General features: G+C 41.5%; 3 protein-coding genes and 1 pseudogene across 4 annotated transcripts in view; 1 reads left to right on the top strand and 3 right to left on the bottom strand.

Moving 5' to 3' along the window:
* Positions 1 to 3,948, bottom strand: part of LOC129846518 (zinc finger protein 502-like) — a 10,721-nt gene extending 6,773 nt beyond the window's left edge. The window contains exons 1-3 of the mRNA XM_055914448.1: positions 3,373 to 3,948; positions 2,828 to 2,925; positions 2,515 to 2,692 (exon numbers count right to left, since the gene is read on the bottom strand). Coding sequence (XP_055770423.1) covers positions 2,515 to 2,692; positions 2,828 to 2,925; positions 3,373 to 3,616 — 520 coding nt within the window. The 5' untranslated portion in view covers positions 3,617 to 3,948. The remainder of the gene's footprint in view (positions 1 to 2,514; positions 2,693 to 2,827; positions 2,926 to 3,372) is intronic.
* Positions 3,949 to 14,603: 10,655 nt separating this feature from the next.
* LOC129846521 (zinc finger and SCAN domain-containing protein 21-like) lies at positions 14,604 to 21,479 on the bottom strand. 2 transcript variants are annotated; one of them, XM_055914451.1, is made up of 4 exons: positions 20,970 to 21,474; positions 20,443 to 20,534; positions 20,130 to 20,307; positions 14,604 to 15,803 (listed from the first exon to the last, which is right to left on the bottom strand). In XM_055914451.1, exons 1-4 carry the CDS (start codon positions 21,190 to 21,192, stop codon positions 15,358 to 15,360), a joined length of 939 nt encoding a protein of 312 aa, XP_055770426.1. In that variant the 5' UTR covers positions 21,193 to 21,474; the 3' UTR covers positions 14,604 to 15,357. The 2 variants fall into 2 exon arrangements, with proteins under 2 accessions (XP_055770426.1, XP_055770427.1); XM_055914452.1 differs by lacking the exon at positions 14,604 to 15,803 and adding an exon at positions 15,811 to 19,458 and having other exon boundaries at positions 20,970 to 21,479.
* Positions 21,480 to 24,454: 2,975 nt separating this feature from the next.
* On the top strand, positions 24,455 to 45,406 carry LOC129846520 (zinc finger protein 345-like; annotated as a pseudogene).
* A 12,765-nt stretch (positions 45,407 to 58,171) lies between these two features.
* On the bottom strand, positions 58,172 to 69,176 carry LOC129846522 (zinc finger protein 501-like). Its single transcript, XM_055914453.1, has 4 exons — positions 68,544 to 69,176; positions 67,979 to 68,076; positions 67,666 to 67,843; positions 58,172 to 60,492 (listed from the first exon to the last, which is right to left on the bottom strand). Exons 1-4 carry the CDS (start codon positions 68,830 to 68,832, stop codon positions 59,663 to 59,665), a joined length of 1,395 nt encoding a protein of 464 aa, XP_055770428.1. The 5' UTR covers positions 68,833 to 69,176; the 3' UTR covers positions 58,172 to 59,662.
* Between the last annotated feature and the right edge of the window lie 2,913 nt (positions 69,177 to 72,089).

Here is a 72,089-nt window from a genome sequence, read left to right as displayed (position 1 = left end):
TCCAGGTGACTACCTCATGATGCTACAGTCCTCCTTTAAGACTCCATAATGTTTCATCATTAGATGCTACAGTCCTCCTTTAACACTCCATAATGTTTCATCATTAGATGCTACAGTCCTCCTGTAACACTCCATAATGTTTCATCATTAGATGCTACAGTCCTCCTTTAAGACTCCATAATGTTTCATTATTAGATGCTACAGTCCTCCTTTATGACTCCATCATGTTTAGAATGTGTCTGGAAGCGCTACTCTATCTATTCTACTCTTATCCTTTCGGTTTGAATAATAGTTGATAATAATAATGTTATACTAAGTAATAACTAACTTTAATAACTAGGGTTAATACCTGCCTGGCGCACCAACAAAATCTTTCTTTATCCCCCTCTAACAATACCGCTACAGAATTAGCATAGTAGGCCATGTAACTGAAGGTAATCTGAAATATTTAGGACTAACTTATTCCTTGCCACCCATTCTGAAACTAACTGCAGCGCTATGTTAAGTGTTGCTGTCATTTCAGTTGTTGTGGTAGCTGACGTGTACAGTGTTGAGTCATCCGCATACATAGACACACTGGCTTTACTCAAATGTCATTAGCATGTTGTTGGTAAAGATTGAAAAAAATAGGTGCCAAACAGCTGCCCTGGGGAATTCCTGATTCTACCTTGATTTTGTTGTACAGGCTTCCATTAATGAACACTCTCTGTTAGACAGGTAGCTCTGGGGTGGTAGGCCAGTAACCGAAAGATTGTTGGTATCCCGAGCTGACAAGCTAAAACTCAGTTAACCCACTGTTCCAAGGCCGTCATTAAAAATAAGAATTTGTTCTTAACTGACTTGCCTAGTTAAATAAAGGTTACATTTAAAAAATATATATTAAAAAAATTATCCACAATATAGCAGGGGGTGTAAAGCCATACGTTTTTTTCAGCAGCAGACTATGATCGATAATGTCAAAAGCCTCACTGAAGTCTAACAAAACAGCCCCAACAATATTTCTATCATCATCAACTTCTCTCAGCCAATCAGTCATTTGTAAGTGCTATGCTTATTGAATGTCCTTCACTATAAGCGGAAAGTCTCCATTTGTTTACTGTAAAATAGCATTGTATCTTGCCAAAATATTTTTTTCCAAAAATGTAAGGGTTGGTTGATTGGTCGGCTATTTAAGCCAGTAAAGGGAGCTTTACTATTCTTGGTTAGTGGAACGACTTTAGCTTCCCTCCAGGCCTGAGGGCACACACTTTCTAATAGGCTTAAATTAAAGACAAGGCAAATAGGAGTGGCAATATCGGCCGCTATTATCCTCAATCATTTCCCATCCACGTTGTCAGACACCAGTGACATGTCATTGTTGATTTTCTTGCCCAAAATTTAATTGAAGATGCTCCATTTTTTTTTTACTATCATTCTTCATGTCATTTATCTGTTTCATTGTGTAGTTTCTTATTATTTTTATTTAGTCACAGGATTTCTCAATTTGCAATACGTTTGCCAATCAGTTATACAGCCAGACCTATTTGCCATATCTTTTGCCTCCCTCTTCATCATACCATTTTTTGATTCCTCATCAATCCACGTGGATTTAACAGTTTTTGCAGTCATTTTCTTAATGGGTGCATGCTTATTAGTAACTGGGATAAGCATTTTCAAATGTGTCAAGGGCAGCGTCTGGTTGCTCATCATTACACACCACGGACCAACAAATATTATTTACATCAACAACATAGGAATCACTACAAAAACGTATTGCATGACCTCTTTTACACACTAATAGGCCCAGCCTTTGAAACTTTGGTTTTCCTAGATATGGCTACTATATTGTGATCACTACATCTGATGGATCTGGAAACTGCTTTAAAACACATTCCTGCAGCATTAGTAAAGATATGATCAAAACATGATGATGATTTCATTCCTCTACTGTTTGTAGCTACCCTGGTAGGTTGACTGATAACCTGAACAAGGTTGACGGCACTGGTTACAGTTTGAAGCTTTCTCTTGAGTGGGCAGCCTGATCACAGCTTTCCTCCAGTATTAGTTCATTAATTAACAGTGTCTTGAGTTTAGTTTGCCTGTTCTACAGTCTTGTAAAGATAGGTGGGGTTGACTGGGAAAGGCAATGTAACATCCATAATGTTTTGAGGAAAAGTTTTTGTAAAACAAGCAGGATCATCTTGAAACTTTCTCTTTAAAGCTAACTTTCATCAAGGTTTTATATTGTCTATTGGTTTCTCTCTTTTCATTGGCAGAATCCTTTTTCAGTGTTATGATATTCATAACATCCATTTCCACCAGTCTATATTCCTGTCAACTAACAGAACTCTGCTGGATGTCCTGGTAACAGATACCAGTCTATATTCATGTCAACTAACAGAACTCTGCTGGTTGTCCTGGTAACAGATACCAGTCTATATTCATGTCAACTAACAGAACTCTGCTGGTTGTCCTGGTAACAGATACCAGTGGGCAGATCTATTGTATTTGTTCAAACTAAACTACAGCACTTACTTTGATGAGTTAAATCTGATCCTTTCTTTTCTTCTCCTACTCTCACAGTTACACTCAGCCCCATTGTGTTCCTGCAGTCCACCAGCAGCACAGACAACCTCTTCATACCCAGGAGTAAGGCGCAACCGGGAGAGGCACGACACGGGGACTCCGGGAGGGAGGACGGGCTAGTGTTGTCCTGGTAACCATAAAGAGGGGACACAGACACATATCATTATGGATGCTGAAGCCACTGTTGTCATGAAGTGCTTTACAGAAACCCAGCCCAGACCCCGATAGAGCAAGCTGTATGCTACACCAGACCAAGCTGTACCATCTGGTGTTCTGATCTGGAGAGACTCTTCTCTGCCTCGTCAGCAGCAGGATGTTGTTGAGGCTCCCCAGAGGATCCACAATAGTCATGTCTCTGCCCTGTGTGAATGAGAACATCAAACAGATAGTGAACTTACGACCGTCTATTATAATCATAGGGTCTTACAAGAGGCATTAATCTCTCTAAACAGGGCCTAAAATGCAAATGTTAAAGGGTCGTTCCACTAAATGGGTGCCTTTTGCATCCCTTTGATATTTTAAGTATAAATTATGCTCCAACATTGCATTTTAAAAGGCTGTTATACTAGATGAGATGCACTTCAATGTAGACCACATGGATAATTTAATTAATTTAATTTAAAAGTCCCCAAAATATATGTACCAATGGCAGACTAAAACTAACAAAGGCAGATGGCCCTTTTAACAATTCCTACAGTAGTGAACAACATATTCAAGTGTAGAACTTCAGTAGAATCCCCCTTAAAACCCCCCACATTAGTTCAACAACGGCATAGTGTGTGACTCTGTGTTTAAGACAGTACTCACTGGTGTTAATCTGATATTCTGTCTCCTCCTCTTTCACTCCCAAGACGTCTTCCTTCTTCACCTCTACTGAGATAGCATCCTCTTCCTCTCTAAAAGGTTCTTCCTCTGTTTCCTCTATAACATCTTCTTCTTCTTCTTTCACGACAATGTTCAGCCTCAGAGCTTCTTTCTGCATACAGCAGACCTCCTCTTCTTTAACGGGGGAGGAGTAGTTTAGTGAGCTCATGGTCTGGGATGTTAGCATTAGCGACTAGCCTAACGCTAGGCTCAGTATCAATGTTTAACAACTTTGCAAATTGAACAAGCAAATTAGGTTAAAAGTTAACCAGTTGATACGTCAACTGAACTGTGTTAACAACACTGAGATTAGCTAATGTGCATTAACATGGTCTAAAGCGTCAATCTTTCAGTTTTATGTTGGCTAGCAAGCTACCGAAGCGGTTGAAAGAGTAGCTGTGTTGTTGTTCCTGAAGAAGTGTCCCGTCCAGTAAATTACACGCCACGCAAGAATCAACACCTGAAAGACGCATATCGCCATCTGCTGACTGGAGTTGGTAACGCAGTTTGGAAACAACAGTTACTACACTTTTGTATTGGAAAAAACGTCAGAATAATTTAACAATAAGCTGATATAGTGTAAATGATGAATACATACTTCTATGAATAGGTAGTGTTTTAATAAACATTTGCTCTGTTAATTTTTCACATTAGTTTTTATCTAGATGTGACGGTACTATTCCATTAAAGCTACGCTCTTTAAGATACCAATCATCCTGTAAACCAGGGGTGGGCAACTCCAGTCCTAGGGGGCCTGATTGGTGTCACACTTTTTCTCCATCGCTAGCAAACACAGCTGATTAATCAAACTGCATCCTAAACTGAAGATTATGATTAGGTGATTATTGGAGTCTGGTGTGTTAGCTGGGGCTGGAAGCTATGATCCCTTATTGATGTCACTAGTTAAATCCCCTTCAATCAGTGTAGATGAAGGGGAGGAGACAGGTTAAATAAGGCATTTTAGGCCTTGAGACAAATGAGACATGGCTTGTGTATGTGTGCCATTCAGACAGTGAATGGGGAAGACAACATATTTAAGTGTCTTTGAACGGGGGATGGTAGTAGGTCCCAGGCGCCGGTTTGTGTCAAGAACTGCAACGCTGCTGGGGTTTTCCAGCTCAACGGTTTCCCATGTGTACCAAGAATCATCCACCACCCAAACAGTGGTGTTTAAGATGAGGCAGAACGATTTGTTTTTTCATGAGCATGGCCTTAATTCTATTACAGCATATTGGATGACTGTCATTCATATTCCATTCACCCTGTTCAATGTAACAGCAATAGGTTTTGGCTACTACATGATACTAGAATTTTCCCTATACCCATCATGAGATTGCTACAACCTAGCCTATGAATGAAAGTTTAGAACGTAAGTGCACACAGGTCGAGATAGGTTTTATAGGTGAGAGACAGTCTTGAAGACATCACCAACTAATTATCATGGTCCAAACACACCGAGACAGTCGTGAAGAGGGCACGACAACAACTTTTCCACCTCAGGAGACTGAAAAGATTTGGCATGGGTCTCCAGATCCTCAAAAAGACCTACAGCTGCACCATCGAGAGCATCCTGACCGGTTGCATTACCGCCTGGTATGGCAACTGCTCGGCATCTGACCGTAATGCACTACAGAGGGTAGTGAACATCACTGGGGCCAAGCTTCCTGCCATCCAGGACCTATATAAAGAAAGCCCAAAAAATTGTCAGTCACCCAAGTCATAGACTGTTTTCTCTGCTCCCGCACGTCAAGCCGGTACCGGAGCACCAAGTCTAGAACCAAAAGGCTCCTTAACAGCTTCTACCCCCATAAGCCATAAGGCTGCTGAACAATTAATAAAATGGCCACCTGGACTATTTACATTGACCCTCCATTTGTTTTGTACACTGCTGCTACTTGCTGTTTATTATCTATGAAATGTCACTTCACCCCTACCTACATGTACAAATTACCTCGACTAACCTGTACCCCCGCACATAGACTCGGTACCAGTACCCCCTGTATATAGCCTTGTTATTGTTATTTTATTGCGTTACTTTTTATAATTTTTTACTTTTGGTCATTTGCTCATTTTCTTAACTCTTCTTGAACTGTACTGTTAGTTAAGGGCTTGTAAGTAAGCAATTCACTGTAAGGTCTACACTTGTTGTATTCGGCGCATTTGACAAATAAAGTTTGATTTTATTTGACAAATTCAGGTATGTTTATCCCGTTTTTGTCTGTTTAAGAAACGTCTCTAGAGAGTTGAAAACAGCAGGTCTGGGACAGGTAGCATCTCCGGTGAACAGGTCAGGGTTCCATAGCCGCAGGCAGAACAGTTGAAACTGGAGCAGCAGCACGGCCAGCTGGACTGGGGACAGCAAGGAGTCATCATGCCAGGTAGTCCTGAGGCATGGTCCTAGGGCTCAGGTCCTCCAAGAGAGAGAAAGAAAGAAAGAGAGAAAGAGAGAATTCGAGAGAGCATACTTAAATTCACACAGGACACCGGATAAGACAGGAGAAATACTCCAGATATAACAGACTGACCCCAGCCCCCCGACACATAAACTACTGCAGCATAAATACTGGAGGCTGAGACAGGAGGGGTCAGGAGACACTGTGGCCCCATCCGATGATACCCCCGGACAGGGCCAAACAGGCAGGATATAACCCCACCCACTTTGCCAAAGCACAGCCCCCACACCACTAGAGGGATTTCTTCAACTACCAACTTACCATCCTGAGACAAGGCCGAGTATAGCCCACAAAGATCTTCGCCATGGCACAACCCAATGGGGGGTGCCAACCCATGAATACGGCTGCACAGTATTGTCTCTTCTCGATGGCGGTTATGATATCGTTTAGTACCTTGAGCGGGGTTGAGGTGCACCCATGACCAGCTCGGAAACCACATTGCACAGCGGAGAAGGTTCATGCTGAAAGAGCTCTGATAGGTTGGAGGATGTCCTCCGGAAGTTGTCATAATTACTGTTTAAGTCTATGGAAGCCTTGAGAACCATGAGCCTCCTAGGTTTTGTATTGAAGTCTTTTATCCAAAAATGATTTTATTTTAATGTTTTACCAATTTCCCTTCCCACAAAAATAAATAAAAAATAAATAAAAAATCCCTTCCCACAATTATGTAATGTTGGCTCGATGTCCTTTGGGTGCAGTGGAGGCTTCTCAGAGGAGGAAGGGGAAGACCATCCTTCTCTGAGCAGCCTCCACTGCACCCAAAGGACATCCAGCCAACATGACACAATTGTGGGAAGCATTGGAGTCAACATGTGCCAGCATCCCTGTGGAAGGCTTTGGACACTTTGAAGAGTTCATGCCCCGACAAATTGAGGCTCTTCTGAGGGAAAAGGAGGAGGTTCCTAGTCCATATTAGGACGTTTATTTCTCTCCAAATGTTTGGTATGATCAGTGTATATATATATATAAAGAAAATATTGCATGACCAAAAGCACAATTCTATTTTTGTAAAAATGAGACAAGAGTACGAGCATATGTGTGTTCTCTCATGAACTTTAAGTAGCCTATATTTGATGTGATATTCTCCTTTCGAGACAGGATTGTGTCACGGCACAGATCTGGGGAAGTGGACCAAAACATTTCTGCAGCATTGAAGGTCTCCATCATCTTAAAAGGAAGAAATTTGAAACCACCAAGACCCTTCCTACTGCTGGCTGCCCGGCCAAACTGAACAATCGGGGGAGAAGGGCCTTGGTCAGGGAGGTAACCAAGAACCCAATGGTCACTCTGACAGAGCTCCTCTGTGGAGATGGGAGAACCTTCCAGAAGGACAACCATCTCTGCATCACTCCACCAAGCAGGACGTTATGGTAGAGTTGCCAGACGGAAGCCACTCCTCAGTAAAAGGCACATGAAAGCCAGCTTGGAGTTTGCCAAAAGGCACCTAAAGGACTATCAGACCATGAGTAACAAAATTCTCTGGTCTGATGAATGCCAAAGGTCACGTCTGGAGGAAACCTGGCACCATTCCTACGGTGAAGCATGGGGTTGGCAGCATCATGCTGTGGGGATGTTTTTCAGCGGCATGGACTGGGAGACTCATCAGGTTCGAGGGAAAGATGAACGGAGCAAAAAACAGAGAGATAATTTTTGAAAACTTGCTCCAGAGCACTCAGGACCTCAGACTGGGGCAAAGGTTAACCTTCCAATAAGACAACGACCCTACGCACAAAGCCAAGACAACGCAGGAGTGGCTTTGGGAGATGTCTCTGAATGTCCTTGAGGGGCCCAGCCAGAGCCCGGATTTGAACCCGATTTAACATCTCTGGAGAGACCTGAAAATAGCTTTGTAGTGACACTCCCCATCCAACCTGACAGAGTTTGAGAGGATCTGCAGAGAAGAATGGGAGAAACATGAGGCTCCTGCTGCTGCTGTCCTCACGGGCAAATTGACAGATTTTTCACCTAGTTGTCTTTGGGATTCAAACCAGAGATCTTTCGGTTACTGGCCCAACACTAGTAACCGCTAGGCTACCTGCAGCAGGAGCCCCATGTTGACAGGAGAGCCCACCTTTATTTTTTCCTCATTATGAAGATTCATATTGGTCAACAGTCAACCTATTGTGTGTATTTAACATTCATATTGGACTGTAGCAGCTAGCTAACTGGCTACTGAACAACCTATTGTGTGTATTGAACATTCATATTGGACTGTAGCAGCTAGCTATCTGGCTACCGATCAACCTATTGTGTGTATTGAATACTCATATTGGACTGTAGCAGCTAGCTAACTGGCTACCGATCAACCTATTGTGTGTATTGAACATTCATATTGGACTGTAGCAGCACAGCTAACTGGCTACTGATCAACCTATTGTGTGTATTGAAAATTCATATTGGACAGCCTTACCTGTATATTAGCACCACCACCCATCAGCCCAATCTCTTCTTGATGTCAAAGCTGCAGTGTATTGTTGGTATAGTTTTTGATGAATAATAATTCAAATTGTGAAAATAGAAGTGTACAATTTATATATATATATATTTAATCAACTTTAAGATACTGTTTGCCTCTATGCAGATGTAGAAGCTGAATAGGAATATACATTATCAATAAATAGTTGATTGTTCTTTTTTCACACCATACTAAGAATACTGAGCCACAACCTGTAAATGTGACCATACTATTCCTTTAAAGCCCCTCTGTCAGATATAAATCATCAGAGTGGGAAACCAACTGACATGGAAACAATGGAGCAAATGGATCACTATCAGAGTGTATTATGACATCAGATAGAACTACTCAGACATTCTAAATATCACTTGATTATCAGAGGGGTGTATTATGACATCAGATAGAACTACTCAGACATTCTAAATATCACTTGATTATCAGAGGGGTGTATTATGACATCAGATAGAACTACTCAGACATTCTAAATATCACTTGATTATCAGAGGGGTGGATTATGACATCAGATAGAACTACTCAGACATTCCAAATCAGGCTTCATCCATATCATGAAGGTGGACATTGATCCAACCATTTCAAAAGTAATGACCGGGCTGACGGAAACAGGATATGCCTGTACACTTTTATAAATGCAGATAGACAATTTGTTAGTTTGTTTGACATGGTGGGGTCTTTTTGTGTCAGTAAAAATGTATGAGCAAGAAATGGTGGTGGAAACTCATTTATCCACAAATATTTATATACTAACCATCACATCTTAACTTGGAGTGTTAGGGTTGCGAAGGTTCAACTGAGATAGGAACAATACCACACCTGAACTTGGTTAAAATAATTGTTTAATTCAAAAGTTAATAAATGGCAAATGCAATTTCCGTATATACGGGTTCACCGCACCACCCCGCAGGGTGGAACAAGGAACTGTCTTGTTCCTGACAAAGATATGATAATATACTCATGACAGAGAGAGTTCGCGCTTCCGAGCCGGCCTGTCAGAGTAGAGACTGGGCGTGGTTTAGACTCACCCAGCCTATCGTTGGTGTTGGCGCTTTAAGCCAGTCCTGGCCCCTTAGCGCATGTGATGTCCCGACGCTGTTGCTGTGTAGATTACGCTCCCTCACCCCAAAGACTGAGGTCAGACAGCTCTACAACATTGTCTGAGCTATTTGCACCTGTTATACAAAGCCCACTGTTCTCGCTCAAGGCTAACCACAGCTTCCCAGCACACTTATCTGGGGCTAACTGTTACTTCCAGTACACACACACAGACACCCAGGCGCCCAGGCCAACAGTTGCTAATATTCAATTTGAGTATTCAATCACAATCACATATAGTATTGGGTTGTAGTGCATAATTCAGTGAGTATTCAATCACAATCACATATAGTATTGGGTTGTAGTGCATAAATCAGAACCTCACAGATAATCTTTGTGTGTATAGTTTATCTATTATTGTCTATTGTACACCTTAGTCAGCAGTCTCCTGATTCACCCCCCTCCCTCTACACCCCTCCTGTGCCTCTCTAAGATCAGCACAGTTTCGGTCACACAGTACACACATTTCACACTGCTGTTCATATCTTATGCCCTTGTACAATGTTGCATACAAAACACATTCTCTGTTTTCTCTTCCGGCGCCGAAAAGAGATGGCCGCCTCGCTTCGCGTTCCTTGGAAAATATGCAGTATTTTGTTTTTTTTATGTGTTATTTCTTACATCGGTACCCCAGGTAATCTTAGGTTTCATTACATACAGTCGGGAGGAACTACTGAATATACGATTAACGTCAACCCATCATTGTTCCTACCAGGAATATGACTTTCCCGAAACGGATCCAGTGTTTTGCCTTCCACCCAATACAATGGATCTGATCCCAGCCGGCGACCCTGTGCGACGCCGTAAAAGGGGCAAACGAGGCGGTCTCGTGGTCAGGCTTCGGAGACGGGCACATCGCGCTCCACTCCCTAGCATACTACTCGCCAATGTCCAGTCTCTTGACAATAAGGTTGATGAAATCCGAGCACGGGTAGCATTCCAGAGAGACATCAGGGATTGCAACGTGCTCTGCTTCACGGAAACATGGCTAACTCAAGAGACGCTAACGGAGTCGGTGCAGCCAGCTGGTTTCTTCATGCATCGCGCCGACAGAAACAAACATCTTTCTGGTAAGAAGAGGGGCGGGGGGGTATGCCTTATGATTAACGAGACATGGTGTGATCATCATAACAACACACAGGAACTCAAGTCATTCTGTTCACCTGATCTAGAACTCCTCACAATCAAATGTTGACCGCATTATCTACCAAGGGAATTCTCTTCAATCATAATCACAGCCGTATATATTCCCCCCCAAGCAGACACATCGATGGCCCTGAACGAACTTTATCTGACTCTTTGTAAACTGGAAACCACACACCCTGAGGCTGCATTCATCGTAGCTGGGGATTTTAACAAGGCTAATCTAAAAACAAAACTCCCTAAATTCTATCAGCATATCGATTGTGCTACCAGGACTGGAAAAACCCTAGATCATTGTTATACTAATTTCCGCGACGCATATAAGGCCCTCCCCCGCCCCCCTTTCGGAAAAGCTGACCACGACTCCATTTTGTTGATTCCAGCCTACAAACAGAAACTAAAACAACAAGCTCCCGCGCTCAGGTCTGTTCAACGCTGGTCCGACCAATCTGAATCCACGCTTCAAGACTGCTTCGATCACGCGGATTGGAATATGTTCCGCATTGCGTCCAACAACAATATTGACGAATATGCTGATTCGGTGAGCGAGTTCATTAGGAAGTGCATTGACGATGTCGTACCGACAGCAACGATTAAAACATTCCCAAACCAGAAACCGTGGATTGACGGCAGCATTCGCGTGAAACTGAAAGCGCGAACCACTCCTTTTAACCAGGGCAAGGTGACCGGAAGCATGACCGAATACAAACAGTGTAGCTATTCTCTCCGCAAGGCAATCAAACAGGCTAAGTCCCAGTACAGAGACAAAATCGAGTCGCAATTCAACAGCTCAGACACAAGAGGTATGTGGCAGGGTCTACAGTCAATCACGGATTACAAAAAGAAAACCAGCCCCGTCGCGGACCAGGATGTCTTGCTCCCAGACAGGCTAAACAACTTTTTTGCCCGCTTTGAGGACAATACAGTGCCACTGACACGGCCCGCTACCAAAACCTGCGGGCTCTCCTTCACTGCAGCCGAGGTGAGTAAAACATTTAAACGTGTTAACCCTCGCAAGGCTGCAGGCCCAGACGGCATTCCCAGCCGCGTCCTCAGAGCATGCGCAGACCAGCTGGCTGGTGTGTTTACGGACATATTCAATCAATCCTTATCCCAGTCTGCTGTTCCCACAGGCTTCAAGAGGGCCACCATTGTTCCTGTTCCCAAGAAAGCTAAGGTAACTGAGCTAAACGACTACCGCCCCGTAGCACTCACTTCCGTCATCATGAAGTGCTTTGAGAGACTAGTCAAGGACCATATCACCTCCACCCTACCGGACACCCTAGACCCACTCCAATTTGCTTACCGACCCAATAGGTCCACAGACGACGCAATCGCAACCACACTGCACACTGCCCTAACCCATCTGGACAAGAGGAATACCCATGTGAGAATGCTGTTCATCGATTACAGCTCAGCATTTAACACCATAGTACCCTCCAAACTCGTCATCAAGCTCGAGACCCTGGGTCTCGACCCCGCCCTGTGCAACTGGGTCCTGGACTTTCTGACGGGTCGCCCCCAGGTGGTGAGGGTAGGTAACAACATCTCCACCCCGCTGATCCTCAACACTGGGGCCCCACAAGGGTGCGTTCTGAGCCCTCTCCTGTACTCCCTGTTCACCCACGACTGCGTGGCCATGCACGCCTCCAACTCAATCATCAAGTTTGCGGATGACACTACAGTGGTAGGCTTGATTACCAACAACGACGAGACGGCCTACAGGGAGGAGGTGAGGGCCCTCGGAGTGTGGTGTCAGGAAAATAACCTCACACTCAACGTCAACAAAACAAAGGAGATGATTGTGGACTTCAGGAAACAGCAGAGGGAGCACCCCCCTATCCACATCGACGGGTCAGTAGTGGAGAAGGTGGAAAGTTTTAAGTTCCTCGGTGTACACATCACGGACAAACTGAATTGGTCCACCCACACAGACAGCGTTGTGAAGAAGGCGCAGCAGCGCCTCTTCAACCTCAGGAGGCTGAAGAAATTCGGCTTGTCACCAAAAGCACTCACAAACTTCTACAGATGCACAATCGAGAGCATCCTGTCGGGCTGTATCACCGCCTGGTACGGCAACTGCTCCGCCCACAACCGTAAGGCTCTCCAGAGGGTAGTGAGGTCTGCAGAACGCACCACCGGGGGCAAACTACCTGCCCTCCAGGACACCTACACCACCCGATGTCACAGGAAGGCCATAAAGATCATCAAGGACAACAACCACCCAAGCCACTGCCTGTTCACCCCGCTATCATCCAGAAGGCGAGGTCAGTACAGGTGCATCAAAGCAGGGACCGAGAGACTGAAAAACAGCTTCTATCTCAAGGCCATCAGACTGTTAAACAGCCACCACTAACATTTAGCGGCCGCTGCCAACATACTGACTCAACTCCAGCCACTTTAAAAATGGGAATTGATGGAAATTATGTAAAAATGTACCACTAGCCACTTTAAACAATGCCACTTAATATAATGTTTACATACCCTACATTACCCATCTCATATGTATATACTGTACTCTATATCATCTACTGCATCTTGCCATCTTTATGTAATACATGTACCACTAGCCACTTTAAACTATGCCACTTTATGTTTACATACCCTACAGTACTCATCTCATATGTATATACCGTACTCTATACCATCTACTGCATCTTGCCATGCCGTTCTGTACCACCACTCATTCATATATCTTTATGTACATACTCTTTATCCCTTTACACTTGTGTGTGTGTATAAGGTAGTAGTTGTGGAATTGTTAGGTTAGATTACTTGTTGGTTATTACTGCATTGTCGGAACTAGAAGCACAAGCATTTCGCTACACTCGCATTAACATCTGCTAACCATGTGTATGTGACTAATAAAATTTGATTTGATTTGATTTGAGTTGCACCCTAACAGTCAGGCTTCTGAGAATACTGTACAATGCAGGTTCACATGAGTCATAAATTCAAACTTTAATACATAAGATATTTTCTTGTTTATAGTTAGTTAAGCAATCATGCTAAAAACCTTAAAGAACCCCACATATTAAAGACACACACATGATATGTTGTGTGGTCCTCCCTCTATGACTTGGGAAACCATGCAGTTTATTAGGCTACAGACAAAATAAGTTATGAACTTCACAGGGTGGTGAAACTGCATGTGATGAGCTTGATGCTCCTTTCCAATACATTTTGATGGTCTTATTCTGGTGACATGATGATTGATGCTTGGCTGCCATTTGACAAATAAAATAATATCTCTCTCATCCATAATAATCTCATCATGTAGGTAGCCTACCAACACTGTATCTGTGAGCTGCTGACTACAGTGCACGGGACAAGAGCATGTTTTCTATATAATTCAACAGTTTTTAAAACCATCAGTAGAGTTGAAAATGCGATTGAAACCCATTTAACTTGTATTTTTCCATTTGGTACATGTGAATTTAACAGCAAAATTCTTTTTTTTGTGTCGTAAAGCCTTTGATCAGCAATAAGTGTGTCTGATAGAAACATTTCTTGTGGAAAAAAGCATATATTGTTTAATGCAGATTTTAGAATATTCACATGAAAATCTGTTGCAAATTACATGGAAACTTAGCTACTAAGGTGGATATTGATCCAACACCTGCTACTTATTCAAACCAGCCCACTGGGCACAGACGTCAGTTCAACATCTAGTTTCTATTTACATTTCTTTGAGTCGTCAACGAAAGTGAATTCAACATGAAATCAACACAAAATGTCACCTGTCATTGGATTTAGATTACCAGTTAAAATAAAAAATACCTGATGTCGATGGCTTTTTCAAAATCCAATCAGTTTTCCACATTAATCAAACATCATCACATGGATTTGTTTTGTTGAAATTACGTGGAAACAAAGTTTATTCAACCAGTGGGAGGCTTGTAAATGCCCCCAGGAAAGTCTAACAAAGAACTCTTTACTGAGACAATGATAAACAGCAATCCGTGGGAGAGTTGTGGTGGATATTATAAAATAAGGACCTGCTGGAGTCCAAGTCAAACCAAGATTCTTTATTCCTGAGCTCAGAGAGAATAACAGAGTTACACAGCGCAGTGTGGACAGTCTGAATTCCTGAAGCATTGGGTGATGAGCACATATCTTTATAGTTTCCTGTTCCTGGGAGGGACTTTATTCATACAAGGACACAGGTGCAGCTGGTTTGCAACACAGGATGATACTCCCAGGAACAGGAGATTATAATAGGACAGTTTCACAAGGTTCGTCACATACTCAGATATGTGGACACATACAATTACCATTTTCCATTACAGAGTCTGTGATTTTTTTTATTTTTATTAAATCATCAGCGGGCCAACAATGCAAATGTAAACAATGGAACAAATGCATCACATCCAAATATCACCTGACTATCTGTAGTGCTGGAGGAAAGACACACCCAGATAAACACACACAGTCAGAGTTTAAAAAAGGACCATTTAAACCCATGGAATCTGATCTACTCTATATTCAAACTGACAGACTCCATATTCAATTCATGTTTTCTAATGAAAACATACAAATATATGTTTAAGACTACTTTGTACAATTCAATTTCATATGGTAAAAACAGGTAAACACATTCTGAGTCAACAATATAAGACAATGGGAGCACTGTGTATGTTCTCTGATGAATTTTAAGTCAATGTGATACGAAATATCAATTTACACACTAGGAGAAGTAATTAGGTCAATGTGAAGTGAAATATCAATGTACACACTAGAAGTAATTCTTCTCTCCCGTGTGGATTCTCACATGATTTTTAAGTGACTGTGATGAGTAATATGTCTTCCCACAGTCTGAGCATTTGAAAGGCTTCTCCCTGTGTGTATTCGCTCATGAGTTGTCAGCATTCCTGACACCTTAAAACTCTTTCCACACCAGGCACAATGGTATGGCTTCTCCCCTGTGTGTATTCGCTCATGACATTTCAGTTGTCCTAAGCGGCTAAAACTCTTTCCGCACTGGGCGCAAAGGTATGGCTTCTCCCCAGTGTGTATTCGCTCGTGAGATTTCATGTTTCCTAAGTGGTTAAAACTCTTTCCACACTGGGCACAATGGTATAGCTTCTCTGCTGTGTGTTTCCTCTCATGTCTTTTCAGACTTCCTAACTTGGTAAAACTCCTTACAATCTGGGAGCAGAGGTGTTGTCTTGCTGGTTTGGATGTCCCTGGTTCCTCCGGGTTTGTTTTTTCTCCTGCCAAAGACAGTGTTTATTTAAAGAGAGACCTGAATGAAACCTCTACATGATAAAACTAGCTGTATGATACAGAACGCGACCTACACACTTCCTTAAACCTAAAATAGGTAAAGAAGTAATTTTGTGTGGAAGTCCAAAACTTAGAGACAGACACAAAGCACAGTAAGATCTCCCCATTGTCGATTTGGGAAGATGTTACAAAAACTATAAATACAACATGTAAAGTGTTGGACCCGTGTTTCATGAGCTGAAATATAAGATCACAGAATTCTTCACTTACGCACAAAAGCTTCATTCTCTCAAATTTGGTGCACAAATTTGTTTACATCCCTGTTAGTGAACATTTCTCCTTTTACAAGATAATTCATCCTCCAGGTGTGGCATATCAAGCTGATTAAACAGCATGATCATTACACAGGTGCACCTTGTGCTGGGGAGAATAAAAGGCCACTCTAAAATGTGCAGTTCTGTCACACAACACAATGCCACAGATGTCTCAAGTTTTGAGGGAGAGTGCAATTGGCATGCTGACTACAGGAAAATCCACTGGAGCTGTTGAATTCTCTACCATATGCCGCCTCCAACGTTGTTTTAGAGAATTTGGCAGTACATCCGACCGGTCTCACAACCGCAGACCATGTATAACAACGCCAGCCCAGGACTTCCACATCGTCTGAGACCAGCCACCCAGACAGATGATGAACCTGAGGAGTATTTAGCTCTGTAACAAAGCCCCTTTGTGGGGAAAAACAAATTCTCATTGGCTGGGCCTGGCTCCCCAGTTGGTGGGCTTAGGCCCTCCCAGGCCCACCTATGGCTGTGCCCCTGCCCAGTCATGTGAAGTCCATAGATTAGGGCCTAATGAATTTATTTACATTGAGTGATTTCCTTATATGAACAGTAAATGGTTGAAATATTTGCATGTTGTGTTTATATTTTAGTTCTGTATATACAGCTGAAGTCAGAAGTTTACATACACCTTAGCCAAATACATATAAACTCAGTTTTTCACAATTCCTGACATTTAATCCTAGTAAAAATTCCCTGTCTTAGGTCAGTTAGGATCACCACTTTATTTTACGAAAGTGAAATGTCAGAAGAGAGAATGATCTCAGCTTTTATTTCTTTCATCACATTCCCAGTGAGTCAGAAGTTTACTTACACTCAATTATTATTTGGTAGCATTGCCTTCAAATTGTTTAACTTGGGTCAAACATTTCAGGTAGCCTTCCACAAGCTTCCCACAATAAGTTGGGTGAATTTTGGCCCATTCCTCCTGACAGAGCTGGTGTAACTGAGTCAGGTTTTGTAGGCCTCCTTGCTCACACACGCTTTTTCAGTTCTGCCCACAAATTTTCTAGAGGATTGAGGTCAGTGCTTTGTGATGGCCACTCCAATACTTTGACTTTGTTGTCCTTAAGCCATTTTGCCACAACTTTGGAAGTATGCTTGGGGTCATTGTCAATTTGGAAAACCCATTTGTGACCAAGCTTTAACTTCTTGACTGATGTCTTGAGATATGTCTTCAATATATCCACATTATTTTCCTACCTCATGATGCCATCTATTAAGTGTACCAGTCCCTCCTGCAGCAAAGCAACCCCACAACATGTTGCTGCCACCCACATGCTTCACGATTGGGATGGTGTTCTTTGGCTTGCAAGCCTCCCCTTTTTTCCTCCAAACATAACGATGGTCATTATCGCCAAACAGTTACATTTTTGTTTCATTAGACCAGAGGACATTTCTCCTAAAAGTACAATCTTTGTCCCCATGTGCAGTTGCAAACTGTAGTCTGTCTTTTTTATGGCGGTTTTGGAACAGTGGCCTCTTCCTTGCTGAGCAGCCTTTCAGGTTATGTCGATATAGGACTTGTTTAACTGTGGATATAGATACTTTTGTACCCGTTTCCTCCAGCACCTTCACAAGGTCCTTTGTTGCTGTTCTGGGATTGATTTGCACTTTTCGCACCAAAGTACGCTCATCTCTAGGAGACAGAACGCGTCTCCTTCCTGAGCGGTATGGCAGCTGCGTGGTCTCATGGTGTTTATACTTGCGTACTATTGTTTGTACAGATGAACGTGGTACCTTCAGGCGTTAGGAAATTGCTCCCAAGTATGAACCAGACTTGTGGAGGTCTACAATTTTTTTTCTGAGGTCTTGGCTGGTTTCTTTTGATTTTCCCATGATGTCAAGCAAAGAGGCACTGAGTTTGAAAGTAGGCCTTGAAATACATCCACAGGTACACCTCCAATTGACTCAAATGATGTCAATTAGGCTATCAGAAGCTTCTAAAGCCATGACATCATTTTCTGGTATTTTCCAAACTGTTTAAAGGCACAGTCAACTTAGTGTATGTAAACTTCTGACCCACTGGAATTGTGATACAGTGAATTATAAGTGAAATAATCTGTCTGTAAACAATTGTTGGAAAAACTACTTGTGTCATGCACACAGAAGATGTCCTAACCGACTTGCCAAAACTATAGTTTGTTAACAGGAAATTTGTGGAGTGATTGAAAAATGAGTTTTAATGACTCCAACCTAAGTGTATGTAAACTTCGACTTCAACTGTATATATTGTATACTGTATCCTTCACTATCTATTCTTTACCATCTATTGCACCTTAGCCGCTCTGTTACTGCTCATCCATATGTTTTATAATTATATATTCTCATTCCTTTACTAGATTGTGTGTATTAGGTTTTGTTGTGGAATTTGTTAGATATTAGGTTTTGTTGTGGACCTAAGTGTATGTAAGCTTCCGACTTCAACTGTATGTCCATCTTCTCAAGGGTCTGTTTCACAAGGTCCACAAAGTACTGTCCAGTCGATGACTCAGTCAATGAACGCAATGAGTCTCTGGTGGACAACATCAGTGACATATGGCAGAACTACTGCACACTGGTCTTTGGATGTTAAATGCTGTGTCCATTTGTACTGAGAACATCCCTGCCTTTCTCACTTCAACAGCAATTGTCTGCGGAATCGACATTCTGATGACTTCAATTACTTTATTTGCTGTTTTGGGCAAAATAATAAAATGGATTTTCAGTGCTTTCGCTGTCCCTTTCTATTATCCCTGTACTGGGCACTGAACTTCTTTCTCTCTCTCTCTCTGCACATATGGTTGCTCTGCAGAATGAGATTAACATTGTAAATAACCTAAACGTGTACTACTTGTGCACGCCATCGATTGTATGCCCTCCGATTACAGTCCTACTGATAATCTCATAAATAAAGCACATATTAATCTAAAATCGTAGCCTCCATGTTTAGGTTTGTGCTCTTAAGTTGTACCTGAAAGTTCCTGCTCTGAGTCTGACTCTGAACTGACCACCATCTCCAGTTCTGCAGGAGCACCTGAAGGTTCCTGCTCTGAGTCTGACTCTGAACTGACCACCATCTCCAGTTCTGCAGGAGCACCTGATGGTTCCTGCTCTGAGTCTGACTCTGAACTGACCACCATCTCCAGTTCTGCAGGAGCACCTGATGGTTCCTGCTCTGAGTCTGACTCTGAACTGACCACCATCTCCAGTTCTGCAGGAGCACCTGAAGGTTCCTGCTCCGAGTCTGACTCTGAACTGACCACCATCTCCAGTTCTGCAGGTGCACCTGAAGCTCTAGTGCTGCTGCTGCTTCCTTCTCCACCTTTACAAAGAAAATACTCTCATCATTAGAGGATCACTAGGCTACATTAATACAGCGCTGGAAAAAATTTGAGAGACCTGATGTCCTTTTTGGCACGTGGACACTGCAACGAGAGCGTGAGAGTCGCGCCTGATGCATGGATTCTCCATCAACTCATTCCTGTTTGCTATATTATCACTGGTCAAGTTGACCATTCATGGCAGAACAAAACGACCCTCAGGCCACCGGGAAATGTCCCAGTGCTCCCGACGGCCAGTCCGCCACTGCTATCAGGAATTTTGCTTGCCTGTTCTACAGTCTTGTAAAAATAGGAGTTTGACTGGGACAGGCAATGTAACATCCATAATGTTTTAAGGAAAAGTTTTTGTAAAACAAGCACCTTACATTGGATCATCTTGAAACTTTCTCTCTAAAGCTAACTTTCATCAAGGTTTTAAAGTCTATTGGTTTCTCTCTTTTCATTGGCAGAAACCTTTTTCAGTGTTATGATATTCATAACATCCATATCCACCAGTCTATATTCATGTCAACTAAGAGAACTCTGCTGGTTGTCCTGGTAACAGATACCAGTCTATCTTCCTGTCAACTAACAGAACTCTGCTGGTTGTCCTGGTAACAGATACCAGTGGGCAGATCTATTGTATTTGTTCAAACTAAACTACAGCACTTACTTTGATGTGTCAAATCTGATCCTTTCTTCTCTTCTCCTCCTCTCACAGTTCCACTCAGACCCGTTGTTTTCCTGCAGTCCACCAGCAGCACAGACAACCTCTTCATACCCAGCAGTAAGGTGCTACCGTGAGAGGCATGACACGGGGACTCCGGGAGGGAGGAAGGGCTAGCGTTGTCCTGGTAACCATAAAGAGGGGACACAGACACATATCATTATGGATGCTGATGCCACTGTTGTCATGAAGTGCTTTACAGAAACACAGCCCAGACCCAGATAGAGCAAACTGTATGCTAGACCAGACCAAGCTGTACCATCTGGTGTTCTGATCTGGAGAGACTCTTCTCTGACTCATCAGGATGTTGTTGAGGCTCCCCAGAGGATCCACAATAGTCATGTCTCTCTCCTGTGTGAACGAGAACATCAAACAGATGGTAAACTTACGACCGTCTATTATAATCATAGGGTCTTACAAGAGGCATTAATATCTCTAAACAGGGCCTAAAATGCAAATGTGAAGGGGTAGTTCCACGAAATGGGTGCCTTTCGCGTCCCTTTGATAAATGATGCTCCAATATTGAATTTTAAAAGCCTGTTATACTAGATGAGGTGCACTTTAATGTAGACCACATGGAGAATTCAATAAATCTAATTTAAAAGTCCCCAAAATATATGTACCAATGGCAGATTAAAACTAACAAAGGCAGATGGCCCCTTTAACAATTCCTACAGTACTGAACAACATATTCAAGTGTAGAACTTCAGTAGAATGCCCCTTAAAACCCCCACATTAGTTCAACAACGGCATAGTGTGTGACTCTGTGTTTAAGACAGTACTCACTGGTGTTAATCTGATATTCTGTCTCCCCCTCTTTCACTCCCAAGACGTCTTCCTCCTTCACCTTTATTGAGATAGCATCATCTTCCTCTCTAAAAGGTTCTTCCTCTGTTTCCTCTATAACATCCTCTTCATTTTCCACGACAATGTTCAGCCCCAGAGCTTCTTTCTCCATACAGCAGACCTCCTCTTCTTTAGCAGGGGATAAGTAGTTGTGTGAACTCATGATCAGGGATGTTAGCTAGCTAGTTAGCATTAGCGACTAGCCTAGTGCTAACCTCAGTATCAATATTTAACAAGTTTGCAATTGAACAAGCAAATTAGTCAACCAGTTGATACGTCAACTGAAATGTGTTTAAAACACTGGGATTAGCTAATGTACATTAACATGGTCTAAAGCGTCAATCTTTCAGTTTAATGTTGGCTAGCAAGCTACCGAGGTGGTTGAAAGAGTAGCCGTGTTGTTGTTCCTGAAGAAGCGTACCGTCCAGTCCATTATACGTCACACAAGACGCATCACCCTGAAAGATGCAAATCGCCATCTGCTGACTGGAGTGGGTAACGCAGTTTGGAAACAACAGTTACTACACTTTTGTATTGGAAAGAACGTCATAATAATTTAACAATAAGCTGATATATTTACTTGACTCAGTGTAAAGCACTACAAATAATCAAGTGCTATTTGAATGTGATGCATTTGCTCTATTGTTTACAGCGGGGTTGGGAAATTCCAGTCCTCGAGGGCCTGATTAGTGTCACAAAATATTTCTAAAAGCTTTAACAAGAGCAAGGTATTGTGTTTCATTTGAAAACAGCATCACATTTTGTAAAAGCAGAATATTTCAGGTCATCCTAACCTTTAGGTCATCCTAACCCAGCCCCAGCTAACACACCAGACTCCAATAATCAACAATTCATGATCATCTCCAAAAGATCGTTATTTTTTTAAACAAGCCTTAGAAAGTTGGTTGCAATTTCAGTTTAATCCACCAGAAAAGACTAAACAAATATTTTTTTTAAATTGTTAAACTCAAATATAGTAACTGATCAAGATAAATAAATAAAATTGATTACATGAAAAAGGTATAATCTTTGTAAATTATACCATCAATAGGACTGGTGGAGTTGTCACACATGCAGCTCATAAAAATATATGGAAATCTCTGCTCTACCCAAAATTACAACCAACTAATTGCAGCATTACCACAAAAATGGAAGAGACAAGTGGAAGGGGGGAAAAGTCAGAATCTTGTCTGTCAGCCCTGCTTTAAAGACCAAACTTGGTTCATGAAAATTGTGAATGACACCAGATTCAAAACTTAGAATTTTTCAATTGAAATTATTTTACAAAATATATATGGGGGATACAACGAACCTCTGCAGATTTAGCTGCGAAGAGACAGAATCATTAGATCATTTGTTTTGGTACTGTCCATATGTTGCTTGTTTTTGGTCGCAGGTCAAGGAATGGCAACATTTACCTGGAGCTAACTCTACATACAGCACTACTGGGTGATTTGAAAAGTCATAGTCAATTGATCAATAAAATAATAATACTTTTAGCAAACATGTTTATTTTTAATTTACAATCTGTAGCAACGATGAGAATATAAAAGTCAATCACTTTTGTGAAACAGCACAGTTAAAAATATATGGCAAATAGAAATCAAAGAGGGTGGTCTTCAGAGATAGATGGGAGAGGTTTAGGGTAACTGAAGGTTAGGACTGGGTGGTCTTCAGAGATAGATGGGAGAGGTTTAGGGTAACTGAAGGATAGGACTGGATGGTCTTCAGAGATAGATGGGAGAGGTTTAGGGTAACTGAAGGTTAGGACTGGATGTTCTTCAGAGATAGATGGGAGAGGTTTAGGGTAACTGAAGGATAGGATTAAAAACAAACTAAATATAACTATTGTAAAATATATTGTGTAAAATGTACATAGTATGTAGAAGCTGGACGTAGAAGCCTAATAGTTGTTGTGCATTAGTTTACTCTAATTAGGGGATGGATGGTAGGGTTAGTGGAAAACATGTTTTTATATACATACAGTGCCTTCGGAAAGTATTCAGGTTTTTAGAAATGTTTGCAAATTGTAGAAAATCAATAGAAATACCTTATTTACATACGTTTTCAGACCCTTTGATATGAGACTCGCTCAGGTGCATGCTGTTTCCATTGATCATCCTTGAGATGTTTCTACAACTTGTGGTAAATTCAATTGATTGGACATGATTTGGAAAGGCACACAACTGTCTATATGAGGTCCCACAGTTCACAGTGCATGTCAGAGCAAAAACCAAGCCACGAGGTCGAAGGAATGGTGCGTAGAGCGCCGACACAGGATTGCTTTCATTCTGCATCTGTAAATATTTGTGAGTGTTTTAGGTGACAAGCCAACTTTCTTTAGCCTCCTGAGGTTGAAGAGGCTCTGTTGCGCCTTCTTCACCACACTGTGTTCTTGGGGTCCTTCAATGCTGCAGAAGTGTTTTGGTACCCTTCCCAAGATCTGTGCCTCGACGCAATCCTGTCTCGGAGCTATACGAACAATTCCTTCTACCTCATGGCTTGATTTTTGCTCTGACAGTCTCATAGCAAAGGGTCTGAATACTTACTGTTATGTAAATAAGGTATTTCTGTTTTATCTTTAATAAATTCGCAAAATTTTTATAAAACCTGTTTTTGTTTTCTCATTATGGGGTATTGTGTGTAGATTGCTGAATATGTATTTTTTAAATCCATTCTAAAATAAGGCTGTAATTTAACAAAATGTGGAAAAAGTAAAGGGGTCTGAATACTTTCTGAATCCACCGTACAAACATCACATTGAATATTCACCTCACTTTCAAAAAGCTCCATGAGGAAGAAAGGATTCCCAGATGATCTTTTAGATGTTCTGTCTTCAGGATGTTCTGGGTTGATGTCTGTTGGAGAGGGGAGGGGCAGTTGAGTGAGCTGGGGGCCTTTTATTACCCTGCCTCTGGGAGCCTGTCAGCTTGTGACATGATGAGAGAGAGTGAGAGAGGGTCTACCTGTAAGATAGTTAGGCAAATTTAACAATGACTTGCAGGCAGTGGGTTCAGAATAAAAATGACAAAAAAATGAATACAAATTATACCACCATCCAAAAAGACACTTTAGAGACTGGAAGGGAAAAGGGGCATGTGCTCTACACAGGTAGAGCCGTATCTGTCCATGTTACCTTAAACAAAGCAGGCACTGCTTCATGTGGCCTCACCTACACTCACCTTAATAGCCCATATGCCACTGGGTGATAGAAATTGTCATAGTTTTAGGGCAACATTATGTGAGGTGTTATTATGTGTTGTTAGCGATGAGCTTTGGTCAATTTAGCTTGGAATATGCCACCCTCTTCAATCTGTCACCTAATCCTACCTAATGGGCAGGTCAGCCCTGGAGGAAAGTATTGGCTGTAAGAAGGAAGAGAAAACATAACATCTGGTTGTTTTTTCTCCAATCTGCGTTACCCACTCCAGCCAGCTGATGGAGATATGAGTCTTTCGGGTGATGCTTCTTGCGTGACGTGTATTCTAGTGGACGGGACAGGATGCTTCTTCAACTGCGACAAAAGGCTTCTGATTCAATCAACGTGGTGGTTTGCTAGCTGGCTCATAATTATGTTTACGTATCTACTCGTTCATTTAAACGTAATTTGAGTCTTAGATTAGCAAATGTGTTAAATTGATACTGCACTAGGATAATCGCCCGGAGCATGAGCTCACTAAGCTCGACGGAGAAAGAAGCTCTGATGAAAGGAGAGGGAGAAGCTTTCAGGATGATAAAGGAGGAAGAGGAGGCTATCACATTGACAGAAGAGGATGATATTACAGTGAAAGAGGTTGTCAGAGTGGAAGAGGAGGAGGTAGTAACTTTAAGAATAAAAAAGGAGGAAGATGCCATAACATTGAAAGAAGAGGAAGAACATTTTGTAGTAAAAGAGGAAGAGGAGGCTATCTCAAAAGAGGAGGAGAGGGAATTTCCGATTACCACCAGTGAGTACTGTCTTAAAACCAGGGTCACAAACGATGCAGTTGTTGAACTAATGGGGTCTAATTTGTGGAACGTCCCAACAGGAATCTGTTCCAAAATCTTCGTAAAGTACAAGGATGCCAACAAACGCCGCAAACAAAGTAGCATGGTCAATTCACCGAGCTAACACGCTGCCGAATAGGCATCAACTCACCACGAAGCTTATTCTTAATGTTTGTCCGTAGGCTACCAGAGTGGATTAACGTGGTGAGTGAAACACGTAATGAAATAGCCCTCTCCCTTCCCGGTGTCTTATTCCGCCTCTATACAACTTTGTATGCGCTGTTTGTTGGCAACCTTGTTATTTACGAAGTTTTTGGAACATATTCCTGTTGGAAAGTTACACAAATTATAACCTGAACTAATGTGGGGGTTTTAAAGGGCCATTCTACTGAAGTTCTACACTTGAACATGTTGTTCAGTAAGGTAGGAAATGTTTAAGTGGTAATCTTCACTTTGCATAACAGGCTTTTAAAATTCAATATTGGTGCATCATTTCTACTTAAAATATCAAAGGGGTGCAAAAAGCCTCCATTTAGTGGAACGACCCTTTTACATTTACAACACAAACAATATTTTACAAAATCATGATGAAAGTGCCCATTTTAGGCCCTTTTTAGACATTCATGCCTCTTGTAAGACCCTGTGATTGTAGTAGAAGATCATAAGTTGACTGTCTGTTGTCGTTTACACAGGAGAGAGACATGACTATCGTGGATCCTCTGGGGAGCCTCAACAACATCCTGATGCTGACGAGGCAGAGAAGAATCTCTCCAGATCAGAACACCAGATGGTACATTTTGGTCTGGTCTAGCATACAGCTTGCTCTATCGGGGTCTGGGCTGGGTTTCTGTAAAGCACTTCATGACAACAGTGACATCAGCATCCATAATGATATGTGTCTGTGTCCCCTCTTTATGGTTACCAGGACAACGCTAGCCCTTCCTCCCTCCCGGAGTCCCCGTTTCGTGCCTCTCCCGGTAGCACCTTACTGCTGGGTATGAAGAGGTTGTCTGTGCTGCTGGTGGACTGCAGGAAAACAACGGGGCTGAGTGGAGCTATGAGAGGAGGAGAAGAGAAGAAAGGATCAGATTTGACTCATCAAAGTAAGTGCTGTAGTTTAGCTTGAACAAATACAATAGATCTGCCCACTGGTATCTGTTACCAGGACAACCAGCAGAGTTCTGTTAGTTGACAGGAAGATAGACTGGTGGATATGGATGTTATGAATATCATAACACTGAAAAAGGATTCTGCCAATGAAAAGAGAGAAACCAATAGACCATATAAAACCTTGATGAAAGTTAGCTTTAGAGAGAAAGTTTCAAGATGATCTGATGTCAGGTGCATGTTTTACAAAAACATTTTTTCAAATCATTAATCATGATGGATGTTACATTGTCTGTCCCGGTCAACCCCCCCTTTCTTTACAAGACTCTAGAACACACAAACTAAACTCCAGACACTTCAATGTGGTCTGTATTGCTTCATTAACATCTGATCAACACAACTTGTTAAACAGGCCAATATAGATTTTAAAACAAGCTCCTGTTTTTGTCTTGACTTCCGTCTCTGTGATGGACAAAGTTCATTTCATTTCCTACTTTAGCAGGTCAAGTAAAGCCTGAACTCCAACATATTGACCTTAAAGAACATGGTTCATTTGGAAATGACTAACTTTATTCATTTCATGTTTAACTGATGCCAGTGTGCTGCTAACAGTTGCAATTCCTCCACTGTCCCCATACCAGGCTCAAACCAGTGATCCTCTGCTTCTCAACACACGTGACCGCTCTCCTTGAGAATAAACTCTATTCAGAGTGCTAGAGCCACACACTCACTATAGCACAATAAGGGGTGTGTATTTAACAGATGGTGAGATCAGAAACAAATCAGTCAAATCAAATCAAATTTATTTATATAGCCCTTCGTACATCAGCTGATATCTCAAAGTGCTGTACAGAAACCCAGCCTAAAACCCCAAACAGCAAGCAATGCAGGTGTAGAAGCACGGTGGCTAGGAAAAACTCCCTAGAAAGGCCAAACCTAGGAAGAAACCTAGTGAGGAACCAGGCTATGAGGGGTGGCCAGTCCTCTTCTGGCTGTGCCGGGTGGAGATTATAACAGAACAGGCCCTTTGTTTGCTCTGTTTCAGAGCTACTCTGCTTTCTGACGAAGGAAAACCTTTTCAACTATAAATGTATATTTGGCTGCCATTTAGGCTGCAACAACTAGACAGTGGAACACCCCCTGATCTGTTGTTTTATGAAGGGTCACCTCCGCCCAGTACCCAAACAGCTAGTCCCATCCTGGGATTTTTATGTTTTGCTTGAGGTTATTGCCGCTGTTGGAGCCACTGGAAAGAGTAGAAATTAGATTTATTTAAAACTGCTTTACTTTAGCCATTATATCCGTATAATGAGTTACACCCCCATACCTTCATGGGGTTCTATAGTAGCAAGGATCTGACTCCTCCGGAGGGCTTGATGGCTCAATCCACCAGAGGTATGGCTACAACATAGGCATGGTTCAAAGGCATCTCTGTTCAAGAGATCTGTAATGCAGCATGTTGTGGTGATGTACCTTCATGAGGTTCTACTGACTGGACATCACTACACATACGGTGAGTAGAGTGGGGACCTCTGAGGGATGATCCTGTCTAGACTTGGCATCAGAGAGTATATGAGCTCTGTGGTAGTTGACTATATCCCCAAAGTGAGAGACTAACGAGTCACTGAAATAGAACTGAAGGTTCCCTTACGGAACCCTGATTCTATGATATTCACCAGGTTACCTAACAGAACCCTGATTCTATGATATTCACCAGGTTACCTAACAGAACCCTGATTCTATGATATTCACCAGGTTACCTAACAGAACCCTGATTCTATGATATTCACCAGGTTACCTAACAGAACCCTGATTCTATGATATTCACCAAGTTACCTAACAGAACCCTGATTCTATGATATTCACCAGGTTACCTAACAGAACCCTGATTATATGATATTCACCAGGTTACCTAACAGAACCCTGATTCTATGATATTCACCAGGTTACCTTTCACACATGGAAGACGGGAGCGACTATGTCCCTGATACAGGAAGTGGTCTGCTATTGGCCGTTGCTATCGGAGAGTACAGTGCCTCCTGAAAGTATTCAGACTTTTCCATATTTTGTTACGTTACAGCCTGATTCAATCTACACACAAATACCCCTTAAACCTGTCTATGACATGCGTTCCGCTAGCGGAACCCCTCGACAACATTCCGCGGGAAATTCAAAAATATTTTTTAGAAATATGTAACTTTCACACATTAACAAGTCCAATACAGCAAATGAAAGATAAACATCTTGTTAATCTACCCATCGTGTCTGATTTCAAAAATGCTTTACAGCGAAAGCACAACATATGATTATGTTAGATCACCACCAAGTCAAAAAAACACAGCCATTTTTCCAGCCAAAGACAGGAGTCACAAAAAGCAGAAATATAGATAAAATTAATCACTAACCTTTGATCTACATCAGATGACACTCATAGGACATCATGTTACACAAAACATGTATGTTTTGTTCGATAATGTGCATATTTATATCCAAAAATCTCAGTTTACATTGGCGCCATGTTCAGAAATGCCTCCAAAATATCCAGAGAAATTGCAGAGCCACATCAAATAACAGAAATACTTATCATAAACTTTGTTGAAAGATACATGTTTTACATAGAATTAAAGATACACTTGTTCTTAATGCAAACGCTGTGTCAGATTTTTAAAAAAAATTACGGAAAAAGCACACCATGCAATAATCTGAGACGGCGCTCAGAAAAAAAAAATTCTCTGCCATGTTGGAGTCAACAGAAATCAGAAATTACACTATAAATATTCCCTTACCTTTGATGATATTCATCAGAATGCACTCCCAGGAATCCTAGTTCCACAATAAATTGTTGTTTTGTTCGATAATGTCCATTATTTATGTCCAAGTAGCTACTTTTGTTAGCACGTTTAGTACACATATCCAAACGCTCGTGCAGGTCCAGGCAAACGTCGGATGAAAACTTCAAAAAGTTATATTACAGGCCGAAGAAACTTGTCAAACTAAGTATAGAATCAATCTTTAGGATGTTGTTATCATAAATATTCAATAACGTTCCAACCAGAGAATTCCTTTCTGTGTAGAGAAGCACAGGTCGCTATCATGTGAAATGCGCGTGACCAGGAAATGGCTCTCTACCAGTAACCTGACTCATTCCCCTCTTATTCAGCCCCGCAACACAGTAGAAACCCCATTCAAGTTTCTAAAGAGGGATGACATCTAGTGGAAGCCGGAGGAAGTGCAAACAGATCCATATCCTACTGTGCATTCAATAGGGACTGAGTTGAAATTCGACCAACCTCAGATATCCCACTTCCGGGTTGGATTTTTCTCAGGATTTCACCTGCCATATGAGTTCTGTTATACTCACAGACATCATTCAAAAAGTTTTAGAAACGTCAGAGTGTTTTCTATCTAATAGTAATAATAATATGCATATATTAGCATCTGGGACAGAGTGGGAGGCAGTTCACTCTGGGTACGCTATTCATCCATAAGTGATAATGCTGCCTCCTATCCCAAGAAAGTTAACCACAAAGCAAAAACAGGTTTTTAGACATTTTTTGCAAATGTAAAAAAATACATATCTTATTTACATAAGTATTCAAACCCTTTGCTATGAGACTCGGAATGGAGCATCCTGTTTCTACTGATCATCTTTGAGATGTTTCTACGACTTGATTGGAGTCCACCTGTGGTAAATTCAATTGATTGGACATGATTTGGAATGGACACACCTGTCTTTATAAGGTCCCACAGTTGACAGTGCATGTCAGAGCAAAAACCAAGCCCTGAGGTCGAAGGAATTGTCCTTGAGAGAGGATTGAGTGACAGCACAGATCGGGGGAAGTGTACCAAAACATTTCTGCTGCATTGAAGGTCCCAAAAAACACAAGGTCCTTGATCATTCTTAAAAGGAAGAAGTTTGGAACCACCAAGACTCTTCCAAAAGCTGGCTGCCTGGCCAAACTGAACAATCGGTGCAGAAGGGCCTTGGTTAGGGAGGTGACCAAGAACCCGATGGTCACTGACAAAGCTCCAGAGTTCCTCAGTGGAGATAGGAGAACCTTCCAGAAGGACAACCAACTCTGGCGCACTCCAACAATCAGGCCTTTATGGTAGAGTGGCCAGATGGAAGCCACTCCTCAGAATAAGGCACCTGACAGCCCACTTGGAGTTTGCCAAAAGGCACCTTAAGGACTCTCAGACCATGAGAAACAAGATTCTCTGGTCTGATGAAACGAATATTGATCTCTTTGACCTGAATTCCAAGCGTCACGTCTGGAGGAAACCTGGCATCATCCCTACAGTGAAGCATGGTGATGGCAGCATCATGCTGTGGGGATGTTTTTCAGCAGCAGGGACTGGGAGACTAGTCAGGATCGAGGGAAAGATGAACGGGGCAAGGTACAGAGAGATCCTTGATGAAAACCTGCTCCAAAGCACTCAGGACCTCAGACTGGGGCAAAGGTTCACCTTCCAACGGGACAACGACCCTAAGCCAACAGCCAAGACAACGCAGAAGTGGCTTCGGAACAAGTCTCTGAATGTCCTTGAGTGGCCCAACCAGAGCCCGGACTTGAACCTGATCGAACATCTCTGGAGAGACCTGAAAATAGCTGTGCAGCAATGCTCACCATCCATCCTGACAGAGCTTGAGAGGATCTGCAGAGAATGAGAGAAACTCCCCAAATACAGGTGTGCCAAGCTTGTAGGGTCATACCCAAGAAGCCTCAATGCTGCCAAAGGTGTTTCAACAAAGTACTTAGTAAAGGGTCTGAATGCTTGTGTAAATGTGAAATGTAAGTTTTTTTAATACATTTGTAAATATCAAAATCAAAATTCCTGTTTTTGCTTTGTCATTACGGGGTGTAGTTTGTACATTTTAATGAGGTAAAAATACATTTTAATCAGTTTTAGATTATTAAAGTGGCTAGAGATTTAAACGGCTTGGAAAATTCCAGAAAATGATGTCATGGCTTTAGAAGCTTCTGATAGGCTAATTGACATAATTTGTGTCAATTGGAGGTGTACCTGTGGATGTATTTCAAGACCTACCTTCAAACTTGACACCAGGAGAAAATCAAAAGAAATCAGCCAAGTCTGGTTCATCCTTGGGAGCAATTTACAAACGCCTGAAGGTACCACGTTTATCTGTACAAATAATAGTACGCAAGCATAAACACCATGGGACCACGCAGCTGTCATATTGCTCTGGAAGGAGAAGCGTTTTCAGTCTCCTAGAGATGAACGTACTTTGGTGCGAAAAGTGAAAATCATTCCCAGAACAACAGCAAAGGACCTTGTGAAGATGCTGGAGGAAACGGGTACAAAAGTATCTATATCCACAGTAAAACAAGTCCTATATCGACATAACCTGAAAGGCCGCTCCGCAAGGAACAAAACCGCCATAAAAAAGACAGACTACGGTTTGCAACTGCACGCAGGGACCAAGATTGTACTTTTTGGAGAAAAGGACAACAAAGTCAAGGTATTGGAGTAGCCATCACAAAGCCCTGACCTCAATCCCATAGAAAATTTGTGGGCAGAACTGAAAAAGCATGTGCGAGCAAGGAGGCTTACAAATCTGACTCAGTTACACCAGCTCTGTCAGGAGGAATGGGCCAAAATTCACCTGAGTTGGGTGAGAACATTTCGTTGAGGTGATGTGACAAAGTCTCACTTCTCATGAGAACGTCGCCCACATAGATTATCGTCCCCCTAGAGGCTGCGTCTGGCATTACCTTGTGCAGAAAGATGTTGAACTCTGAGGGGGAGTTCACATACCCGAGCGGGCAACGATTTAACGTGAAGAGCCTGTTCGAGAAAGAGAAAGCCAACTTGTGTTGGTCACGAGGGTTGACAATCATGGTCCAGAAACCGTTTGCCACGTCTACGGCGGAGAAGTTCTTGGCATTTGCCACCTTTGGCAACTCTTGGTTGAGCTGTGTCATTGGCCAACGAGACAACGGAACCAGTTTGTTGAGTTGTCTATAGTCAACGGTAAGACACCATTTACCGGTTGGTTTTAGAACAGATGTCAGAATCGACATCCAGCCTGAACGTTGATGTGTCGTCAAGTGGCAATATGGGGGTTACTGCGAATGCCTTTGACAGACAAGTAAACAGCGTACCTCCCTCGCCATCTAGGTCTAGGGAGGATGGAAGAGGCCCAATCATGGGAACAACCAGTTCAAAATCATGGAAGAAGTAATCGATCAATGTTCCTAGCTGAGTGTGCCGAGGAATGGAAATATCCGCTTGAGTCAGATTTTGTACCGGGGGTAAGTGGATCTAGTGGTCAGTTCCAACAGCGGGTTGCCATTGATAGTTAGCCCCAAGTCGAATAGTTGCGGAGAGGGTTGGAAGAACGCAGTGGTGCCTTCCACCCGGTATCCGGGCGCCAGGTTCAGTCTTACAGAAACCTCTGTGGTTCTTGCCGGAATCATCATGGCGGACTCAGTTATCACCTTGCAAGCTTCAGGAATAGTCTGCTCGGATGCCATTCACACCGGGTCGAAAGACAAGGCATGTTGGTTTGGCTGCGCCAAAGACCAAAGAACTTGGTGTATGGTATCGAGTTTAACACCCAATCTTACCAAAATGTTCGCTCCCACATAGACTGTGTGTGGGAGGTCTGCGACAACCAGTAGGTAGTGAGATTCTTCCTTGGTTACAATGCGGATCGATAGCGCACACACCCCTATTGCGGTGAGCGTCGTCTGGGGAGTCGTTCCCAGTGGAAATCTAAACGTTTTCGGCACAATGGGATGGCAGTTAGCCATTTTCGAAATTTCGTTGAACATTTCCAAACTGATTGCAGATTTTTCTGACCAGGTTGCCAGTCTGGCATCCTCAACCATAGTGCCGTTTAGGCACACGCCCCCTATCAGAGGAGGTAGGTATGTGGCTGGTGAATCACCCAAGCCACACAGGAAAACCTCATGTTCGGTTAAGTTCCAAGTTGAACTCACCTTGTCATTTGTCACCAATGGCGAACTCATGACCAAGTTCACCGGGTTTGTGGCAGATGCTGACGTCGAACCCACGCTGTTGCGCAATGTATGACAGATAGCCTTGGAAGAATGCGGGGAAGTCAACGGAGTTGGCATACATATTTGTCACCAGATTTGGTTGGTTTTCCAATCCATTAGTGGTACCAAACGGTCAATTAAATCTATCCCAATAAGCATCCGTTCGATGTCGATGGTAATCGCTTTCGAAGTTGAGTTTAAGTAGGAGACACTTGGTTAGTGGCGAGGTAGCTTCGGTGAAACCCCTAAGCTTCGTGTCGCAACGTTCCGTTTTCAACCAACGGTTTGTTGGGTCCACTGCCCCTTTTAGTTCATCCAGCAAGGTTTCGGATATGAGTGAAATTGTCAAACCCGAATCTATGAGAGCGTGACAGGTCAAACAGTCCTTCAGGACTGTTCTAAGGTATGGCCTGTTCGAGTTGGGTTTTCTCATCATATCCCCAACATAATGGAGTGGGTTGGGAGTACCGAGCGGTTTGTAATCTGTGTCGATTTCCAAGACGGATAACTCACCTATGTGACCCAGTGGGTCCTCTATCGGAATGGGAGAGGAATCATCTGTTGCAAAGCTGCTTATCTAGAACGAGTGGTCCCTGGACAGGGATTGGAGTGGGGGCGGGGGAAATGGAAATGTTGACGTCCTCTCGAATTGCGTTAGTTTCGGCTGACTTGGTTCCCAACAATTTTACGCCTAGTTATGTTGTCCTCTTTCTCAAATTTCTTACGATGCAGTACATCTCTTATCAGAGTTTCTATATCATTTCGCTTAGGGTTTAGATCATTGTTGAACACTTTGTTGCGCTTGTTACTCTTGTGTCCTGACCCTTTGTGAGGGTTAGGCGCAGGGACATATCGGCCAAGTTGATCTCTACGGGACCTGTTCGATTGGGGACGTTCATCATAGCTATTGTTACTGCAGTGGTTGTCAGTGTGGTGGTTACTTGGTTGCCACCCCCTTTGATCGTCATCTTTTACCGCACCTGTCCCTAATGCTGCACCTTCTAATTGGAGTGATGGTTCCCGCCTAAGCTCGAAAGTCGAGGTGTCCGGGCTCTTAGCCCGGCTTGCTTTTGATGCTTCAAAAGCGGTGCTTACAATCTCTCAGAGCGTCGAGATTGGCAACCCAATGTGGGCAGTAGGGCCCAAGTAGTTGATGAAGTAGATGTTTGACAGAAACAGTTGTTTGAATGGTAATAGGTCTTCCATTCCCGTTTCAGTGAGCATGCCAAAGTAAGCTGAACGAAGCAGGTGATAGTAGGTCTGTGGGTGTTCATTTTGAGCTTGTCTGATATTGTTAGCCAACGAGCTGTCGTGTTTGCGAGTCGCAGAACCACTGAATTCTATTTTCAAAACCGTGGCAAGTTTAGCGTAGTCGTGCAGGATTTCGCCACAATTTCTCTGTATATAATGGCCCATAACTTTAACACTAGCAGAGATCCTGGAACTGATATACCCTTACAGTATATTATATTCAACAATATATACAAAAATCAACATTTATATTTTCAATATTCATGTAAGAAATGTTTGAATGAAATCCGAATACTACTCATATTACAGAGCAAGTGGTAAAGATTCATGACACCCATTGTTGATTTGTAGCCTGTAGCATCTAATGATGAAACATTATGGAGTTTTAGAGGAGGACTGTAGCATCTAATGATTATACATTATGGGGTCTTGAAGGAGGTCTGTAGCATCTAATGATGAAACATTATGGAGTTTTAGAGGAGGACTGTAGCATCTAATGATTATACATTATGGGGTCTTGAAGGAGGTCTGTAGCATCTAATGATTATACATTATGGGGTCTTAGAGGAGGACTGTAGCATCTAATGATGAAACATTATGGAGTCTTAAAACTTCTTATGGCTAGTGGAACCCCTCGACAACATTCCGCTGAAAAGGCAGAGCGCTAAATTCAAAAATATTTTTTTGAAATATGTAACTTTGATGCATTCACAAGTGCAATACACCAAATTAAAGCTTAACTTCTTGTTAATCTACCCATCGTGTCCGATTTCAAAAAAAGCTTTACAGCGAAAGCACACCATATAATTATGTTAGGTCAGAGCCTAGTCACAAAAACACACACAGCCGGCGCAGGAATTCACAATGAACAAAGGGGGGGAAAAAATGGCTGCTCCCCTTTGTTAGCTTAGCATCTGGCAATGCTTAGCTTTCCTTGCGCGGGGTTTCCACTTCGCGCCGCAAGGGAAGTTCCCCCAACAAGGGAACGGGTTTACTAGGTGATGTCTCACGTTCAACCCTTAAACTCTTCACGTTACCAAATGCGAGAGGTAGAAAGATAATGGCTTCGGTCAAACGAATATATATTTCCGTAATGGCTGGCTCATATGTCCTCTGCTCTAGGAATTGCTTATGACCGAGTCAGATCACTCCTGAAAGCGACCTACTAGTTGGTCCACTAGTATTATTCTCAGAATGTCTACATCGGCTGGTACATATGCCCTAGCACGTAGCATTCAGTAGACCCTCCGACACACTGACATTCGTCAGATGTACCACAGGGGTGGTTCTCTCCCGATCAGTATCTGGGTGAAATGGAACGACACACACACACGCTTCTCCAACACCAGTCCTGCCTTTTGCTATTAATGGTATATATGTATCTTGCTACACAATTGGTATGGAATTAACCCAAAAGTGCGGCCATAGTTTTATCTTCGATGCCTCCCACGGGGTGCCAATATGTCGTGACGTTGTATTAGTTAATGTGACGACTGCTGTTCATCGAATGATTAACGGTTTATAATTGCATGATTAAATGAATCAGACAATTATTAACTCATTAACCTGGGCACCATGGGAAAATTAGTTTTATTGAGTTTCTATTTCCCAAATTACCTCAAAGAATATCAGAATATCGATTTGACAACAGTCACTAATTAATCAATTTCCTCTACAGTCTCATTCTGAACATCGCATAATCTGGGAATCTGCACAAACCCGAGTCCCACCAATGAGTTCGTACCACACCAATTTTAGTTGACTATTTATTTACTAGAAAGCTAAAATGATAATAGAAGATACGCATAAACAAAAACACAGTCTATGCTGTTGATTAGAACTTAGTACAACGGGCCAACACACTCTGACGCGTGTTCCCCAAAATGGGGATTTAAAAGAGAGAAAAAGAGAAAGTACAGGAGAGAAATATACATTTGGGTGCATTTGTCAGCTATGCTTATTTGAACCCTAACCTTGCCCCGAACTGCCGCTCTTATGGGTCAGAATATAATGATGTAATTACGTGTTGAAGGTCTCCGCTGTGGGTCTCTCCGCGTGGGCCGTTTAGGCTTCAAGAAATGACCCACTTCTCTGGTGCAACTCTCTGGTTGTCCTCAAGATGTCAGTGTCCTTTTTGCTTAGTGGTCTGATTCCTCACCCTTGTTCTGAAAGGGTTCTTCTGAGGACAGCCAGCCCTGTAGCTCAGGGCTCACGGCGTAGGAATGAAAACAGTGTAGATACCACGATTCGATGGGGGGTTGAGACCGGGTGGTCCGGCTTGAATTCACCCGCTTAGATGCAGCTATTCATCCATAGCATGAGAAGAAAAGGATTCCTTTGTCTTCAACCTCGTGTTGTGTTTTGGGTTCGTTGACTACTCAGACCTTTGCTGCAGCTCGGGTCACTTAGTCTGATATGTTAATTCTTAACTCACATGTCTTATACCCTCGGGTCAGATGTGGGCGTAACCGCCTTTAGGGCAATTCTCTGGGCTTACCAAGTTATGAGGCAAGGTCTAGATTTTACTCAAATCCAATTTTAGACAACTAACTTCACATTTCATCTTTACCAAAACATTCTCTTTGATTTGAACATTTTCCACACAACGTACAATGTATAAACATCAAGCATATACTAGGAAAACTCTTAAAGTTACAATGTTTTCATAATGACGTCGTCCTTTAACCTTTAATAACAAAACAAAAATGACATAAATTTTCATATTCCATCTATCGTCATTACCACCATTGTGGCTGACGGAAACCATTGTTCCAAAGTCCATTTATTCCATGTTTAATGTTCTGAGGCCGGTTCTCCATAGTGAGAGGACAAAATAATTTTGTCTGTTGCCTAAGATTTACAATAGGCGTGATGGGTCAAAAACCCCCCACATCTTCATACCCCTAGATCTCTCCTAAGTTGAGGGTGAGAGATAATCGGTACATGACACCTCATACAAGGCAGCATTATCATGAAGAGGTTTCATTCGGGTCTCTCTTTAAATAAACACTGTCTTTGGCAGGAGGAAAACCAAACTTCGAGGAACCACAGATGTCCAAACCAGCAAGACGACACCTCTGCTCCCAATGTGGAAAGAGTTTTAACCAGTTAGGAAGCCTGAAAGCTCATGAGCGAATACACACAGGGGAGTTGCCTTACCACTGCTCCCAGTGTGGAACTAGGTTTACCAAATTAGGAAGCCTGAAAAGACATGAGAGGATACACACAGGAGCGAAGCCACACCATTGCGCCCAGTGTGGAAAGAGTTTTAACAAGTTAGGAAACATGAAATCTCATGAGCGAATACACAGGGGAGAAGCCTTACCACTGTTCCCATTGTGGAAAGAGTTTCAGAGAGTCAGGAAAGCTGAACGCTCATAAGCGAATACACACAGGGGAAAAGCCTTACCGCTGCTCCCACTGCGGAAAGCGTTTTAACCATTCAGAAAAGCTGAAAGAACACATGAGACTGCACACAGGGGAGAACCCTTGCAAATGCTCAGACTGTGGGAAGACATATTACTCATCACGGTCACTTAAACGTCATGTGAGAATCCACACGGGAGAATAATTACTTCTCCTCGTTTGTAAATTCATGTTTCACATCACATTGACTTAAAATTCATTAGAGAACATACACAGTGCTCCAATTGTCTTATATTGTTGACTGATAATGTGTTTACTTGTTTATACCATATTAAATTGTACAAAGTAGTCTTAAACATATATTTGTATGTTTTTACGAGAAAACATGAAGTGAATATGGAGTCTGTCAGTTTGAATATAGAGTAGATCAGATTCCATGTGTTTAAATTGTCCTTTTTTAAACTCTGACTGTGTGTGTGTTTATCTGGGTGTGTCATTCCTCCAGCACTACAGATAGTACAGTGATATTTGGATGTGATGCATTTGCTCTATTGTTTACATTGGGGGGGAAAACAATTGAATCAATTTTAGAATAATGCTGAAATATAACAACATTTGGAAAAGGTGAAGGGGTCTGAATACTTAACGAATGCACGTGTGTGTATACTGAACCAAAATATAAACAACAATTTCAACGATTTACAGTTCATATAAGTCAGTCATTGTAAATAAATAAATTAGGCACTAATCTATGGACTTTACATGACTGGGCAGGGGCGCAGCCATTGGTGGGCCCTGGAGGGCATACGCCCACCCATTGCGGAGCCAGGCCCAGCCAATCAGAATGAGGTTTTCCCCACAAAAGGGCTTCATTACAAAGAGAAATACAAGTCGGGTGGCTGGTCTCAGACGATGTGGAGGTCCTTGGCTGGCGTCGTTATGTGGTCTGTGGTTGTGAGGCCAGTTGGATGTACTGCCAAATTCTCTAAAACGACGTTGGAGGCGGCTTCTGGTAGAGAATTTAACAATCAATTATCTGGTAACAGCTCCAGTGGATATTCCTGCAGTCAGCATACCAATTGCACACTCCCTCAAAACTTGAGACATCTGTGGCATTGTGTTGTGATAAAACTGCACATTTTAGAGTGGCCTTTTATTGTCCCCAGCACAAGGTGCACCTGTGTAATGATCATGCTGTTCAGTCAGCTTCTTGATATGCCACACCTGTCAGGTGGATGAATTATCTTGGCAAAGAATAAATGTTAACTAACAGGGATGTAAAAAAATCTGCAATCTTTTTTTTTAGCTCATGAAACATCCAACACTTTACATGTTGCAATTATATTTTTGTTTATTGTAGTAACTATCAGTTTTAGGAAAAATATTTCAACTTATTTTTTTATTTACTCAATATATGACTTCAGCGATAGTCCACATGTTGAAAACCTGTAAACGTCTAAATAAGAAATTGGGCCATTTAAACATAAAATAAGTAAAGAAGTAATTTTGTGTGGAAGTCTAAAACTTGTTTTTACGTCAAAGACACAAAGCACATCAGTCACATCTCCCCGTTGTTGAAAGGGTTCGACGCCTGCTGTTTAAAACTTGTTGAGGATAGAGGGCGCTATTTACACTTTGGGGAAAAGTCGTGCCCAATTTAAACGGCCTCGTACTCTATTCTTGCTCGTACAATATGCATATTATTATTACTATTGGATAGAAAACACTCAAGTTTCTAAAACCGTTTGAATTATATCTGTGAGTAAAACAGAACTCATTTTGCAGCAAACTTCCTGTCAGAAAGTGAAAAATCTCAAATCGAGGCTCTGTTCTAGGGCCTGCCTATAAATGTGCTTGATATATATTAGTATACATGCACTTCATACGCCTTCCACTAGATGTCAACAGGCAGTGAGAGAAGAAATGGAGTGTATAACTTGATCTGAGGTCGAATAAAAGCTCTTGGCATGACGTGACACCAGTTTCCTGTTTTCTGGAGCGCGCGAGAAGGGACCTGGTATTGCCTTCTGAAAAGCTGTCGTTATAGACGACTAATATCTCCGGCTTTGATTTTATTTGATAAATGTGACAATATCATCGTAAAGTATGTTTTTTCAATATAGTTTTATTAGATTATTGAAATTTTTTCGGGACGTTAGGCGTGTTGCTTTGTCTGCATTTGTTCACGAAGGAGAGCTTCCCGCCACTTTGCTAGCTTTCCGTGCTAATTGACTGCAGAAGAGGACATTCTAAAACCAAACAACGATTGTTCCCGACAAAGGACCCATTGTACAACATTCTGATGGAAGATCATCAAAAGTAGGACCCATTTTATGATGCTATTTCATATATCTGTCGTACATGTGTACTATTAGTTTGCGCCCAGATTTTGGGCACTCTCTCGCCATAACGTAAGCTGGATGTCGTAATGAAGTTATTTTTAGAATTCTAACACGGCGATTGCATTAAGAACTAGTGTATCTATAATTTCCTATACAACATGTATTTTTTAGTAACGTTTATGAATAGTTATTTGGTCAGAATAGGTAAGTGTCCTAAAAATATCTGGACTTTCTGGGAAAAAGATGCTACGTTAGCATGAAGGATGCTGGTCGCATCACAGCACAGGCATTCAAGAAGTCTTCAGCTCTAAATATGCACATTTTCGAACAAAACATAAGTGTATGTATAACCTGATGTTATAGGACTGTCATCTGATGAAGCTTGTCGAGGTTAGTCAAAAATTATATATCTTTTGCTGGTTTGTTACGATCGCTAGCTTTTGCTGCTGGTAAATGTCTTGTGTTTCTGGCTGTTGTGGTAAGCTAATATAATGCTATATTGTGTTTTCGCTGTAAAACACTTAAAGAATCGGAAATATTGGCTGGATTCACAAGATGTTTGTCTTTAATTTGCTGTACACCATGTACTTTTCATAAATGTTTTAAGATGAGTATTTAGGTATTTCAATTTGGTCTCTGAAAAATGTCTGTGCTTTTATATTTGTATTTGGTGGTGAGCTAACATAAATATGTGGTGTTTTCGCTGTAAAACATTTTAAAAAACGGACATGTTGGCTGGATTCACAAGATGTTTATCTTTCATTAGCTGTATTTGACTTGTTAATGTGTGAAAGTTAAATATTAAAAATATATATTTTTTGAATTTCGCGCTCTGCCTTTTCAGTGGAATGTGGGAGGAGTGGCGCTAGAGGAACCCCTGTCCTAGACAGGTTAAGGAAGTGTGTAGGTCGCATTCTGTATCATACAGCTATGAAAGTTATATATTTAGAACCACCTGCTCAATTGGAATCCAGCGACGTCTGTGTCCTAGAACTGTTTAGTTTTTTGTGTTCGGACTGGTAAAACAGGATGAGTAAAATAAGTAATGTAAACATATCAGTAATTACCAGGAAGCTCTACATTTATTTTAAAATCACACTAAGATTGTTAAAACTGGCCTCAGGTTATTGAGGGATCTGATTAGGATTTGCCCTCATAGCAAGGTTGATTTATCATGTGGAGGTTTCATTCAGGTCTCTATTTTTTTTAAACACACTGTCTTTGGCAGGAGAAAGACCAGACTCAGAGGAACCAGAGCCAGGGATGTCCAAACCAGCAAGACAACACCAGTGCTCCCACTGTGGAAAGGGATGCAACCGATTATGGGACCTGAAACGACACAAGAGAATACACACAGGGGAGAAGCCTTACCACTGCTCCCAGTGTGGAAAGTGTTTTAAACAGTCAGGGGAGCTGAAACGGAATGAGAGAATACACACAGGGGAGAAGCCTTACCACTGCTCCCAGTGTGGAAAGAGTTTTAACGATTTAGGGAAACTTAATAGACACGAGAGAATACACACAGGGGAGAAGCCTTACCACTGCTCCCAATGTGGAAAGTGTTTTAAACGGTCAGAGGACCTGGAACGACACGAGAGAATCCACACAGGGGAGAAGCCTTACCACTGCTCCCAGTGTGGAAAGTGTTTTAAACAGTCAGGGGACCTGAAACGGCATGAGAGAATACACACAGGGGAGAAGCCTTACCACTGCTCCCAGTGTGGAAAGAGTTTTAGCGATTTAGGGAAACTGAATAGACATAAGAGAATACACACAGGTGAGAAGTCTTACCACTGCTCCCAGTGTGGAAAGAGTTTTAACCAGAAAGGAAACCTGAATGAACATGAGAGAATACACACTGGGGAGAAGCCTTACCACTGCTCCCAGTGTGGAAAGAGTTTTAGCGATTTAGGGAAACTGAATAGACATAAGAGAATACACACTGGGGAGAAGCCTTACCACTGCTCCCAGTGTGGAAAGAGTTTTAGCGATTTAGGGAAACTGAATAGACATAAGAGAATACACACAGGGGAGAAGCCTTACCACTGCTCCCAGTGTGGAAAGAGTTTTAACCATTTAGGGAACCTGAATCGACACGAGAGAATACACACGGGACAAGGCTTACCACTGCTCCCGGTGTGGAAAGCGGTTTAACCAGAAAGGAAACCTGAATGAACATGAGAGAATACACACTGGGGAGAAGCCTTACCACTGCTCCCAGTGTGGAAATAGTTTTAACGATTTAGGGAACCTGAATAGACACAAGAGAATACACACAGGGGAGAAGCCTTACCACTGCTCCCAGTGTGGAAAGAGTTTTAACCATTTAGGTAACCTGAAACTGCATGAGAGAATACACACAGGGGAGAAGCCTTACCACTGCGCCCAGTGTGGAAAGTGTTTCGACCAGTTAGGGCAGCTGAAACGGCATGAGAGAATTCACACAGGGGAGAAGCCTTACCACTGCTCCCAGTGTGGAAAGAGTTTTAAACACAAAAGCAACCTGAACTAACACAAGAAACACATGAGACTGCACACAGAGGAGAAGGCTTACAAAAGCCCAGGCTGTGGGAAAACATATTACTCATAACAGTCACTTAAACGTCATTAGAGAATCCACTCAGGAGAGAGAAATTACTTCTCTTTGCGTGTATATTGATATTTCACATCTGACTGATAATGTGTTTACCTGTTTTTACCATATGAAATTGCTTCTTCCAATTACTGATAAACCTGTACCTGTTAAAATACTGACTGCTAGAGCTGTTAAGGCTACATGGATTGATGAGGAAATGGCCATCTGTATGGTTGAAGGAGATGGGTTAAAAGGAGTGGCTAATAAGTCTGGCTGGCTTACGTACTGCAAATTGAGAAATGATGTGACCAAACTCAACAAAAAGAATAAACTTTATTATGAATACTAGATCAATGATATAAAGAATGATTGATATTAACTTGTTAAAAAACATAATGAAAGAAAAGCAGTGCAAGTATAGAATGTTGTAAAGTTAGTGTGGGAGAGGTGGAAAAATTGTTATCGGTCAATAATGACAAACCTGGCATTGACAACTTAGATGGAAAGCTACTGAGGACGGTAGCTGACTCTTTAGCCACTCCTATCTGTCATATTTTTAATCTGAGTCTAGAGGAAAGTCTTTGTCCTCAGGCCTGGAGGAAAGCCAAAGTAATTCCACCACCCAAGAGTGGTAGAGCGACCTTTACTGGTTCTAACAGCAGACCTATAAGCTTGCTGCCAGCTTTTAGCAAACTGTTGAAAAAAATTGTGTTTGACCAAATACAATGCTATTTCTCTGTAAACAAATGAACAACAGACTTTCAGCATGCTTATAGAGAAGGGCACTCAACATGTACGCACTGACACAAATGGCTGATGATTGTGCAGATTTCAGTGCAGGTTTTGATATTATTGACCATAACCTGTTGTTTAAAAATGTCTGTGCTATGGCTTTTCAACCTCTGCCATATCGTGGATTCAGTGCTATCTACCTAATAGAACTGAGGGTTTTTAATGGAAGCTTCTCTAATGTCAAACATGTAAAGTACTGCAGGGCAGCTCTCTAGGCCCTCTACTCTTTTCTATTCTTACCAATGACCTGCCACTGACATTAAACAACGCATGTGTGTCCATGTATGCTGATTATTCAACCATATACGCATCAGCAACCACAGCTAATGATGTCACTGAAACACTTAACAAAGATTTGCAGTCTGTTTTGGAATGGGTGGCCAGTAATAAACTGGTACTGAACATCTCTAAAACTAAGAGCATTGTATTTGGTACAAATTATTCCTTAAGTTCTAGACCTCAGCTGAATTTGGTAATGAATTGTGTTGCTGTTGAACAAGTTGAGGAGACTAAATTACTTGGCATTACCTTAGATTGTAAACTGTCATGGTCAAAACATATAGATTCAGTGGTTGTAAATATGGGGAGAGGTCTAGCCTCAAAGAGATGGTCTGCTTTTTTGACACCACACTCCAAAAAGCAAGTTCTGCAGGCTCTAGTTTTGTCTAATCTTGATTATTGTCCAGTCGTGTGGTCCAGTGCTGCAAGGAAAGACCTAGTAAAGCTGCAGCTGGCCCAGAACAGAGCGGCACGTTTTGCTCTTAATTGTAATCAGAGGGCTGATATTAATACTATGCATGCCAGTCTCTCTTGGCTAAGAGTTGAGGAGAGACTGACTGCATCACTTCTTTTTATAAGAAACATGAATGTGTTGAAAATCCCAAATTGTTTGCATAGTCTGTAAGGGAATTCTGCCCTATGTGCACAGAAGAGACCACAGCAAATCCGTATTTGATCACAGCTTAGTTTGTTTAATAAGGATTGCAACCCGGAGTTTACACTTACAGCTATTTGTAAGCAAGACACTCAGTTCAAAAGATGGTGTTTTCCCTTTTTATCCCCTACTGAGGATCACCCCACCCAGGGTGATGTCCCTTAAATTTAACACCATATAACCTCATAATTAATAGTTGCTAATACAAAGATGTCTCTGCTAGGCGGAGTTCAGCTTATTGCGTTATTGGCAGATAGTTTCCCAATCACTCTTCCCCTTATTGCTGTCATGTCAGACTGGAAGTAAGACTGGAACATAGTATCAACAGGAACTCTTAGTTCCCTTTATCCATCTGTTACCTAAAATATAGTTTCAACACACAGACATCTGACTTTGTACAGTTGACCTTTTCATGCACTTGCAAGGTGTCAACCACTGATTCTTAATCTCAAGCAAAAGCAAAACATGAATCATTGTACTTTTGTCATCACAGGTGTTCCTATAATGTACAGATATCATCCAAGTTCTTACAAGTCAACTTACACACAGCTCTGACACACACACTTATCCCACCAGACATGCCACCGGGGGTCTTTTCACAGTTCCCAAGTTTCCAGAACAAATTCAAGAAAGCGTACAGTATTATATAGGGCCCTAATTGCATGGAACTTCCTTCCATCTCATATTGCCCAAATAAACAGCAAACCTGGTTTCAAAAAACAGATCAAGCAACACCTCACGGCACAACGCCTCTCCCCTATTTGACCTAGATAGTTTGTGTGTATGCATTGATATGTAGGCTACGTGTGCCTTTTACAAAATGTATGTCGTTCTGTCCTTGAGCTGTTCTTGTCTATTGATGTGCTGTATTATGTGTCATGTTTTGTGTGGACCCCAGGAAGAGTAGCTGCTGCTTTTGCAACAGCTAATGGGGATCCTAATAAAATACCAAACTCTGTTATTCTCTCTGAGCTCAGAAATAAAGAATCTTGGTTTGACTTGGACTCCAGCAGATCCTTATTTTATAATATCCACCACAACTCTCCCACGGATTGCTGTTTATCATTGTCTCAATGAAGACTTTGTAACGGCTTTCCTCTCTCTCTTCATAAGAAGAGGAGGTGTAGTGATCGAGCCAAGGCGCAGCGGGTTGTGAAAACATGATGAGTTTTATTTATAAGACAAAACGAAACAAACTATACTTGAATAAGCTAACAAAATAACAAAACGAAAATAGACAGACTAGTACGACGAACTGACATAACACACGCAGAACGAACGAACAAGTACTTACTACAAAAACGCACGAACAAACCGAAACAATCCCGTATGGTCTAACATCGACACAGACACAGGAGACAATCACCCACAAACAAACAGTGAGAACACCCTACCTAAATATGACTCTTAATTAGAGGAGAACGCAAAACACCTGCCTCTAATTAAGAGCCATACCAGGCAACCAAAACCAACATAGAAACAGATAACATAGACTGCCCACCCAAAACACATGCCCTGACCTAAACACATACAAAAACAACATAAAACAGGTCAGGACCGTTACAGACTTCCTCATTCCACTTTCCTGGGGTCATTTACAAGCCTCCCACTGGTTGAATAAACGTTGTTTCCACGTCAAATTAAAAACATCTTTACATTGATGAACCTTCACTATCTTCATCCCTAAACTAGCAACATTAACTATTGTCTATTGTTATTCTCAGTAACCTTCCTGGCCATATGAAAGCCAAGCTAAATACAATGTTAGCGCCAGTTTTCATGTCTTTGGTTATGCAAACGTTTGTTTATTTAATTATATTTCTCATTGAGATTAATATTTTTTAAATTCTGTATGGGTCACGCATTGCTTTGGTCTTATGTTCCCTTATGGGTCAATTATTTTAATTAGAATATAGCAATTATGCTTTCTCCTCAATCACTTACAGTTTCTTTGGAAAGTATTCAGACCCCTTGACTTTTTCCCATTTTGTTATGTTACAGCCTTATTAAAAAATGTATTAAATTAAACAATTTCCTCAGCAATCTGCACACAATACCCCATAATGACAAAGCGAAAACAAGGTTTTTATACATTTTTGCAAATGTTTTAAACACAAAAAAATGATTTACATAAGTATTCAGACCCTTTGCTATATGAGACTCATAATTGAGCTCAGGTGCATCCTGTTTCCATTGATCATCCTTGGGATGTTTCTACAACTAGAATGGAGTCCACCTGTGGTAAATTCAATTGATTGGACATGATTTGGAAAGACACACACCTGTCTATATAAGGTCCCACAGTTGACAGTGCAGATCAAAGCAAAAACCTAGCCATGAGGTTGAAGGAACTGTCCATACAGCTCCGAGACAGGATTGTGTTGAGGCACAGATCTGGGGAAGGGTACCAAAACATTTCTGCAGCATTGAAGGCCCCTGATTTAGCCCCCTGCAGTAAAAGGTTATTCATGGAGTAAAATTATCTGTTTAAGTCATTAGTAAAGGGCACATCGTTAAGAATACAGTTCTCTTCTTTTGTTGTTTTGTGGTCTATATCTTGCCAATAATTTATTCCTTCATAAACAGAAAACATATGTGTACCTCAACACAACATGTGTTCAAGGGCCCCTCTAGGTTCACAATCTCTTGACCATTAAATCTGGATAACTGACAACTATTTTTTAAAGGGTAAAAGTGATCTGTTTAGGTCGTCAGTAAAGGAAGCATAGTTAAAGAGTACAATGAACCTTTCGAAGAGGATGGTGTGAGGCCTCTGGGGCATTTTTGGTGGGGTTGACTGAGACATCCCTCGGACACTCTTTTATGGGGGGTAAGATGTATCTGTTTAGGTCATCAGTAAAGGGGACATCTTAATATTACAATGACCCTTTCAAAGACAGAGACATCCCCTGAACATCTCCCCTATAACTATTTTTGAAAGGGTAAAAGTGATCTGTTTAGGTTGTTAGTAAAACATATGTTTTAAAGACACCTGGGGGTCCAGGTTGTTAGTTATTTTGTGTACATTTAGTTCCCCTGTGTTTAAGAGCCCCCCTAGATTCACAACTTCTTGACCCTTAACATTCCCAGCCAAGGAGAGACAGAGGGAGAGAAAGAGAGAGAGATTTAAATTCTTTGAAGGTAAATTACATTTTATTTCAAACCTTTTTATTTTATTCAAAAACTTTAGTACAGTCATTTAAACATACATATTACAATTATTAAAGTTTACTATGTCATATTAAATACTAAATTATGTCACTAATGTTTTATTACTAAAGAACTTTATATAAATCACACATGTTGTTATTATTACATGTAGAAACACCACGTGACAACAACATGGTAGAAACCCCACATAACAACAACATGTTGGCAACACAACATGGCAGCAGCACAACATGGTAGCAACACCACATGACAACAACATGGTAGCAACACAACATAACAACAACATGGTAGCAACACAACATGGTAGCAACACCACATAACAACAACATGGTAGCAACACAACATGGTAGCAACACAGCATGGTACAAACATTATTGTGCACAGACAAGAGCACAAAGGCAAGAAGGTAGAGAAAACAATGCATCATGCGGAGCAGCCACAACTGTCAGTAAAAGTGTCCATGATTGAGTCTTTGAATGAAGAGTGAAGAGATGGAGATAAAACTGTCCAGTTTGAGTGTTTTTTTGCAACTTGTTCCCGTCGCTAGCTGCAGCGAACTGAAAAGAGGAGCGACCCAGGGATGTGTGTGCTTTGGGGACCTTTAACAGAATGTGAACAAATCACAACTGGATTGATGCAAATAGTCATGATATCATTCTGCCAGGTAGGCATAGACTACTTTGTAGTTAACATTTAATTGACAAGGTTTGTAGGAAAGCTTTTCCATCAACCAGAAGATGGTTGTCATTAGCATAACAGCTAAACATAATGGTAGACAAATGCACTAAGACAGGGGCATTTCCGGGCTGTTTCCTCTTCAGAAACTTAAGGGAAAATACAAATCACTTAGGCAAATTTAACGACGACTTGCAGACAGTGAATATAGAATAACTCTGAGAAAAAATGAATACAGATTATACCACCACCCAAAAGGGGACTTCAGAGACTGTAAGGGCAAAGGGGCATGTGCTCTACAAAGGTAGAGCCCTATCTGTCCTTAAACAAAGCGGGCACTGCTTCATGTGGCAACAGCAACACTCACCTAAATAGCCCATATGCCACTGGGTGAGAGAAGTTAGCATCGTATCGTTAGCATCATCTCGAAAGGAATATTTCACATCAAATATAAGCTACTTAAAGTTCATGAGAGAACACACATTCTGCTCGAACACTTTTTTTACATTTACATTTTAGTCATTTAGCAGACACTCTTATCCAGAGCGACTTACAGTAGAGTGCATACATTTTATTACATTTTTACATACTGAGACAAGGATATCCCTACCGGCCAAACCCTCCCTAACCCGGACGACGCTATGCCAATTGTGTGTTGCCCCACGGACCTCCCGGTTGCGGCCGGCTGCTCCAGAGCCTGGGCGCGAACCCAACCCAGCCCAGCCTGGGCGCGAACCCAGAGACTCTGGTGGCACAGCTAGCACTGCGATGCAGTGCCCTAGACCACTGCACCACCCGGAAACCCTATACTGGTAGCCCGTAGACTTCAGTCTGTAGACAAGCTGTAATAATTGTGCTTTAGGTCATTAAGCCACATTAAATCAAACTGTATAAAGCTGTATGTTTTCTATTTCAACACCTGCCTCTACACTGTGCCTCAGTACATTGACTCGATACATGGACCCCCTGTATATTGGCTCTGTATTGTTTTCAACACCTGCCTCTACACTGTGCCTCAGTACATTGACTCGATACATGGACCCCCTGTATATTAACTCTGTATTGTTTTCAAAACCTGCCTCTACACTGCCTCAGTACATTGACTCGATACATGGACCCCCTGTATATTAACTCTGTATTGTTTTCAACACCTGCCTCTACACTGTGCCTCAGTACATTGACTCGATACATGGACCCCCTGTATATTGGCTCTGTATTGTTTTCAACACCTGCCTCTACACTGTGCCTCAGTACATTGACTCGATACATGGACCCCCTGTATATTAACTCTGTATTGTTTTCAACACCTGCCTCTACACTGTGCCTCAGTACATTGATACATGGACCCCCTGTATATTAACTCTGTATTGTTTTCAACACCTGCCTCTACACTGTGCCTCAGTACATTGACTCGATACATGGACCCCCTGTATATTAACTCTGTATTGTTTTTTTTATTGTTACTTTTTTTTCCTTTAGTTTATTCAGGAAATATTTTCTTGACTCATTTTTCTTAAAACTGTGTTTTTGGTTAAGGGCTTGTCAGGGAGCATTTCACAATAAGGTCTACACTTGTTGTATTCAGCATTTCACGGTAAGGTCTACACTTGTTCTATTCAGTATTTCACAGTAAGGTCTACACTTGTTGTATTCAGCATTTCACGGTAAGGTCTACACTTGTTGTATTCAGAATTTCACGGTAAGGTCTACACTTGTTGTATTCAGCATTTCACAGTAAGGTCTACACTTGTTGTATTCAGCATTTCACAGTAAGGTCTACACTTGTTGTATTCAGCATTTCACGGTAAGGTCTACACTTGTTGTATTCAGCATTTCACGGTAAGGTCTACACTTGTTGTATTCAGCATTTCACGGTAAGGTCTACAGGGGGTGTTCCACTGTATAGTTGTTGCAGCCTAAATGGCAGCCAAATATACATTTATAGTTGAAAAGGCTTTCCTTCGTCAGAAGGCAGAGTAGCTCTGAAACAGAGCAACAAAGGGACTGATTTGTTTCTGATCTCACCATCTGTTAAATACACTGTGCTATAGTAATTATTGTCCTATAGTGAGTGTGTGGCTCTAGAACTCTGAAAATAGGTTATTCTCAAGGAGAGCGGTCACGTGTGTTGAGAAGCAGAGGATCACTGGTTTGAGCCTGGTATGGGGACAGGGACAGTGGAGGAATTTCAACTGTTAGCATCAGTTACACATTTTATGAATAAACTTAGTCATTTCCAAATGAACCATGTTCTTTATGAACATGAACTTTGTCCATTACAGAGACGGAGGTCAAGACAAAAAAAGGAGCTTGTTTTAAAATATATATTGGCCTGTTTAACAAGTTGTGTAGATCAGATATTAATGAAGCAATACAGACCACATTGAAGTGTCTGGAGTTTAGTTTGTGTGTTCTAGAGTCTTGTAAAGATAGGGGGGGGGGGGGGGGGGGGGTGACTGGGACAGACAATGTAATGTTTTTAGGAAAAGGTTTTGTAAAACATTCACCTTACATCAGATCATCTTGAAACTTTCTCTAAAAAGCTAACTTTCATCAAGGTTTTATATGGTCTATTGGTTTCTCTCTTTTCATTGACAGAATCCCTTTTCAGTGTTATGATATTCATAACATCCATATCCACCAGTCTATCTTCCTGTCAACTAACATAACTCTGCTGGTTGTCCTGGTAACAGATACCAGTCTATCTTCCTGTCAACTAACAGAACTCTGCTGGTTGTCCAGGTAACAGATACCAGTGGGCAGATCTATTGTATTTGTTCAAACTAAACTACAGCACATAACCATAAAGAGGGGACACAGACACATATCATTATGAATGATTATGTCATCACTGTCATGAAGTGGTTTACAGAAACCCAGCCCTGACCCCGATAGAGCGAGCTGTATTTTAGACCAGACCAAGCTGTACCATCTGGTGTTCTGATCTGGAGAGACTCTTCTCTTCCTTGTCAGCATCAGGATGTTGTTGAGGCTCCCCAGAGGATCCACAATAGTCATGTCTCCTGTGTGAATGAGAACATCAAACAGATAGTGAACTTACGACCGTCTATTATAATCATAGGGTCTTACAAGAGGCATTAATCTCTCTAAACAGCCTAAAATGCAAATGTTAAAGGGTCGTTCCACTAAATGGGTGTCTTTTGCATACCTTTGATATTTTAAGTATAAATTATGCTCCAACATTGCATTTTAAAAGGCTGTTATACTAGATGAGATGCACTTTAATGTAGACCACATGGATAATTTAAATAATATAATTTAAAAGTCCCCAAAATATATGTACCAATGGCAGATTAAAACTAACAAAGGCAGATGGCCCCTTTAACAATTCCTACAGTACTGAACAACATATTCAAGTGTAGAACTTCAGTAGAATGCCCCTTAAAACCCCCACATTAGTTCAACAACGGCATAGTGTGTGACTCTGTTTTTAAGACAGTACTCACTGGTGTTAATCTGATATTCTGTCTCCTCCTCTTTCACTCCCAAGACGTCTTCCTTCTTCACCTCTACTGAGATGGCATCGTCTTCCTTCTTCACCTCTACTGAGATGGCATCGTCTTCCTTCTTCACCTCTACTGAGATAGCATCGTCTTCCTCTCTGAAAGGTTCTTCCTCTGTTTCCTCTATAACATCCTCTTCTTCTTTCACGACAATGTTCAACCTCAGAGCTTCTTTCTGCATACAGCAGACCTCTTCTTTAACAGGGGATGAGTAGTTTAGTGAGCTCATGGTCTGGGATGTTAGAATTAGCGACTAGCCTAGTGCTAGGCTCAGTATCAATGTTTTAACAACTTTGAAAATTGAACAAGCAAATTAGGTTAAAGTTAACCAGTTGATACGTCAACTGAACTGCGTTAACAACACTGAGATTAGCTAATGTACATTAACATGGTCTAAAGCGTCAATCTTTCAGTTTAATGTTGGCTAGCAAGCTACCGAGGCGGTTGAAAGAGTAGCCGCGTTGTTGTTCCTGAAGAAGCGTCCGGTCCAGTCCATCATAAGTCACGCAAGAATCAACACCTGAAAGACGCATATCGCCATCTGCTGGCTGGAGTGGGTAACGCAGTTTGGAAACAATAGTTACTACACTTTTGTATTGGGAAAAACGTCAGAATAATTTAACAATAAGCTGATATATAGTAAATGATGAATACATACTTCTATGAATAGGTAGTGTTTTAATAAACATTTGCTCTGTTAATTTTTCACATTCGTTTTTATCTAGATGTGACGGTACTATTCCCTTAAAGCTACGCTCTTTAAGATACCAATAATCCTGTAAACCAGGGGTGGGCAACTCCAGTCCTCGGGGGCCTGATTGGTGTCACACTTTTTCTCCCTCCCTAGCAAACACAGCTGATTAATCAAACTGCATTCTAAACTGAAGATTATGATTAGGTGGTTATTGGAGTCTGGTGTGTTAGCTGGGGCTGGAAGCTATGATCCCTTATTGTCACTAGTTAAATCCCCTTCAATCAGTGTAGATGAAGGGGAGGAGACAGGTTAATTAAGGCATTTTAGGCCTTGAGACAAATGAGACATGGCTGGTGTATGTGTGCCATTCAGAGGGTGAATGGGGGAAACAAAATATTTAAATGTCTTTGAACGGGGGATGGTAGTAGGTCCCAGGCGCCGGTTTGTGTCAAGAACTGCAACGCTGCTGAGGTTTTCCAGCTCAACAGTTTCCCATGTGTACCAAGAATCATCCACCACCCAAACAGTGGTGTTTAAGATGAGGCAGAATGATTTGTTTTTTCATGAGCATGGCCTTAATTCTATTACAGCATATTGGATGACTGTCATTCATATTCCATTCACCCTGTTCAATGTAACAGCAATAGGTTTAGGCTACTACATGATATAACATTTTCCCTATACCCATCATGAGATTGCTACGACCTAGTATATGACTGAAAGTTTAGAATGTAGGTGCACACAGGTCGAGATAGGTTTTTTAGGTGAGAGACAGTCTTGAAGACATCACCAACTAATTATCATGGTCCAAACACACCGAGACAGTCGTGAAGACATCACCAACTAATTATCATGGTCCAAACACACCGAGACAGTCGTAAAGACATCACCAACTAATTATCATGGTCCAAACACACCGAGACAGTCGTGAAGACATCACCAACTAATTATCATGGTCCAAACACACCGAGACAGTCGTGAAGACATCACCAACTAATTATCATGGTCCAAACACACCGAGACAGTCGTGAAGACATCACCAACTAATTATCATGGTCCAAACACACCGAGACAGTCGTAAAGACATCACCAACTAATTATCATGGTCCAAACACACCAAGACAGTCGTGAAGACATCACCAACTAATTATCATGGTCCAAACACACCAAGACAGTCGTAAAGACATCACCAACTAATTATCATGGTCCAAACACACCAAGACAGTCGTGAAGACATCACCAACTAATTATCATGGTCCAAACACACCAAGACAGTCGTAAAGACATCACCAACTAATTATCATGGTCCAAACACACCAAGACAGTCTTGAAGACATCACCAACTAATTATCATGGTCCAAACACACCGAGACAGTCTTGAAGAGGGCACGACAACAACTTTTCCACCTCAGGAGACTGAAAAGATTTGGCATGGGTCTCCAGATCCTCAAAAAGACTTACAGCTGCACTATCGAGAGCATCCTGACCGGTTGCATCACCGCCTGGTATGGCAACTGCTCGGCATCTGACCGTAATGCACTACAGAGGGTAGTGAACATCGCTGGGGCCAAGCTTCCTGCCATCCAGGACAATTATAAAGAAAGCCCAAAAAATTGTCAGATGCTCCAGTCACCCAAGTCATAGACTGTTTTCTCTGCTCCCGCACGTCAAGCGGTACCGGAGCACCAAGTCTAGAAACAAAAGGCTCCTTAACAGCTTCTACCCCCAAGCCATAAGGCTGCTGAACAATTAATCAAATGGCCACCTGGACTATTTACATTGACCCTCCATTTGTTTTGTACACTGCTGCTACTTGCTGTTTATTATCTATGAAATGTCACTTCACCCCTACCTACATGTATAAATTACCTCGACTAACCTGTACCCCTGCACATTGACTCGGTACCAGTACCCCCTGTATATAGCCTTGTTATTGTTATTTTATTGCGTTACTTTTTATAATTTTTTACTTTTGGTCATTTGCTGATTTTCTTAACTCTTCCTGAACTGTACTGTTAGTTAAGGGCTTGTAAGTAAGCAATTCCCTGTAAGGTCTACACTTGTTGTATTCGGCGCATTTTACAAATAAAGTTTGATTTTATTTGACAAATTCAGGTATGTTTATCCCGTTTTTTTCTGTTTAAGAAACATTTGTCTCTAGAGAGTTGAAAACAGCAGGTCTGGGACAGGTAGCACCTCCGGTGAACAGGTCAGGGTTCCATAGCCGCAGGCAGAACAGTTGAAACTGGAGCAGCAGCATGGCCAGCTGAACAATCGGGGGAGAAGGGCCTTGGCCAGGAAGGTAACCAAGAACCCAATGGTCACTCTGACAGAGCTCCTCTGTGGAGATGGGAGAACCTTCCAGAAGGACAACCATCTCTGCATCACTCCACCAAGCAGGACGTTATGGTAGAGTTGCCAGACGGAAGCCACTCCTCAGTAAAAGGCACATGAAAGTCAGCTTGGAGTTTGCCAAAAGGCACCTAAACGACTATCAGACCATGAGTAACAAAATTCTCTGGTCTGATGAACGCCAAGGGTCACGTCTGGAGGAAACCTGGCACCATTCCTACGGTGAAGAATGGGGTTGGCAGCATCATGCTGTGGGGATGTTTTTCAGCGGCATGGACTGGGAGACTCGTCAGGTTCGAGGGAAAGATGAACGGAGCAAAATACAGAGAGATCATTTTTGAAAACTTGCTCCAGAGCACACAGGACCTCAGACTGGGGCAAAGGTTATCCTTCCAATAGGACAACGACCCTACGCACAAAGCCAAGACAACGCAGGAGTGGCTTTGGGAGATGTCTCTGAATGTCCTTGAGGGGCCCAGCCAGAGCCAGGATTTGAACCCGATTTAACATCTCTGGAGAGACCTGAAAATAGCTTTGTAGTGACACTCCCCATCCAACCTGACAGAGTTTGAGAGGATCTGCAGAGAAGAATGGGAGAAACATGAGGCTCCTGCTGCTGCTGTCCTCAAGGGCAAATTGACAGATTTGTCACCTAGTTGTCTTTGGGATTCCAACCAGAGATCTTTCGGTTACTGGCCCAACACTAGTAACCGCTAGGCTACCTGCAGCAGGAGCCCCATGTTGACAGGAGAGCCCACCTTTATTTTTCCCTCATTATGAACATTCATATTGGTCAACAGTCAACATATTGTGTGTATTGAACATTAATATTGGACTGTAGCAGCTAGCTAACTGGCTACTGATCAACCTATTATGTGTATTGAACATTCATACTGGACTGTAGCAGCACAGCTAACTGGCTACCGATCAACCTATTGTGTGTATTGAACATTAATATTGGACTGTAGCAGCTAGCTAACTGGCTACTGATCAACCTATTGTGTGTATTGAACATTCATATTGGACTGTAGCAGCTAGCTAACTGGCTACCGATCAACCTATTGTGTGTATTGAACATTCATATTGGACTGTAGCAGCTAGCTAACTGGCTACTGATCAACCTATTGTGTGTATTGAACATTCATATTGGACAGCCTTACCTGTATAGTAGCACCAACACCCATCAGCCCAATCTCTTCTTGACGTCAAAGCTGCAGTGTATTGTTGGTATAGTTTTTGATGAATAATAATTCAAATTGTGAAAATAGAAGTGTACTATATATATATATATATATATATATATATTTAATCAACTTTAAGATACTGTTTGCCTCTATGCAGATGTAGAAGCTGAATAGGAATATACAGTATCAATAAATAGTTGATTGTTCTTTTTTCACATCATACTAAGAATACTGAGCCACAACCTGTAAATGTGACCATACTATTCCTTTAAAGCCCCTCTGTCAGATATAAATCATCAGAGTGGGAAACCAACTGACATGGAAACAATGGAGCAAATGGATCACTATCAGAGTGTATTATGACATCAGATAGAACTACTCAGACATTCTAAATATCACTTGATTATCAGAGGGGTGTATTATGACATCATATAGAACTACTCAGACATTCCAAATCAGGCTTTATCCATATCATGAAGGTGGATATTGATCCAACCATTTCAAAAGTAATGACCGGGAGGAAGGAAACAGGATATGCCTGTACACTTTTATTAATGCAGATAGACAATTTGTTAGTTTGTTTGACATTTGACACAGCCAGCAGAATACCACCCTGCATACTACTGCTGGCTTGCTTCTGAAGCTAAGCAGGGTTGGTCCTGGTCAGTCCCTGGATGGGAGACCAGATGCTGCTGGAAGTGGTATTGGAGGGCCAGTAGGAGGCACTCTTTCCTCTGGTCTAATAAAATATCCCAATGCCCCAGGGCAGTGATTGGGGACACTGCCCTGTGTGTAGGGTGCCGTCTTTCGGATGGGACATTAAACGGGTGTCCTGACTCTCTGAGGTCATTAAAGATCCCATGGCACTTATCGTAAGAGTAGGGGTGTTAACCCTGGTGTCCTGGCTAAATTCCCAATCTGGCCCACAAACCATCGTGGTCACCTAATAATCCCCAGTTTACAATTGGCTCATTCATCCCCCTCCTCTCCCCTGTAACTATTCCCCAGGTCGTTGCTGCAAATGAGAATGTGTTCTCAGTCAACTTACCTGGTAAAATAAAAAAATAAATGGTGGGGTCTTTTTGTGTCAGTAAAAATGTATGAGCAAGAAATGGCGGTGGAAACTCATTTATCCACAAATATTTATATAATAACCATCACATCTTAGTTAACTTGGAGTCAAGTGATGATATGTTGTGTGGTCCTCCCTCTACGACTTGGGAAACCATGCAGTTTATTAGGCTACAGATGAAATAAGTTATGAACTTCACAGGGTGGTGAAACTTCATGTGATGAGCTTGATGCTCCTTTCCAATACATTTTGAGGGTCTTATTCTGGTGACATGATGATTGATGCTTGGCTGCCATTTGACAAATAAAATAATATCTCTCTCATCCATAATAATCTCATCATGTAGGTAGCCTACCATCACTGTATATGTGAGCTGTTGACTACAGTGCACGGGACAAGAGCACGTTTTCTATTTTACACAAGTTTTAAAACCATCAGGGGAGTTGAAAATGTGATGGAAACCAATTTAACTTGTATTTTTCATTCGGTACATGGGAATTTAACAGCAAACGTTATTCTTCTTGTGCACTACGTCATAACGCAAAGCCTTTTATCCGCAATAAGTCTGTTTGAGGCAAACATTTCTGATGGGAAAATGTGTATATTGTTTTATGCAGATTTGAAAATATTCACATGGAAATCTGGCGCAAATTGCATGGACTTAGCTACTAAGGTGGATATTGATACAACACCTGCCACGTATTCAAACCAGCCCACTGGGCACAGACGTCAGCTCAACATCTAGTTTCTATTTACATTTCTTTGATTCGTCAACTAAAGTGAATTCAACATGAAATCAACACAAAATGTCACCTGCCATTGGATTTAGGTTGCCAGTTCGTGAAAAATTAAAAATAACTGATGTTCATGGCTTTTTACAAATCCAATCAGTTTTCCACATTAATCAAACATCATCACATGGTTTTGTTTTGTTGAAATGACATGGAAACAAAGTTTATTCAACCAGTGGGAGGCTTGTAAATGACCCCAGGAAAATAAAACAAAGAACTCTTCATTGAGACAATGATAAACAGCAATCTGTGGGAGAGTTGTGGTGGATATTATAAAATAAGGATCAGCTGGAGTCCAAGTCAAACCAAGATTCTTTATTTCTGAGCTCAGAGAGAATAACAGAATTACACAGCGCAGTGTAGACAGTCTGAATTCCTGAAGCATTGGGTGATGAGCACATATCTTTATAGTTTCCTGTTCCTGGGAGGGACTTTATTCATACAAGGACGCAGGTGCAGCTGGTTTGCAACGCAGGATGATACTCCCAGGAACAGGAGATTATAATAGGTCAGTTTCACAAGGTTAGTCTGTGGTGGTTAATTACTGTATTACCAAATGAGGAGAGACAAACTTCACACACCAATCAGAGTTATACTTAAACTACATCTTTAATAATAAGATCTTTGCAATGACTTTCAACAATTCACTATTTCTAATGAACCGTTGAGAGTGGCAACACAATGGCTACTGAGATCTTTTATAGCAAAGATCCACCCCCTAGTCGACATAAACCACATATATTAGGAACAGTTTACAAAGTGAGACTTTATAATGAGAAAGGAGTATCCCGAAGCCAGATAGCATTCGCTATAATTTATCATTCAGTTTGGTCCCTAAGACGAGGTTCTAATCTCGTTCCTGGTACTTCATAGCACAAAAACACCAACTCATCCAATGGCATAACTCAATTGTCAACTCTAAATACTCCCATCTCAAGTAAAACCCCTTCTTGACCCCACTCCTGGACACGCTCACAGAGGGGAGTGAGCCTCTAGGTCATACACTATCCCAGGATAAGTGCAACATCAGAGAGGACATACAATGGTTCCAGACACTGCCATACACCTCCCCCCAATGCCAAAGGAGGGAGTGACTTGCGCACAGACATTGTGGAAACCAGTAATTGGTTCCCCATTAATCACACCATCCCTTCACATAGTTTAACAGATACATTCACATATGAAGACAATGTTCCCTCCTGTCCTCTTCCCTTCCTGATATTCTGCATAGCACCAGGGACATGTGAAAGACAAGCCTGACCTCTCCCCTCTCTGGGCCCCAGGTGACTGAGCCCCAGCTGAGGGAAGAAGTGCAACTGCCAACACCAGAGTCCGAAGGGATACATTCTAATAACAAGTATATCACATCAGCATATTATGCAGATAAGACATCTTAATTATCTATGTTACCCAACTAATTCTGATTCATCCGCCACAAGTCACATACTCAGATATGTGGACACATACAATTAACATTTTGCATTACAGAGTCTGTGAACATTTTCATTTCATTAAATCATCAGTGGGCCAACATTGCAAATGTAAACAACGGAACAAATGCATCACATCCAAATATCACTTTATATCTGTAGTGCTTGAGGAAAGACACCCAGATAAACACAAACACAGAGTTTAAAAAAGGACCATTTAAACACATGGAATCTGACCTACTCTATATTCAAACTGACATACTCCATATTCAATTCATGTTTTCTAATAAAAACATACAAATATATGTTTTAGTATACTTTGTACAATTCAAGTTCATATGGTAAAAACAGGTAATCATTATCAGTCAACAATATAAGACAGCAAGTCCCCTGTGTGTATTCTCTCATGCCGTTTCAGCTCCCCCGGATGGTTGAAACTCCTTCCACATTGGGAGCAGTGGTAAGGCTTCTCCCCTGTGTGTATTCTCTCATGTTGGTTCAGGTGTCCTTTCCGGTTAAAATGCTTTCCACACTGGGAGCAGTGGTAAGGCTTCTCCCCTGTGTGTATTCTCTCATGCCTTTTCAGGCTCCCTAAATCGCCAAAACTCTTCCCACACTGGGAGCAGTGGTAAGGCTTCTCCCCTGTGTGTATTCTCTCATGCTTTTTCAGGTTCCCTAAATTGTTAAAACTCTTTCCACACTGGGAGCAGTGGTAAGGCTTCTCCCCTGTGTGTATTCTCTCATGCTTTTTCAGGCTCCCTAAATCGCCAAAACTCTTCCCGCACTGGGAGCAGTGGTAAGGCTTCTCCCCTGTGTGTATTCTCTCATGTCTTTTCAGGCTCCCTAAATCGCTAAAACTCTTCCCACAATGGGAGCAGTGGTAAGGCTTCTCCCCTGTGTGTATTCTCTCATGTCTTTTCAGGCTCCCTAAATCGCTAAAACTCTTCCCACAATGGGAGCAGTGGTAAGGCTTCTCCCCTGTGTGTATTCTCTCATGCCATTTCAGCTCCCCCGGCTGGTTGAAACTCATTCCACATTGGGAGCAATGGTAAGGCTTCTCCCCTGTGTGTATTCTCTCATGTTGTTTCAGGTTCCCTAAATGGTTAAACCACTTTACACAGTGGGAACACTGGTGTCTTCTTGTTGGTTTGGACGTCCCTGGCTCTGGTTCCTCTGAGTCTGGTCTTTCTCCTGCCAAAGACAGTGTGTTTAAAAAAAAAGAGACCTGAATGAAACCTCCACATGATAAATAGGCCTTGCTACGAGGGTAAATCCTAATCAGATCGCTCAATAACCTAAGGCCAGTTTTAACAATCTTGGTGTGATTTTAAAACAAATGTTATAGAGTTTCCTGGTAATTACTGATAATGTTAACATTACTTTTTTATTCATTCTGCTTTACAAGTCAGAACACAAAAAACTAAACCGTTCTTGGACACTCAAGACACAGACGTCGCTTAACTTCTTATGGCTGCAGGGGGCGTATTGACTAACTTGGAAAAATGTGCCCATTTCAAACGGCCTCGTACTCAATTCTTGCTCGTACAATATGCATATTATTATTACTATTGGATAGGAAACACTCTCTAGTTTCTAAAACCGTTTGAATTATTTCTCTGAGTGAAACAGAACTCCTTCTGCAGCCCACTTCCTGACAGGAAGTGAGTTTCTGAAATCGGAGGTCTCTGTTCAAGAGCTTGCCTATAAATGGGCATGACACGTATTGATATACATACACGTCATAACCCTTCCCCTATATGTCAAGCGGAAGTGAGAGAAGAAATGAGTGGATTATCTTGCTCTGAAGTGGAATAAATCCTCTTGGAATGACTGGTCCGCCGTTTCCTGTATTTTCGAAAACGCGAAGTTGAACCTGGAATCGCCTTCTGGAAAACCGTCGTTATAGGCGAATACTATCTGCGGCTTTGATTTTATTTGATACATGTCACAATATCATCGTAAAGTATGTTTTTTCAATATAGGTTTATCAGATTATTGAAATTTATTCAGGACGTTAGGCGTGTTGCGTTGTTTGACTTTGTTCACGAAGGAGAGCTTAGCACCACTTGGCCAGTGCGCTTGCTAATTCAAGAGGGAAAGAAGTCGTTCTTATTCCAAACAACGACGGTTCTGGACAAAGGACTCCTTGTACAACATTCTGATGGAAGACCACCAAAAGTAGGACCCACTTTGGGATGCTATTTCATATATCTGTCGAACTGTGCTATCGGTACCGTTTGCCTTGAAGCAATGCTGTTCTGTGTTAGCTATTGTAGTAAGCAAATATAACGCTATATTGTGTTTTCGCTGTAAAACACTTCAGAAAAAACGGAAATATTGGCTGTATTCACAAGATGTTTATCTTTCATTTGATGTACACCATGTATTTTTCATAAATGTTTTATGATGAGTATTTATGTATTTCACGTTGCTCTCTGTAATTATTCTGGCTGCTTTGCTGCTATTTTTGATGGTGGCTGCAATGTAAAACTATGATTTATACATCAAATATGCACATTTTCGAACAAAACATAAATGTATTGTATAACATGTTATAAGACTGTCATCTGATGAAGTTGTTCAAGGTTAGTGATTAATTTTATCTCTATATTGTCGGTTTTGTGAAAGCTACCTATGCGGTGGAAACATGGTGAAAATATGCGGTTGTGTGTTTGGCTATTGTGGTTAGCTAATAGAAATGCATATTGTGTTTTCGCTGTAAAACATTTTAAAAATCGGAAATGATGGCTGGATTCACAAGAAGTTTATCTTTCATTTGCTGTATTGAACTTGTGATTTCATGAAAATTATCTTATATGATATCCCTGTCCCGTTAGGCTAGGCTATGCTAGTCAGCTTTTTTGATGAGGATCCCGGATCCGGGAGGGTGATGAAGTAGAGGTTTTAAGGTTACAGTTATGAAAAGTTAGAACTCTAAAGAGGCCTTTCTACTGACTCTGAAAAACACCAAAAGAAAGATGCCCAGGGTCCCTGCTCATCTGCGTGAACGTGCCTTAGGCATGCTGCAAGGAGGCATGAGGACTGCAGATGTGGCCAGGGCAATAAATTGCAATGTCCGTACTGTGAGACGCCTAAGACAGAGCTACAGGGAGACAGGACGGACAGCGTATCGTCCTCGCAGTGGCAGACCACGTGTAACAACACCCGCACAGGATCGGTACATCCCGAACATCACACCTACAGGTACAGGATGGCAACAACAACTGCCCAAGTTACATCAGGAACGCACAATCCCTACATTGGTGCTCAGACTAGAGGTCGACCGATTATGATTTTTCAACGCCGATACCGATTATTGGAGGACCAAAAAAAGCCGATACCGATTAATAGGCCGATTATTTTAATTTTATTTGTAATAATGAAAATTACAACAATACTGAATGAACACTTATTTTAACTTAATATAATACATCAATAAAATCTATAAATAATGAAACGTGTTCAATTTGGTTTAAATTATGCAAAAACAAAGTGTTGGAGAAGAAAGTAAATGTGCAATATGTGCTATGTAAGAAAGCTAACATTTCAGTTCCTTGCTCAGAACATGAGAACATATGAAAGATATTTCCCTTTATACCATTTGTATTTCATTAACCTTTGACTATTGGATGTTCTTATAGGCACTTTAGTATTGCAAGTGTAACAGTATAGCTTCCGTCCCTCTCCTCGCTCCTCCCTGGGCTCGAACCAGCAACACAATGACAACAGCCACCATCGAAGCAGCGCTACCCATGCAGAGCAAGGGGAACAACTACTAGAAGGCTCAGAGCGAGTGACGTTTAAAACGCTATTAGCGCGCGCTAACTAGCTAGCCATTTCTCTTTGGTTACACCAGCCTCATCTCGGGAGTTGATAGGCTTGAAGTCATAAACAGCGCAATGCTTGATGCACAACAAAGAGCAGCTGGCAAAACGCACAAAAGTGTTTTTGAATGAATGTTTACGCGCCTGCTTCTGCCTACCACCGTTCAGTCAGAAACGTAGATACTTGTATGCTTGTATGCTCAGTCAGATTATATGCAACGCAGGACACGCTAGATAATACCTAGTAATATCATCAACCATGTGTAGTTAACTAGTGGTTATGATTGATTGTTTTTTATAAGATAAGTTTAATGCTAGCTAGCAACTTACCTTGGCTTACTGCATTTGCGTAACAGGCAGTCTCCTTGTGGAGTGGAACGAGAGAGAGGCAGGTCGTTATTGCGTTGGACTAGTTAACTGTAATGTTGCAAGATTGGAAACCCCGGGCTGACAAGGTGAAAATCTGTCGTTCTGCCCCTGAACAAGGCAGTTAACTCACCGTTCCTAGGCCGTCATTGAAAATAAGAATGTGTTCTTAACTGACTTGCCTAGTTAATTAAAGGTAGCAAAAAAAAGAAAAGGCAAATCGGCGCCCAAAAATACCGATTTACGATTATGAAAACTTGAAATCGGCCCTAATTAATTGACCATTCCGATTAATCGGTCGACCTCTAGCTCAGACTGTCCGCAATTGAATGAGAGAGGCTGGACTAAGGGCTTGTAGGCCTGTTGAAAGGCAGGTCCTCGCCAGACATCACCGGCAACAACGTCGCCTCTGGGCACAAACCCACCGTCATTGGACCAGACAGGACTGGCAAAAAGTTATTTTCACTAACAAGTCGCGGTTCTGTCTCTAGGGGTGATGGTCGGATTCACGTTTATCGTCGGATTCGCGTTTATCGTTGAAGGAATGAGCGTTACACCGAGGCCTGCACTTTGGAGCGGGATCGATTTGTAGGTGGAGGGGCCGTCATGGTCTGGGGCGGTGTGTCACAGCATCATCAGACTGAGCTTGTTGTCATTGCAGTCAATCTCAACGGTGTGCGTTACAGAGAAGACATCCTCCTCCCTCATGTGGTACCCTTCCTGCAGGCTCATCCTGACATGACCCTCCAGCATGACAATGCCACCAGCCATACTGCTCCTTCTGTGCATGATTTCCTGCAAGACAGGAATGTTAGTGTTCTGCCATGGCCAGCGAAGAGCCCGGATCTCAATCCCATTGCGCACGTCTGGGACCTGTTGGATCGGAGGGTGAGAGCTAGGGCCATTCCCCCCAGAAATGTCCGCGAACTTGCAGGTGCCTTAGTGGAAGAGTGGGGTAACATCTCACAGCAAGTACTGTCAAATCTGGTGCAGTCCATGAGGAGGAGATGCACTGCAGTACTTAACCTGTTTGGGATAAGGGGGGAGCATTTTCACGTTCGGATGAAAAGCGTGCCCAGAGAAAACTTCCTGCTACTCAGGCCCAGAAGCTAATATATGCATATTATTAGTAATATTGGATAGAAAACACTCTGAAGTTTCTAAAACTGTTTGAATTATGTCTGTGAGTATAACAAAACTCAAATGGCAGGCGAAAACCTGAGAAAAATCCAACCAGGAAGTGGGAAATCTGAGGTTTGTAGTTTTCAACTCATTGCCTATCGAATGTACAGTGTCTATGGGGTCATATTGCACTTCCTAAGGCTTCCACTAGATGTCAACAGTCTTAGAACATTGTTTGATGCTTCTACTGTGAAGGAGGGGGGAATGAGAGCTGTTTCAACCAGAGATCTGCCAGAGTGGCATGAGCTGATCACGCGCCTACAAGTGAGAGCGACCAGCATTCCATTGCATTTCTAAAGACAAAGGAATTCTCTGGTTGGAACATTATTGAAGATTTATGTTAAAAACATCCTAAAGATTGATTCTATACATCGTTTGACATTTTTCTACGAACTTTAATATACATTTTTGAACTTTTCATCAGCACTTTTGCCTGGACTTGCCCGCGCCTCATGAGTTTGGATTTGTTTACCAAACGCGCTAACAAAAGGAGGTATTTGGACATAAATGATGGACTTTATAAAAACAAAACAAACATTTATTGTTGAACAAGGATTCCTGGGAGTGCATTCTGATGAAGATCATCAAAGTGAATATTTAAAACGCTATTTCTGACTCAACAACATGGCGGGTATCTGCATGGCTTGTGTCTAAGCGCCGTACTCGGATTATTGCATGGTTTGCTTTTTCCGTAAAGCTTTTTTGAAATCTGACACAGCGGTTGCATTTACATTTACATTACATTTAAGTCATTTAGCAGACGCTCTTATCCAGAGCGACTTACAAATTGGTGCATTCACCTTATGATATCCAGTGGAACAACCACTTCACATTAGTGCATCTAATTATTTTAAGGGGGGGGTTAGAAGGTTAGAAGGATTACTTTATCCTATCCTTGGTATTCCTTAAAGTGGTGGGGTTTCAGGTGTCTCCGGAAGGTGGTGATTGACTCCGCTGACCTGGCGTCGTGAGGGAGTTTGTTCCACCATTGGGGTGCCAGAGCAGCGAACAGTTTTGACTGGGCTGAGCGGGAACTGTACTGCATTAAGGAGAGGTATATCTATAATTCCATGTGTAAAACTTGTATTATCATCTATTTATGATGAGTATTTCTGTTGAAACAATGTGGCTATACAAAGTCACTTGATGTTTTTGCAACTAGTGAATCTAGTCGCCTCAATGTAAACTCAGATTTTTTATATAAATATGAATTTAATCAAACAAAACATGCATGTATTGTGTAACATGAAGTCCTATGAGTGTCATCTGATGAAAATATTTTATCCTTATTCAGGATTTTGTGAAGCTATCTTTAGCTGGAAAAAATGGCTGTGATTATTGTGGTTTTGTGGTGACCTAACATAATCGTTTGTAGTGCTTTCGCTGAAAAGCCTATTTGAAATCGGACACTTTGGTGGGATTAACAACAAGATTACCTTTAAAATGATATAAGACACATGAATGTCTGAGGAATTTTAATTATGAGATTTCAGTTTTTTTAATTTGGCGCCCTGCACTTTCACTGGCTGTTGTCATATCATCCCGTTACCGGGATTATAAGCTGAAAGTCTCAATTTGTTTACTGTAAAATAGCATTGTATCTGGCCAAACTATTTTTTCCAAAAAATTTAAGGGTTGGTAATACGCTGATTGGTCGGCTATTTAAGCCAGTAAAGGGAGCTTTACTATTCTTGGTTAGTGGAATGACTTTAGCTTCCCTCCAGGCCTGAGGGCACACACTTTCTAGTAGGCTTACATTAAAGACAAGACAAATAGGAGTGGCAATACCGGCCGCTATTATCCTCAATTTTCCATCCACGTTGTCAGACACAGGTGACAAGTCATTGTTGATTTTTTTGCCCAAAATTTAATTGAAGATGCTCCATTTTTTTTACTATCATTCTTCATGTCATTTATCTGTTTCATAGTGTAGTTTCTTCTTCTTTTTATTTAGTCACATGATTTCTCAATTTGCAATACGTTTGCCAATCAGTTATACAGCCAGACCTATTTGCCAACTCTTTAGCCTCTTCATCATACCATTTTTTAATTCCTCATCAATCCACGTGGATTTAACAGTGTTTACAGTAATATTCTTAATGGGTGCATGCTTATTAGTAACTGGGATAAGCAATTTCAAATGTGTCAAGGGCAGCGTCTGGTTGCTCATCATTACACACCATGGACCAAAAAATATTATTTACATCAACAACATAGGAATCACCACAAAACTTATTGTATGAACTCTCGCTCTGGATAAGAGCGTCTGCTAAATGACTTAAATGTAATGTAAATGTACACAATATTAGGCCCAGCCTTTGGAACTTTGGTTTTCCTAGACATGGCTACTATATTGTGATCACTACATCTGATGGATCTGGAAACTACTTTTAAACACATTTCTGCAGCATTAGTAAAGATATGATCAAAATATGTTGATGATTTAATTTCTGTACTGTTTGTAACTACCCAGGTAGGTTGACTGATAACCTGAACAAGGTTGACGGCACTGGTTACAGTTTGAAGCTTTCTCTTGAGTGGGCAGCCTGATCATAGCTTTCCTCCAGTATTAGTTAATTAATTAACAGTGTCTGGAGTTTAGTTTGCCTGTTCAAAAGTCTTGTAAAGATAGGGGGGTTGACTGGGACAGGCAATGTAACATCCATGTTTTAAGGAAACGTTTTTGTAAAACAAGCATCTTACATTGGATCATCTTTTAACTTTCTCTCTAAAGCTAACTTTCATCAAGGTATTATATGGTCTATTGGTTTCTCCCTTTTCATTGGCAGAATCCTTTTTCAGTGTTATGATATTCATAACATCCATATCCACCAGTCTATCTTCCTGTCAACTAACAGAACTCTGCTGGTTGTCCTGGTAACAGATACCAGTCTATCTTCCTGTCAACTAACATAACTCTGCTGGTTGTCCTGGTAACAGATACCAGTGGGCAGATCTATTGTATTTATTCAAACTAAACTACAGCACTTACTTTGATGTGTCAAATCTGATCCTTTCTTCTCTTCTCCTCCTCTCACAGTTCCACTCAGCCCCGTTGTTTTCCTGCAGTCCACCAGCTGCACATACAACCTCTTCATACCCAGCAGTACTGCGCTACCGGGAGAGGCACGACACGGGGACTCCGGGAGGGAGGAAGGGCTAGCGTTGTCCTGGTAACCATAAAGAGGGGACACAGACACATATCATTATGGATACTGATGTCACTGTTGTCATAAAGTGCTTTACAGAAACCCAGCCCAGACCCAGATAGAGCAAGCTGTATACTAGACCAGACCAAGCTGTACCATCTGGTGTTCTGATCTGGAGAGACTCTTCTCTGCCTCGTCAGCATCAGGATGTTGTTGAGGCTCCCCAGAGGATCCACAATAGTCATGTCTCTCTCCTGTGTGAATGAGAACATCAAACAGATTGTAAACTTATGACCATCTATTACAATCACAGAGTCTTACAAGAGGCATGAACATGTATAAAAAGGGCCTAAAATGGCCACTTTCATCATCATTTTGTCGAATATTGTTTGTGTTGTAAATGTAAAAGGGTCGTTCCACTAAATGGGTGCCTTTCACGTCCCTTTGACATTTTAAGTAGGAAATTATGCATCAATATTGCATTTTAAAAACCTGTTATTTTAGATGAAGTGAACTTTAATACAGACAACAAGGATAATTAAATACATCTCATTTAAAAGTCCCAAAAATATATGTATCAATGGCAGATTACACCTTAAACAATTCCTACAGTATTGAACAACATAGTCAAGTGTAGAACTTCAGTAGAATGTCCCTTTAAAACCACACATTAGTTCAACAACTGCATAGCTTGTGCCCCTGTTTTTAAGTCAGTACTCACTGGTGTTAATCGGATCTTCAGCCTCCTCCTTTTTCACTCCCAAAACGTCTTCCTCCTCTTTTATTGAGATAGCCTCCTCTTCCTCTTTTACTCTAAAAGGTTCTTCCTCTTCTTTCAATGTTACGGCATCTTCCTCCTTTTTGATTCTGAAAGCTTCTACCTCCTCCTCTTCCACTTTGACAACCTCTCTCCCATCTTCCTCTTTCACTGTAATATCATCCTCTTCTTTCAATGTGATAGCATCCTCTTCCTCTTCTTTCATTCTGAAAGCTTCTTCCTCTCCTTTCATCAGAGCTTCTTTCTCCGTCTAGTTTAGTGAGCTCATGCCAGGTCGCAGTTGTAAATGAGAACTAGTTCTCAACTAGTCTACTTGGTTAAATAAAGGTGAAATAAATAAAAATAAAAAATGCTCAGGGACATTAGCCTAGCGCAATACCAATGTAACAGATTTGCTAATGTAATAAGCAAATTGCGTTTAAATGAACAAGTAGATACGTAAACAGAATGATGTTCTAAACACTAAGATTAATAATACATAAAATACACAATAATGGTCTAAAGATCTTAAATGTTTCGGTTTTATGTTCGCTAGCAAACCACCGCGGTTGGTGAATCAGAAGCCTTTTGTCGCTGTTGAAGAATCCTCCCGTCCCGTCCACTAGATTATACGTCACACAAGAACCATCAACTGAAAGACTCACATCGCCGTCTGCTGCCTGGAGTGGGTAACGCAGACTGGGAAGAAATCCCCATTACATTGTTTATTCTGGCAAACAATGTCATAAGAAGTCATTTAAAAACAACCAGATGTTATGTTTTCTCCTCCTTCTTACAGCCAATACTTTCCTCCAGGGCTGACCTGCCCATTAGGTAGGATTAGGTGACAGATTGAAGAGGGTGGCATATTCCTAGCTAAATTGACCAAGGCTCATCTGGTGGTATAATTTGTATTCCTTTTTGCCATAGTTATTCTGAACCTACTGCTTGCAAGTTGTCATTATCTACACCCAAAAAATGAAAATATCTTCTCAGATATCTCAAATATTTTTCTCAGACTTCAAAAGTGGTCTCCTGATGTGGTTTAGGTGTTGTTGTGGACTTAGAACATCCAATGTTGTTGTTTTTCTATTAACAGTGTGATTTTGGAAGCGAAAAACAGAAAAACAGCGACAATCAGAAACCTTGAAAAACTAAACGTAGAATATAAATGAAATATTAGGTCCTTGAATGGTCAAAAACCTCTTCAAATAGAAGTACGTTTATAGCACAAAATATCTTACAGGTGGGCCATCTCTCAGTATTTAGCAAGACTTTCATATGGCCAGGAAGGTCATTGAGAATAACAATAGACAATAGTTATTGTTGCTAGTTTAGGGATGAAGATAGTGAAGGTTCATGAATGTTACAGATGTGGTGTTCACAGTGTGGATGTTGACAGAGGGGGATTAGAACCCTAAAGTAATAGTGGTACAACAGTTCATAAAGGTCATTTAATATTCTGGTTTAGGGAGAAATAACTTTTTGGAAACCACTATTCACACTATGTACAGACATAAAAAACCCTCACATCAAGGAGGTGTAACAGTGATGAATGGCTATTCAATATACAACAGTAGTCTTCTGTAACAAACAATACCTGGTAAATATGTTTACATACATCCATGACTGAATGGTTTCATGAACTCCTTTAAAGGTTTTGTAAGTAAGTTGTAACCGGTCCTCAATCAGCAGTCTGAATTAACCTAAAGGCACCAAAACAAACGTTTAGAGAAGTTTGGAGATTATTCCACAAGTAAGGTGCTAAGAGCAGATTTACCTAACTCTGTACAGACCAAAGGAATTCCCAGAGCTAGCCATCCCTGAGACTGTGTATGATAACACCAACTCTTACCTCTAATGGTTATTGTAGATGTTAGCTACAGAGGGAGTTACTGTCAAAGAGATTTATAAATGCAAAGAGAGCAATGAATGGACCTACGTGACCACAAAGAGGGTCAAGCCTACTTCCTGATGGAGAATGCAGGGAGGTGTACTGAACCTGTACCCAGAATAAAACAAAGTGCACTATGGTCAAATGCATCTAATGGCTTTAATGAAGTGGCAGCTGCATTCATATAGATGATGTCACCACAGTCTAGGACCAGTAAGAACATCGATTGAATGATCTGCTTTGTACTATTAAGCAAGAGGCCTGACCTATTTCTATAGAAGACCCTTTTCATACTCAGCATCTTAATTAACTAACTCATCAATATGTTTTTAAAAGACAGCTTAATGTCTATACAGAAACCCAGCCTAAAACACCACCTCAGCATCTTAATGAACTAACTCATCAATATGTTTTTTTAAAGACAGCTTAACATCTAGACAGAAACCCAGCCTAAAACACCAACTCAGCATCTTAACTAACTCATCAATATGGTTTTTAAAAGACAGCTTAAAGTCAGATACACCATACAAGTTACACACACTTCAATCATTAGAATTATTTTTGTACAATCTAGAAAACTACATATACTTCGTTTTTTTGTATTGTTGTACCGGGTCTTGTTGTAACGGGTCTCGTCCCGTGTATTGTCATTACGGGTCTCGTCCCATGTATTGTTGTAACGGGTCTCGTCCCGTGTATTGTCATTACGGGTCTCGTCCCGTGTATTGTTAATATGGGTCTCGTCCCGTGTATTGTCGTAACGGGTCTCGTCCCGTGTTTTGTCACTACGGGTCTCGTCCCGTGTATTGTCACTACGGGTCTCGTCCCGTGTTTTGTCATTACGGGTCTCGTCCCGTGTTTTGTCATTACGGGTCTCGTCCCGTGTATTGTTACTATGGGTCTCGTCCTGTGTATTGTCATTACGGGTCTCGTCCCGTGTATTGTTGTAACGGGTCTCGTCCCGTGTATTGTCATTACAGGTCTCGTCCCGTGTATTGTCATTACGGGTCTCGTCCCGTGTATTGTTGTAACTGGTCTCGTCCCGTGTATTGTCATTACGGGTCTCGTCCCGTGTATTGTTGTAACAGGTCTCGTCCCGTGTATTGTCATTACGGGTCTCGTCCCGTGTATTGTCATTACGGGTCTCGTCCCGTGTATTGTTGTAACGGGTCTCGTTCCGTGTATTGTTGTAACGGGTCTCGTTCCGTGTATTGTCATTACGGGTCTCAACCCGTGTATTGTTACTATGGGTCTCGTCCCGGGTATTTATTAGAGGTTTACACCTCGCTCATTGTTTGGGTTACAGCCTCGTGTAAAATATACGTGTTTGCTTTGGGCTTCGTCCCCGTCATCTTTTTGACGTATGCATCTGTGGGTAGAAAAAAACAAACTATTTTGTATTCCTGCGCCTGTCTCCGATCTTTATACAACGTGACACACTTCAATCATAAGAATCATTTTTGTGCACTCTAGAAAACAATATATACTTAGTTTTACACAGATTCAATAACAATTTAAGGTCAATAAAGGTTTTCTGTAAAATAATGACAGCATACTGTAGTTTAGATAGAGCCTGATCAGCAGGGTGGGCAATATAGTACACAACTGTATCGTCT

This window comes from Salvelinus fontinalis, unplaced genomic scaffold, assembly GCF_029448725.1.
Source record: "Salvelinus fontinalis isolate EN_2023a unplaced genomic scaffold, ASM2944872v1 scaffold_0573, whole genome shotgun sequence".
Lineage (NCBI taxonomy): Eukaryota > Metazoa > Chordata > Actinopteri > Salmoniformes > Salmonidae > Salvelinus > Salvelinus fontinalis.
The sequence above is the reverse complement of the archived record's forward strand: the minus strand, read 5'-3'. Positions and strand labels throughout refer to the sequence as shown.

Bases quoted from the DNA above. Each gene is read 5' to 3' on its own strand.
- LOC129846521 (XM_055914451.1), bottom strand. From the start codon at position 21,192: ATGAGTTCACACAACTACTTATCCCCTGCTAAAGAAGAGGAGGTCTGC. The intron at 20,535-20,969 runs GTGAGTACTGTC...TCGTTCACACAG, and splicing joins AGAATATCAGATTAACACCA to GAGAGAGACATGACTATTGT. The intron at 20,308-20,442 runs GTACAGCTTGGT...TATGGTTACCAG, and splicing joins CCAGATCAGAACACCAGATG to GACAACGCTAGCCCTTCCTC.
- LOC129846522 (XM_055914453.1), bottom strand. From the start codon at position 68,832: ATGAAAGGAGAGGAAGAAGCTTTCAGAATGAAAGAAGAGGAAGAGGAT. The intron at 68,077-68,543 runs GTGAGTACTGAC...TCATTCACACAG, and splicing joins TGAAGATCCGATTAACACCA to GAGAGAGACATGACTATTGT. The intron at 60,493-67,665 runs GTAAGTGCTGTA...TGTCTTTGGCAG, and splicing joins ATCAGATTTGACACATCAAA to GAGAAAGACCAGACTCAGAG.